This window comes from Chanodichthys erythropterus, chromosome 10 (genome assembly GCF_024489055.1).
Source record: "Chanodichthys erythropterus isolate Z2021 chromosome 10, ASM2448905v1, whole genome shotgun sequence".
Classification (NCBI taxonomy): domain Eukaryota; kingdom Metazoa; phylum Chordata; class Actinopteri; order Cypriniformes; family Xenocyprididae; genus Chanodichthys; species Chanodichthys erythropterus.
The window spans coordinates 38,283,339-38,344,286 of NC_090230.1; the positions used below are offsets into that span (position 1 = coordinate 38,283,339).

General features: G+C 39.0%; 1 protein-coding gene across 4 annotated transcripts; it reads left to right on the forward strand.

The window, feature by feature from the left end:
- The first annotated feature begins 28,053 nt into the window (after positions 1-28,053).
- Positions 28,054-58,191, forward strand: nrip1b (nuclear receptor interacting protein 1b). 4 transcript variants are annotated; one of them, XM_067397637.1, is made up of 2 exons: positions 28,054-28,204; positions 52,851-58,191. In XM_067397637.1, exon 2 carries the CDS (start codon positions 53,215-53,217, stop codon positions 56,413-56,415), a length of 3,201 nt encoding a protein of 1,066 aa, XP_067253738.1. In that variant the 5' UTR covers positions 28,054-28,204; positions 52,851-53,214; the 3' UTR covers positions 56,416-58,191. The 4 variants fall into 4 exon arrangements, with proteins under 4 accessions (XP_067253738.1, XP_067253741.1, XP_067253740.1 ...); XM_067397640.1 differs by lacking the exon at positions 28,054-28,204 and adding an exon at positions 34,315-35,748; XM_067397639.1 differs by lacking the exon at positions 28,054-28,204 and adding an exon at positions 40,226-40,619.
- The last annotated feature ends 2,757 nt before the right edge of the window (positions 58,192-60,948 follow it).

The window sequence follows — 60,948 nt, forward strand, 5'->3', positions numbered from 1 at the left end:
TTGCTTTTTTGTAAGACTAGTCACCCTGATGTTTCTTTGTTTGAGTGTCCCTGTAATCAGAACAGGTGATGTTCCTGCCAGCTGACTGGTTACAATGGCATCGTTTTCTTAAGAGTCCGCTGCCCTCTTCCCGACAGCATGGATGACCTCTCGCATGGGTCTTTTGTTGGTACAGTGCTTAGAGAATACATCCATTTGCATTTTACAATTGTTTAACAAATAGTCACCCGTGACAAGCTATTATCCCCCGCTGTGACCCCAACACACACAGCTGTGGCCTGGCATGCTGGGGTTTGTTCTCACTTATGCTGGAGAGAAACCAGAGACACAAGATACATCTGTGAGACTAACTGATGCGATAGATAGATATGTATAATGTTATATTGTTTACACTGATTCTGAATGAATTTGAGGCTTTACTCCGTGGCTAACGGCTAATGCTACACTGTTGGAGAGATTTATAAAGAAAGAAGTTGTGTTTATGAATTATACAGACTGCAAGTGTTTAAAAATGAAAATAGCGACGGCTCTTGTCTCCGTGAATACAGTAAGAAACGATGGTAACTTTAACCAAATTTAACAGTACATTAGCAACATGCTAACGAAACATTTAGAAAGACAGTTTACAAATATCACTAACAATATAATGTTATCATGGATCATGTCAGTTATTATTGCTCCATCTGCAATTTTTCGCTGTTGTTCTTGCTTGCTTACCTAGTCTGATGATTCAGCTGTGCACAGATCCAGACATTAATACTGGCTGCCCTTGTCTAATGCCTTTCATAATGTTGGGAACATGGGCTGGCATATGCAAATATTGGGGGCGTACACCCCGACTGTTACGTAACAGTCGGTGTTATGTTGAGATTCGCCTGTTCTTCGGAGGTCTTTTAAACAAATGAGATTTATATAAGAAGGAGGAAACAATTGAGTTTGAGACTCACTGTATGTCATTTCCATGTACTTAACTTGTTATTTGACAATGCCAAGATAAATTAAATTTTTCATTCGAGGGCATCTTTAAACAAGTTATGAAGTCAAATATTGAGCTTCCGCCAGACTGCCTTCCGTATTTAACGAACAAAAAGCTTCCTCTATGTCATGTGCCTTCCCTATTAAACTTACGGAAAAAGTGTAATTGATGTGATGCCAGTTTACACTTTCTTCGTAACTTGTATACGGTTCGATATTTGACTTCATAACTTGTTTAAATGAAACCCAAAAAAATGCATCTATCATCATAAAAATAATCCATACGGCTTCACGGAGTTAATAAAGTCCTTCTGTAGCAAAGCGATGGGTTTCTGTGAGAAAAACATCCATATTTAAAACTTTATAAAATAAAATAACTAACTCCCGGCAGATGACCATACGTGTACAACGCAAGTCAACTTGCGCCACGAGTAACCCCAGACGGCATGTATGACGTACGTTGTAAGAGTATCGTAAGCTTACATGCCTCTCGCGGTTTAGACAAATAGGGGTGGGCAACAAACTCAAGCTCCACTTCTCTTATATTGAAATCCTACGACATTTCTCTTTAAAATTTCTTGTTTTAGACTTCTAATTCTTGACTGATGTTTTGTTTTGCTTTATCTTCTGCTCTTCTGTGTTCGTCATGCATCGGGTCAGGGTTAATGTTCTGCCGCAAATCGATGCATATCTATACTATCATATAGTGTCAATTTCGGTAGCGATATTTATTATAGTGTGACGAGCAGGGCGGGCGAGAGCCGTGAGGGAACGGCGCGAGTCTCTCACGGAGGAGCTCCGGAGGCATAAAAGGAGGAGCGACTACAATGAAGGACGAGAGAGGACCAGGCCTGGACTTTATTTTATGTTTTGTTATGTTTGTGTGGCCGGCAGACGTCCGCGAGGGTCTGCCGGCATTACTTTCGTTTTGTTCTTTGTTTATTTTTGAATTAAAAGTTACGTTGAATGTTCGCCGGTTCCCGCCTCCTTCTTCCCACAACTACTAACCGTGTTACATATAGTTAATAAAGTTTTAGTCGTTTCTTACAAAACCCCATTGCTTCACTTCAGAAGGCCTTTATTAATACCCTGAAGCCTTATGGATTAGTTTATGATGGATGGATGCATTTGTTTGGGCTTGAAAATATCGCCCCCTTTCACTGCCATTATAAAGCTTGGAAGAGCCAGGATATTTTTAAATACATCTCTGATTGTGTTAATCTGAAAGAAAACAGTCATATACACCTACATAGGATGGCTTGGGGGTGAGTAAATCATGGGATAAGTTTCATTTTTGGGTGAACTATCCCTTTAAAGAGCAACCTTTGAGCAATAACATTTTCCTCCGAGTGGCCATAAAAGCATCAGGTTTTATCCCAAAGTGGAGATGAGGGGAGGTTTTGTGTATCCAGCATTAGCAGAGTTCATGTGAGGGGTTAATCTGGGTCCAGCTTTCATTAGTTGGACAGTTATATTGCAGTTGTCTGCACAGCTTCCTGTGTAGTCCCTGCACAGCTGACATTGGGCGGTCCGAGACTGAGACAATCTGAATGCTTTGCATATGTGGGTCTGTGTGTGTGTGTGTGTGTGTGTGTGTGTGTGTGTGTGTGTGTGTGGATACTGCTGTTTTGTGTTTACTGGGATTCCCTCAGGGCCAGAACAGGTCACAGCTGTACAGAACATTGCCAGTGTTGTTGAGACATTAGAAGTGTGTGTGTATGTATGCGCGCGTGTGTAAGTTCACTGTGTTTGTGTTAAGACAGCTGATGCATGAAATGGAACTCAGGTAAGCGCGGGGGCCCGCGGCTGTCTCATGTCTTCCACCAAGTGATTTTACTCTGGCGCATTGATTTTGTTCCTCACAAGCTCACAGCCGGGCAAAAAGAATCAGCTGACTGACAGAGTCCTGACATTTGACAGGTTAAACCCTTAGAAAGAGAACATGCAGTTAGTGTTACATTACATAGACCAGCAGACAAACAAACCAACCAGCGGTGCAAATTTTTTAATCAAATATATGTGACCAGTCATAAGTCACAAAGGTATATTTGTAGCAATAGCCAACAATAATACATTGTATGGTTCAAAATTATCGATTTTTCTTTTATGCCAAAAATCAATTAGGATATTACAGATCATGTTCCATAAAGATTATTTGTAAATTTCCTACCTTAAATATATCAAAAATGTATTTTTTTGAGTTGATATGCATTGCTAAGGACTTCATTTGGACAACTTTAAATGTAATTTTCTCAATATTTAGATTTTTTTTGCACCCTCAGATTCCAGATTTTCAAATAGTTGTCCAAATATTGTCTTATCCTAACAAACCATACATCAATGGAAAGCTTATTTATTCAGTTTTCAGATGATGTATAAATATCAATTTAAAAAAATTGACCCTTATGACTGGTTTTGTGGTCCAGGGTCACATATTTGAATTCGAAGTCCCTCCAAAAATATTTTTTTATTTTATATCTTATTATATTGCATACATGTATTATTATATAACATAATATAATATGTAATAATAAATTAAACAATAATTTAAATGATTACTTTTGATATTTAAGTTGCATTTTGTTGTAACTTAACGTATATAATATTATAATAATTTGTTATTTATTGTAATATATTAATATTTAATTATTCATTTATTTTTATTTTTGATAATTGTTAAAGGTAATAAAAATAATAATTGTTTGTTTTAATGGTAAAATATGTCAATTTATCATTCTCTCGTTTATCCAAACACATATTGTTCAACGTATTACGTTTCATGTTTATCAATCGATTTTTTCATTTATTTGTTTAATAGGTTAGTGTTCAAAGTTGTTGTATGGCATCAGAAAACTTGTAATATATCACATATTTTGATGCTTTTTTTCTTTCTTTTGGAACTCAACAGCATCCTGTCTCCATTCAAATCCATTGTATTGGCAAGAGCAGCATGAACATTCGTCAAAATATCTCCATTTGTTTTCCACAGAAGAAAGAACTGGTTAGTAACAACTTGAGGGTAAGTAAATAATTATCACATTTTCATTTTTTGGGCAAACTATCCTTTTCCCATTTTCTTCCTCTACAAAATGTACACTGGTAAAATGAGGACACACAAGCCCCATCCAGACCTCATAAGTGAGACCTGCAGCTTGTGTCAGCCAGCAGGAGCATTCTGGGAACTCTGAATAATAAGTGTTTAGTCCTGATCAATGGGAGCCACCATGCTGTTAGTGGCAAAATCAATACAGTTTTCTGTGCTATTACAATAGGCTGTCTTGTTGCAAATGAGCTCTGAAACAGAGTTGTCTGGAAGATATGTCGAAGCAGAACAACCTGCAGAAGTTCAGAGTAATAAAGAGGTCAACAGCTTCCATTACTGCTGCACTGAGGGAACCTCTCAGGATTCAGCACAGTCATTACTTTCACTGTTCAGAGTGTTCTTTGATTTTCCTTGTTTCAAGGAATAAAGGTTGAAATATGACCAACAAACATTAAAGTCATTAAAGTCAACAAGAATTGCACTTTGCAGCCATTATTACTGTAATTTAACATTAACTACCGGTCAAAATGTTGGGGACGGGAAGGTTTATTATTGTTTTTAAAAGAGGTCTCATGTTCACAAAGGCTGCATTTATTTGATAAAAAATTCAGTAAAATATTGTGAAATATCAGTAATAACTATTTTCTATTTTTAATATGTTTTAAAATGTAATTTATTCCTGTGATGGCAATCCTGAATTTTCAGCATCATTACTCCAGACTTCAGTGTCACATGATCCTTCAGAAATCATTCTAATATGATGTTATTTACATTTACACATATATTTTTTTTTTTTTCAGGATTCTTTGATGAATAGAAAGTTCAAAAGAGAAGTGTTTATTTGAAATATAATTTTTTTGTAACATTATAAAGGTCTTTGCTGTTACATTTGACCACTTTAATGCATCTTTGCTAAATAAAAGTATTCATTTCTTAAAAAAAATATATCTTACTGAGGCCAAACTTTTGAACAGTACTGTATTTCTTTAACTTTCATTTTTCCAAGTGTAAAAAATAATATTTAGAAGTAAATTATTTAGGACGGGACTTGATTTTATCTATCAGGTTTTGATTGGTTAATGAAAATATATCTTGGTGAAATATAATTTGCTGACATTATTGGATATGTTTTTTTTCTTTCATCCGCAACCTTCATTACATCAACAGAAAAGAAAGGTTTCAGACTACATTTTGACAAAGAAAAATCAAAAACACTTTCTCTTTAGAATAATGTGCACTAATGCATCATGTGTATTAAAACTAAGGACATTTTATAGCCTTTTAAGACAATATGACATCCAGAGTGAAAATGTAAGTGATTGAAATTAGATTTTCTGTTCGCATCTTCCCTCTAAATCAAATGAAACCTCAGTGTGTTGTGAGCTCATGAATCAAACTGCAGTCAGAGAGTTCAGCTCACTGTGAGAGCCCGTTCTCCAGCTGAGTGACCTTTAACGCACGCCCCTCAGTGAGACTGGATCATTTTCCCTTGAAGAGATCCATCAGGATTCTATGTACGTGTTTATGAGGCTGAGATGAGAACAGTTGTGTCTGAGAATTAGACAATACTAAGCTAAAAAAATTGCATATCTCTCCTGTTTTGTCTGAGTGGGTGATGAAATATAGCTTTTTGCTGCTGACATTAACTCATGCAGAGTTCGGACTTGTTTAGTGCGAATAAAATCAATAGGAGCATGAATTGTACATTTCAAAACATGTCGTCACAGTAATGTCAAATCCTGATCAGTTACAAGTCCATTCAGATCTTTATCAACCCTTTTGTTTCCACGCCTAGCGCAGTCTCTGAGGAAGGCTCAGGGTTAATGTGGCACAAATGGTTCAATGCATGTTTGTGTGATCCCATTGCCTGATAAATATGACCTTATTGTGACCTTTGCATGCAGCTCAACCCCAGCATGCAAAGGACAGACGTGATTTTCCAGATTCAGGCACTGCACTGATCTTCCATTATCAGTGTTCAATATAATGCAGTCAAAAGTGAAATGTTTTGGTTTTGAAATGTCTTAAAGGGATAGATCACCAAAAAAATGAAAATTCTTACCCGCATTCCAAACCTGTATGACTTTCTTTCTTCTGTGGAACACAAAAGGTGAATTTTTTGAACGATATCCTGGTATTTTTTTGCAATATATTAAAACTTCATAATTAAAACTGGGGTTGTCAGCACCAAAATGACAAGAAAGTCTTTTGAAGTCATAAGATAACTTTAGGTTATGAACAGACTAAAGTAGTTAAGTAGTTATTCACTAATAATTTTCCATACCTGGAGGCTGTTAACCATTGTGTAACCGAATCATTGAGTTTAATGCTGAATTCAGAACTGCATACTAGTATACTACTTATACTATTTTTACCACATCTTTCTGTTGCAGAAATAGTAAGAGTAGTATGCTAGTATGCGGTTCTGAATTCAGCAAGAGGCAAACTAGAGAACCAGATCATTTTGATTTGTGAACAAATCATTCATACCGTATTCAAGTGGATGCTGATTTAAGAAACTATATGCCTAAAAAAACATTCATGAATCAGAAATCTGTACTGCTATGATTTAAACAGTTTTCTTCTGAAATGAGGAATCCTCATAGTTTTAAGTTTTATTAATGTTTTTTTTATATAAATCAAATGTAAATTTATGTCCCAGTTACACTTAATGTTGTCACATTTTCCTGGTTAAATAAACATTACTTTACATAACATACAAAAACAAATACAGTTTTATTTTGTATTTTTACATTAAAGGGTTGGTTCACCCAAAAATGAAAATTCTGTCATTTATTACTTACCCTCATGCCGTTTCACACCCGTAAGACCTTCGTTAATCTTCGGAATACAAATTAAGATATTTTAGTTGAAATCCGATGGCTCCGTGAGGCCTCCATAGGGAGCAATGTCACTTCCTCTGTCAAGATCCATAAAAGGTACTAAAGGTACTAAAAACTATTTCAAAACACTGCTTCGGAGCACAGTGAATCTGTGTGTTGAATCTGCAGTTTGGAGCGCCAAAGTCACGTGATTTCAGCAGTTTGGCGGTTTGACCCGCGATCCGATTCATGATTCAATACACTGATTAATTTATGCTCCGATGCTTTCATGAAGCAGTGTTTTGAAATCGGTCATCACTAAATAAGTCGTTATTTATTTATTTTTTTGGGCGCACCAAAAGTATTCTCGTCGCTTTATAATATTAATATTGAGCCACTGTACTCACATGAACTGATTTAAATATGTTGACAGAGGAAGTGACATTACTCCCTATGGAGGCCTCACGGAGCAATCGTATTTCAACTAAAATATCTTAATTTGTGTTCCAAAGATTAACAAAGGTCTTATGAGGGAAACGACATGAGGGAAAGTAATAAATGACAGAATTTTCATTTTTGGGTGAACTAACCCTTTAACAATGTGAGCAATGTTCTATTTATTGAAACCAAGTATATAATCTCATCAGGTTTTATTAATTTTTACATTTATTCCAAAATAATAAATAAAGGCAGTAACAGTTTAAACAATAAATTATATTTGTGAACTGATGTTCAGCTGTTCTTTTTAATAGCCAACTTATTTTCGGATTATCAGTCATCAAGCTTGGTAAACAATGCACCTTTAATTTTACCAAGCTGATTGCTCACTAAAATCCCCCACAGTCATCATGTTTTCAGGCCATTTTAAGTTTGAATTTGATGTGACATGAAGCGATGATATCTAAGTTTTCAATTAGTCTTCCCATTAACGGCATCATTTTTTTTTAATTCAGGCCAATCGTGAATGTGCTGTAACTTTACCTGTGGGTGTTGCTGTTACTTTATAAAAATTAGTGACTTTTTAAAATTTTGTTATATTTACGCAGTTTTAATTTTTGTAGTATGGATTATTTTCTCATCAAGTTTTTTGAGGAGGCACTGCCTCCCTTGCCCGCTCGAATGAAATGCCCCTGGATTTAAAGCAGAAGTAGCGACAGATGTTTTCTTCTGTTTTGTGACGTACATTAGTGTAATGGATTATCAAAAAATGTAGGGCAGGGACTTGGTTCTGTCCATCGGTTGTTAATTAGATTTTGAGACAGAGGCGTTACTCAAAAATGGAGATAAATCTGAATGCGAGCTTGCAGTATCATTTCATCCGAAGATCAAGTAAAGACACTATGATTAAAAATTAAGAAGTAAAAATAATATATAAATGAAACATATGGATGGATGAATCATTCACAATAAGATCAGTTTAGCAGAATTTTCATTTCATGCTGGCATTAATTCTCCTTTTCTTGTGGCATACAAAAGTCATTGGGACCACTTTTATGATACTTTTATGGTGCATTTTTGCCATTTTGGAGCTTGACAACCACCTTTTGTGTTCCACAGAAGAGGGAACGTCATACGGGTTTGGAGCGGCATGAGGTTGAGTAAATGATGACAGAATGTTCCTTTTTGGCTGAACTATTCCCATGACACCTCAATCTTACAGAGCTCATATCCAGATCACAAAACCCGCCACACTATCTCTCGCTCTCTTCCTTATGCATCTATTATTCATCCAGGCTTTCTCTCAACGCTGCACCTCACACTGCCAAAACACTCGTGCTAATAAGGCTCATAGCTTTCCTCGATGATTATGTGTGACAGCTTGGTCAGGAATTAGCCTCACTTTCACCCCTCTGAGAGGCACAGAGTGCCTGTGGCGCCCCGCGGTCAGTCTTCTGACACTCCCAAATGGAGTCAGGCCCGAGAACTGCCTGGATCCAGCACAGCCAGCCTTCTGCGCCCGGGGTCTGGCCCGTTCTGTTTGTTCAGCAGACATTTTAACCTTCATCTCAGAACAATAAAACAAGAATAGAGCGAATGTGTGCGTGTGAAAGAGAGAGACAGTGGGGGTATTTGACACATCTCCTTAAGCCACTGTGTGCTTTATTATCTTTGGCAGGTCTTATTGGTCGTGCTAATCAAGTGAACGATTTGCCACCCTCATTCCCGGCAACTGACAAATGCATTACGAACCGAAGGGAGTGTACGACCTTGAACGTGTCACCTGCAAACCAGCTGGCGCTCTCTCCGCCAGCAGGAAACGACCTTTCGGAGGTCAATAAACTAAATAATTCACAAAGGTTATTCACTTTGCGCTGAATGCACAACAAATCTGTAACTCCTTTGCAGCTGGAGTCGGTTCATAACGCGGATCCAGTTTCGATCACGTTCATGGCACAGGACATATGCTCGATTTCTCTGCCCTCTCAGACTACAAACATGAAGACTTCATGAATTATTCAAACATTTGGCTTTGATGTGAAACATTTAGTGGCATTTGATAACGCGGGGCGTTTATGATGTGTACACTAACTTCACAATTTTGGCCGAGATTATATGAGGCTTGGCACTAATGTCTGTGCCAACAAATTATGATCATTGAAGTTATCAGTATACAGCTGCGAGCTTCTCCAAATCACACACGATTCCCATCTGCATGAGGTAAGAGTGTCAAACGTCAGCTTTAAAAGGTACATTAAGAATGGAAACATCAGAGGTGGCAGCCAGTGAGACAGAAATGTGCCAGCAATTCACACAAGGACAGAAAACACAGTTGCTACTGTTAACTGCCAAAAATTCGCTATTGTCGCTAGCCAAGTGGTAAATATCTTTTGTATCCACACCTCACAATCTTTTTTGATTTTTTTTAAATCAGTAGGGTCACCTAAATGCAACAAAGCAAAACTTAAGGCAAGAACGACAAGTATAAAGATAAGTATAGTGATAAATATAATAGCATCAAAAATAGTTCTGAAAGTGATTCCAATGACATCTTTTCTCTGTGCCGTTATCATTATAGCTGTGGTGTGGACTTATTAAATCCTAGTTATAGGTATCAAATAAATCAAATTAACAAAAAGAAAAATATATTTTCATGTTTTTCTAAATTCAGTGAAAATCCACATTTTTGTAAAGTACACACCTGGCAATGTGGATTAAAAATGTATCTTGGGTAACTGTTACAAAGAGAGATCAGAGAATAAATTTCATCAACTAATAAGGCAGCATCTCTAGTTTTATATCTCATCTACCACGGTTTCTTATTTTTCATCTTTGGTTTTGGTCTGTGTCTTTGAGTTAGGCTGATACGCTTTGCCTCTATGAAGTTTATCAGATGTGTTTGGTCACATAATGGAAAAATCTGATTTTTATGTGCCAGTGTAAATGCAGCCTAAAAGTAAAACCCAAAGTATACTTCAGTGAACATTTAGCAGTCACCACAAGTGGTCTTCGTACGATGCATGCAAGTAGAGATTTTGCAGAGTTAGACACATATTTTGTTGACCCTGGAACAACATTCCTGTCCGAAAATCCTATCCCTACCCCTAAACCGAACCCTACCCATAACTTATCCCTAAAATCAGAGAGAAATGATAGGTGAATAACACTGATATAGAAGCTAACCCTGGTTGTATGCCTAAACTTTACATAAACTGTAAACTTGTCTCTCAAATCTGATTGGTTGATTGCTCTTACTGGCCTACGACAGTTACACCCACCCCCCTAAACCTCACTCCTATCCGGGTCATGGCACCAATGTAACCCCTCCTGTTCAAACCGCCCGCTCTAAGTGGGACTCTAACCTGGGTAAGCCGGCATGGGAGTAGGTTGCTCTAACAAAGAGGCTAAAGACTGCAGTCTCTAGAGTACCTCTGGAAATCAGGGGAGTGAGGTTTACATGCACAGCTCTTACTGGCCTATGACAGTTACACTCACCCCCCTAAACCTCACTCCCTTCCGGGTCACGGCACCAATGTAACCCCTCCTGTTCGAACCGCCCACTCTAAGCAGGACTCAAACTCGGGTCCACCGGCACGGGAGTCAACAAGGAGGCTAAAAACCACAGTCTCTAGCGTCAGTAGAGTCGCTAGAGTGCCTCTTGAGATCAGGGGAGTAAGGTTTGCATGCACAGCCTTAAACTAGGATATGCATACAACTGACCACAAAACCTTGCAAAGCATACTTTATTTGATATTGTGTGTAAACACAGGTGGTTGACACATGCTCACTGGAAACTTTCATCGTTGTGTAGTGTCTGTGCTGTGACTTTGCAGGAATGTCTTTGTACTCCTCTTTTAAACTGGAGTTGTGGTCTTTGTGAGTTTTAATGCATCCTTGTTTGATGTAACTGTGGTATTATGTAGTACTATGATTGGATCACCCTGGCCGACCCCAGCAGGTGGGGTTTGTCTGAAGATTAGATAAAACAGGCACTGGCTTCCATATGGCACTGAGACTCACTAAAGATTAAATATGTTTACTTACCCTTGGACTAGGTAAGTCAAGGCAAATGCATCCATATGATTTGGCCAGTGTATGGTCCCCAACATAATGACTAATTCATGATACTATTCCTCACAGGTGTTTATTAGATGGACTCAAATGTCACCATGTAGTTCCAGTCTGCGTCAGGATCGTTTCCGCTGGCCTTGTGCCACGCTGTAATCATACACTGCATAACTGATGTTTCAAAGCTGCTGAAACATCAGTATTTTCCAGCAGATGCAGAGGGTTTGTAGCTGTTACATGCATCAAAAGCAGCACACACCTGGCAGCACGCTGCGGGATATTTCTCCTGGACACAAGTCTGACTGCAGTAATGACACTGTGTGTGTGACTGTGGATCTGATGTGAGGCTGTGCAAATGCACAAGTGTCAAATTCACATCTCATGTTTAGTGATGGAAAATTGTCCCATTCATTTCATCAAAGGCTACATCTACATTAATCCAGAGACACTTGAAAACTGAGTTTTGATTTAAAAATACTCCTCATCCACACTAGCGTTTTCAATCATTTTCCAAAAGTTGCTCAGTCTGAAAAAGTTTTCCAAAAGTTGCTCATCCACAATGAAATGTATGAAAATGCGTAAAACATATGCGTAAAACATAATAAAAGCTCACAAGATGATGCAGAGAGAGCAGATATAATAAAGTTCACACGCTATTCTGCTGGCACGATCATTTTATTAGCACAATAATAATACTGGATCACTCACTGTTGCGTCCAGGTGGCGCTCAAAATCGGGTTTAAAATGCAGTTGTCATCATATTTTGCCACAGAGGACAGCAAATGTGAGTAAATTCTCAGACATCTTTACAGATATTTCACAAGTCCGCCTGCCCATTCAGTCTGAATGGTTAATGGTAAAGCAAACTTGGCTTGCTGCCCTCGAAGGAGGACCCCCCTATAACAGTACTGCGTAGAGGGAGAATAAGAGAAATAGAGGAGGAGATGGGGAGGAGGAGGGATGCTGGAAAAATTGTCGCTGGGATGACGTAGTGACTGCTGCTTATACTGTCTACACTCGTAATGATTGACAGGACTGAATGTTTAGTTACGTTTGGAACTACATGTAATACCAAGATTCTTCAAAGGAGCACTTATCCTATGCAGTTATGTTAATAATTTAAATTGCAGGCACAACAATGCCGGTATAACTATAGATATCTATGGGTACAATATGCATCACATGACCTAAACATGCGTCATAATTTTCAACTACCTCCATTTTCACCATCCAGACTACAACGCAAGAACAGCATTTTCAAATGTATCCACTTTGGAGACTTTTCAAAAAGCTAAATTTTCCTTGACTAAAATAATAACCTTGAATACTGTCTAACACTTGATGGCTGCCTTGTTAAGTCTTCGTCGTCAGCTAGGAACCTGGGTGTTCTCTTCGATACCAATCTTTCATTTGAAGGGCATGTTTCTAGCATCTGTAAAACCACATTCTTCCATCTTAAAAATATATCTAAACTACGACATATGCTCTCAATGAAAAATGCAGAATAGTTAGTTCATGCGTTCATGACCTCAAGGCTAGATTACTGTAACACTTTACTGGGTGGTTGTTCTGCTCGCCTGATAAATAAACTACAGCTCGTACAAAATGCAGCAGCTAGAGTTCTTACTAGAAATAGGACGTATGACCATATTAGCCCAGTTCTGTCAACACTGCATTGGCTTCCTGTTAAACATCGTATAGATTTTAAAATCTTGCTAATTACTTACAAAGCACTAAATGGTTTAGCCCCCCAGTACCTAAGCGAGCTCTTAAAGCATTATAGTCCTTCACTTCTATTGCGATCTCAGAATTCAGGCCAGCTGATAATACCTAGAATATCAAAATCAACCGCAGGCGGTAGATCCTTCTCCTATTTGGCACCTAAACTCTGGAACAATCTTCCTAGCATTGTTCGGGAAGCAGACACACTCTGTCAGTTTAAATCCAGACTAAAAACGCATCTCTTTAACCTGGCATACACATAACACATTATCAATTTATATTTTCAAATACATTAAAGGATTATTAGGCTGCATAAATTAGGTCAGCCGGAACCGGGAACACTTCCTATAACACCAGATGTACTTGTTACATTAGAAGAAGAATGGCATCTACGCTAATATTAGTCTTTCTGTTTATCCTGAGGTTTACCGTAGTCAACCGGATCCAGGCCGTATCCAGGTGATACCAAGGACCTGCACCTTGACACGACCACAACACAGCCCTGAAGTATCAGCAGAGATTGAGTCAATCCACTGTGAAGGTCTCATCAACACAACAACCAGTGGCGCAGCTCCTCAACAACCGTCCATACCGGCGTGATGAATACGATCCTCACCTGGATGGAACTGAAATAAATACTTTGAATGTTGCGATCCTATCGGACTTATGATAGCATCCTGAGTCGTAACAAAGCACTGTTCGCCAGAGGAGAACTGGCCCCCCGACTAAGCCTGGTTTCTCCCAAGGTTTTTTTCTCCATTTTAACACCTATTTGCCACCTGTTTGCCACCTGATGTCACCTGTTGGAGTTTTGGTTCCTTGCCGCTGTTGCCTTTGGCTTGCTTAGTTGGGGACACTTGACATTTGACTTTACATTTGATATTCAACAGTGCTTTGATCTGCCTGCATTGACACTATTCTTTAAGAGCTGCTGTGCAGCCAAGATTATGTACCAGTTATCAATGTAAAGCTGCTTTGACACAATCTACATTGTAAAAAGCGCTATGTAAATAAAGGTGACTTGACTTGACTTGACAAAAACGCCATCTCAATGTGGACAGAAGGCAAAAACGGAGTAAAAAATATGTGTCTTCAAATGAAAATGTATTAGTGTGGACAAGGCTTTAGTTGACCAATAAAATCGGATCTGGGGAGGGGTTTGTGCTAAATTGGTTTTGGGGAAAATTTAGATAAATAGCATTAGAATGTATTTATTATACAGAATCAGATCATCCCAAATGGTTCTCTCACTCATATGTAGATTTGGAAAATCTGATTCATTCTGGTGAATCAGTTCTTTCAGACTGTTTATTTAAGTGATTCACAAAAGTACTCACTGATTTAAATCAGTGTGGATCATTTTAGGTGTTCTTTTCCATATATTTTATTTTAGCTGTTTATTACAATATTTTCACCTCAGTTATATACATGAACTTATATTCTAGTTTTAAAATTATATTTAGTGTAAATAAATACTTAATTGTGTTAGACTTTACAATTAGATTTTTAAAATAAAGTAGAATTAAAAGGAACTGATATTCATATACAGGTGCTGGTCATATAATTAGAATATCATCAAAAAGTTGATTTATTTCACTAATTCCATTCAAAAAGTGAAATTTGTATAATATATTCATTCATTACACACAGACTGATATATTTCAAATGTTTATTTCTTTTAATTTTGATGATTATAACTGACAACTAAGAAAAACCCCAAATTCAGTATCTCCGAAAATTAGAAAATTGTGAAAAGGTTCAATATTGAAGACACCTGGTGCCACACTCTAATCAGCTAATTAACTCAAAACACCTGCAAAGGCCTTTAAATGGTCTCTCAGTCTAGTTCTGTAGGCTACACAAACATGGGGAAGACTGCTGACTTGACAGTTGCCCAAAAGACGACCATTGACACCTTGCACAAGGAGGGCAAGACACAAAAAGTCATTGCAAAAGAGGCTGGCTTTTCACAGAGCTCTGTGTCCAAGCACATTCATAGAGAGGCAAAGGGAAGGAAAAGATGTGGTAGAAAAAAGTGTACAAGCAATAGGGATAACCGCACCCTGGAGAGGATTGTGAAACAAAACCCATTCAAAGAATGGACTGCAGCTGGAGTCAGTGCTTCAAGAACCACTACGCACAGACGTACGCAAGACATGGGTTTCAGCTGTCGCATTCCTTGTGTCAAGCCACTCTTGAACAACAGACAGCGTCAGAAGCGTCTAAAGACAAAAAGGACTGGACTGCTGCTGAGTGGTCCAAAGTTATGTTCTCTGATGAAAGTAAACTTTGCATTTCCTTTGGAAATCAGGGTCCCAGAGAGTCCCAGGAAGAGAGGAGAGGCACACAATCCACATTGCTTGAGGTCCAGTGTAAAGTTTCCACAGTCAGTGATGGTTTGGGGTGCCATGTCATCTGCTGGTGTTGGTCCTTTGTGTTTTCTGAGGTCCAAGGTCAACGCAGCCATATACAAGGAAGTTTTAGAGCACTTCATGCTTCCTGCTGCTGACCAACTTTATGGAGATGCAAATTTCATTTTCCAACAGGACTTGGCACCTGCACACAGTGCCAAAGCTACCAGTACCTGGTTTAAGGACCATGGTATCCCTGTTCTTAATTGGCCAGCAAACTCACCTGACCTTAACCCCATAGAAAATCTATAGGGTATTGTGAAGAGGAAGATGCGATATGCCAGACCCAACAATGCAGAAGAGCTGAAGGCCACTATCAGAGCAACCTGGGCTCTCATAACACCTGAGCAGTGCCACAGACTGATCGACTCCATGCCACGCCGCATTGCTGCAGTAATTCAGGCAAAAGGAGCCCCAACTAAGTATTGAGTGCTGTACATGCTCATACTTTTCATGTTCATACTTTTCAGTTGGCCAAGATTTCTAAAAATCCTTTCTTTGTATTGGTCTCAAGTAATATTCTAATTCTGAGATACTGGATTTTGGATTTTCCTTAGTTGTCAGTTATAATCATCAAAATTAAAACAAAGAAACATTTGAAATATATGTGTGTAATGAATAAATATAATATACAAGTTTCACTTTTTGAATGAAATAAGTGAAATAAATCAACTTTTTGATGATATTCTAATTATATGACCAGCACCTGTACTGTATTTTTTTATTTAAAAAAGCTACACTTAGCTTGACAAAGCCTTGTTTGACAAAAAGCTATCATATGGCTAAAGAAGAATTGAAATATAGCACACAAGTAATACTGACTTTATGGGGTTTTAATGGTGCATTTGTTTGTGCTTTTTGCTGCTTGACAGAAGCCAGGCCACTATATGCTTTCATTGCATTCAAGCAGCATGAACATTCCTCAAAATTTCTCCCCGTGTTTCGTGGAGGAAAGAAAATCATGCAGGCTTGCAGCGACATGAGGCTGAGTAAATGATGACAGAATTTTCATTTCTGGATGAACTATTCCTTTTAAAGGCTGAGGAGGAAGATAAATACAGTGAGACAGAGCGAGACAGTGAGAGAGGAGTGTGTGTGTGTGAGGGGCGGGTGAGATTTTCACAGTGTGAAGGACAAAGTTAGTGACCCGTAGATTATTCAGAGGAGATTGTGTTTCAGGGCCATCTGAAGGTCAGACTGAATATTTTATCTCTCTGCTCTCCATAATTTGCTTTCAGCAGTTGGAAACTGTTTAATCACAGACAGCCGCATAGAGGTCATCCTTACATCAACATTTGATCTGCAGCATAAATTATAGTGGAGCTACAAACTTCCTTTTTTAATAGCAAAATATTTGTAGAGGACCAGATGTCGCTGACATTTTGCAACTGTTTTGTAACCTGACATATTTTATATATATATAAAAAACTCTGCACATGGACTTCTCAGTAGAGATTGCAATTGTTTGCCGGACGCAGATAACAGTGTGGCAATGAGGGGTCAAAAAGGTCGCTTTCACACTATGAACGGTCACGGCTGCTATTGACTGGAGCGCAAGGTTGATGTGACTAATTTAAACTCCATTTGTATTTGTCCGGTCGATGCATTCCACCTCACTTCATTTATTTAAATTTACCAAGAATATTCATATTTTCAGTATATCTATGCACATATGATGACATTCAAACACATACACACACTAAAAGCAATATATGTCATTGATATCACAGTGTCATGGAAATGTACTTGTGTAGCAGTGTAGTCAGCAGTCATTGATCTGCAGTGCCGTATGCTGAGATTTCCCCGGAGTGGACTGCCTGTGAGCGTCTCAGAGGGATGAGAAATACGTCTGGGACTGCAGTGCTGTCCAAGTGCACTAGTATCACTGTATCTACACTGCAAGTAAATGATATGACACATCAAAACTAGAATGCATCCATTAAAGGACTGTATCACATGGGCTCAGTTCTGGGTAGTAACTGATTACATGTAATCTGAATTACATAATCAGATTCCACTTGTAATTAGATATTCGATTTTAAAATATAGACTACAGTTACTTTTTATTGATTACATGATTACATATTATTCACACAGTGGCAGTAAATCATTTATCGGCTCAAAATAAGAGATTTTGATATCCTTCGACTGGATGGAATCATTATGCTCATTATGATATTTGTCCACTCTGACTGGCCAAAATCTGCAGACTGGCGCAGACTTTCGGCAACTATTGTCGACACATCAAGACTGCGAATAGGGGCAAAAATCTGAGCAAAAGTCGTGTATTGTATTCCAACCTTAAGGAGATGATATATTTGACAAAACAGTATATGGGCATGCATAAAGTCTTTTATATATTTATATTTTTTATATGTATTAAAATATAAATAAAACATGCAATGCGATCCAACGTTCTAATTTTGTTGGATCGCATTGCTTGTTTTCCACATTGACACGTGTGAGAGAGAATGATAATGTGAGTATGTGAGAAAAACAGAGAGGGAGACAGGGTTGTTGTGGACTGCAGACTCCCCCCTTGAATAGGGAGTTTTATCTCTACTACGTATGGCCTGTTAAAACAGCCTCAGACTGTTCCATGCTGCTCTGATAATGAGCAAACAGGGGCAATTGAATGTCAATGCCCCCGTGGGAACAGAGGAAATGTGCCCGGGGGGGCCATGGCCGCTCTCCCCCTCCTCCCCCTGAGCGACCGATCTAGAGTGGGAGAGAGAGGCAGTGTAACCTTGCGGAGTTGTCTTTTTGTCCTCTGATCGGCTCACTGGGTGAGGGGGGGTCTCGCTGACAGTTGAGTTTCCCCCACAGGTGGGCCTCATGCAAACAATGCAGATTGGGCTGTTTTAAAGTCAAAGACTGCTTTTGACCTTCAAGAACTTAATTAGGACGTGACCTTGGGTGTACTTATCATTATAGACGTTTGTTGATATATCTCTCTCAATTTGGTTAAAAATATAGACATTGATTCAATGATAAATGTAAATTCTGTCACTTTTTATTCACCTTCATGTCGTTCCAAAATCCGAATGCTGTTTGTGCAGATTCCACACATTCCAAGGTAGGAAGGCATCAAGGCATGTCAGAATCCAAAGTTAGCTTCACTTCCTGTCTCTTTAGATACCTTCATCTGATCGATTTTTGAAGGCAGCATAGATGTATCCTTAGCTGCCTTTGATATCCCACAATCCTGTGCTTTCCATTCTGTGACAGAAGAGCTAAAAAATAAAGATGGCGTCTGAAAGCTGCGTTTGGTGGTCAGTTTGTGTGTAAATACACGTTTTTGACTATTATTTTCCACTTTTGATGTCATTTCTAGTGAGAAATTACTAGTGTAGTACTTAAACATTCGCTTAGTTATCACTAAAGCTTGCTCTAGTTTGCTGTAGATCATTAAACCGTTATGTCATTGCCTGTCCTGATGAAAAAAACAGCATATGTTGGTTAGGTATGTTTTGAAGTATGGCAACTGGTTTGAGCTGGTTTATTCTGGTCCTTAGTTGGTCATGAGCTGGTTTAATCTGGTCCTTAGCTGGTTATAAGTTGGTTCTGAACTTGAGCTAGTTGCGTAGGACCATCTTAGGACCAGCACTTGACCAACTAAGGACCAACTAACGTCAAAGTATCGTTAAGTTGTTTACCAAGACCAATTTGTTTATTTTACTCATAAACTGAAAAAACCCTTACAAAAACCCATTGGAAAATCTTGAGGGAACCACTGGCGAATTAGTCTTCCAGTTTTTGACGTCATCCCTGCACCATTTCCTCTGTTTTTACTTTTAGATTACCTTAACCATTATCTAACGCTCACTTAGTTAATCTGTACTAATACTTTACTAAAACACTAATAATTTAACAATACTGTTAAATGTAATCTTTAGCAAATCTTAAATTAAATATCCGTTTTCATGTTGTTTTCATGTTCATGTTTTATTTGAATATATTTAGACAAAATTTGATTATTTTATTTTATTTCTTCAGATTTATATATAATATTAGTATATAATATTATTTTTATCTTCTACTATAATATAAAATCACATGATGATGAAAAAATTTGAGATGGGAGGAAAAATTATGTCAATTCCTTTGTATTCCCCACAAAACTTTTGCATTGCCCCAACAAGAAAATTTGCATTCGCTTACAAAACTTTTGTGTTCTTTGTATGCCCCCCCCTCCCCCCCCGTGCTTGTATGCATGCTAGACAACATCGGGTCATGCTCCTAATGAGACTACGGAGGGTGTCCTGGGGTGTTTCCTCCCATATCTGGATCAGGGCATCACTGAGCTCCTGGACAGTCTGAGGTGCAACCTGGTGACGTCGGATGGACCGCAACATAATGTCCCAGAGGTGTTCTGTTGGATTTAGTTCAGGCGAGCGTGGGGGTCTGGTGTTCATTGGCAAATGCCAATCAAGCTCCACAGTGCTGGGCAGTGAGCACAGGGCCCACTAGAGGATGTTAGGCCCTCAGGCCACCCTCATGATTGTTTTGTCAGAGACATTCACTCCAGTGGCCTGCTGGAGGTCATTTTCTAGAGCTCTGGCAGTGCTCATCCTGTTCCTCCTTGCACAAAGGAGCAGATACCAGTCCTGCTGATGGGTTAAGGACCTTCTATGATCCTGTCCAGTTCTCCTAGAGTAACTGCCTGTCTCCTGGAATCTCCTCCATGCTCTGCTCTTGAGACCTTCTGGCAATGGCACGTATTGATGTGCCATCCTGGAGGAGATGGACTGCCTGTGCAGCCTCTTTAGGGTCCAGGTATCGCTTCATGCTACCAGTAGTGACACTGACCCTAGCCAAATGCAAAACTAGTGAAAAACAGCCAGAAAAGATGAGTAGGGAAAAAAACACCAAAGCAGCTGAAACTGATTAACAAACCCCTCTGCTACTTAATGGACCAGATCAATATCCCAGGAGTTTAACTGACTTGATGCTATTCTCTGATTAAAAAGTGTTCCTTTAATTTTTTTGAGCAGTGTATTTGATGTACTGATGCTCCAAGCTACAGTGGAGTCCAAGTTCAGTCATAGCTCTATCAAATGGCTTCAGACTTGGACAATTTCATAAGTTCTATGAAATCTCTTGAGGGTGAGTAAATAGTAAAAAAGTAGAAACCTCCATACAGAGTTCCTTCTGTTTCATGCACAGTGGAAACTGAGGTCTGTAACACATGTCCTAAACACAAACACGATCCCCTATCAACTACAACATCAGCAATCTGACACGGACGAGGATGACAAGAGGTTCAATAACTCGATCCTTTTAACGCTCTGTAATAAAATCTCACCCAACTGTGTCACTTAGAAAGCCGATACACTGGCTTTTATAATGTGTTTATCTCAATCTGAAAAGATTCTGATGCACAACAAAGTCCACAAGGAAAAGCGTCCTTCTTGTAGAAAAGACCGGCCTACAAAAAGAAAAGAGAAAAATATCGGTGGCATCTCCAGAGAATGGCGTGTTAAGTTAGAAACAAGGCCAGATGCAACATGACAGGAAAGATGTCAGAGCTTGTTTGTCACCTGATGAGAACCATGTCTCGGTGTCAGTAACAACTCAGACTCATGCGATGCCTCCTCCGAGAAAAAGATCTTCGGGATCGCAGTAGGGAAAAGATCAGAGAGCGAAAGAATAACAACGACAGAGAGTGCTGTGATGGCACATTCAAATCTCACGGCTGCCTGGAAATGTTTTTACAAGGGGCTCTGTCCTTTCCATCTGATAGTCAAATGAGGCAGAAGAAAAGCAAAGCAGCCCCTCCCAGACCACTCTCTCGCTCTCGCTCTCGCTCTCGCTCGTATCCAGGGATTAACCAAAGACCACAAAGTAGGTCAAGAAGACACGCTCGGAAAGCGCGAGGAAGGATAGACCGCAAACCATCTCTCTGTGACAGGCCGGGACTTGTCCTTCTGCTAGATTTCGCCGCATTTACTCACACGTACGCACACCAGCGGCAACCTAGATTTCAAATTTGAGCAAAGACACAGAAGTGACAGCCAAAGTGTTTGAGAGCCTGCGAATGTAGGTTAAATGCTGAAGATGTAAAGAGGGACATCTAGAGTAAATACTCTCTTCCCCGTCAGTCACCGGGGAGCTTTTAAACTTATTTATTCATGAAACGACAAGCTCAAATCACTCATCAATTTTGATTAACGCAGGGAGCGTCGTTTTGGAAACCATTTTTTATGGCATGAATGCACCAGAGACGTTCTTCAGAGACGTTCTTGTCTCTCTCGCCTCAGACTTTTTGTGTCTTTGAGCCTCAGGGAGCGAAAAAGACTAGGAAAAAAAGGATGAAACTGCCTCCCACCTCTTTTTGACACATATCATGGAGATATCAAGAGGCTAACGGGTGCTCAGACGGACTTTGAACCCCTGCGAGTGTAACGCTCGCTTTAATACCTGCGATGATCAGTCGCTGAGCGCTCTGAAAGCTTCCTGTTCAAGATATAATCCTGTGAGGGCTATTTATAGACGTATATTTGGAGCCCTGCAAAAACAGAATATTAAATCTTATGCCTTCATGCCTGTCTGATTATTTCTGAATACATCTTTATCTAGGTCATGACTTTGGGTGCTGTGGTGATCACCTGTGTCATTTACTCTCAGTTTAAAGGAATGGTTTTCATAAAGCCTGATTCAAGTTGTGTTTTTTATTTATCTTATTATTATTTTGTACATTTTACCATGCCAGATTGCGTATACTTTTGCATTGATGAATTAATTAAATAATTTATTTTAATGTTTTGCATTTTGTATCCTGGTTCATGTTACTTTTTTTTACTACAATGCCAGATTTTTTTGTGTTTTCGTAGTTTTGCTTGTAACATAACTGGATAATAATTTTAATTAATTAATTCATTCATTGTTGTTGTTTTTTTTAGTATCTTCATTGCTTTTACACTTTCAGTCATGCATTGTGTTAACATTTCCATTATTTCCCAAATAAAAAAAAGCAAAAAGGATAATTTAACGTGGTTTCCATCTGCATTTAATTTCTTTACTCAGTAAAGGATGTTTATAGGTATTCAAAGTGAAGAAAATGTGAGGAAAGTTTAAAAGTGCAAGATTTAAGTGTAATCCAATGAAATAATTCTATAAATTTGACCTGTGCTGGCAAAATGAGTTGCAAAATTTACAAATTTTACAAATAAGTTATATAAAAAGTCTATAAAAAATTTCAAAACAATGAATGATTTGTTGAAATCAGAGAACAAAATACTAAGCTACACCTGTTTGAAGTTGATAGTCAGCAAAGTCAATTTTGAGAAATATCAAGTTAAAGTTTTTTGAAGGTTCCGAAACAAAATCACCTAGCAATCATACCTTAAAATCCCTGTTAATAATAGTACCTAATTTGGCACACACCTAGTCAAAACCGAATATCTATAGGAAAATATATACAGTGGGTATGGAAAGTATTCAGACCCCCTTAAATTTTTTACTCTTTGTTATATTGCAGCCATTTGCTAAAATCATTTAAGTTCATTTTTTTCCTCATTAATGTACACACAGCACCCCATGTTAGCAGAAAAAAACTGAATTGTTGACATTTTTGCAGATTTATTAAAAAAGAAAAACTGAAATATCACAGTATTCAGCATTTGCTGTGACACTCATATATTTAACTCGGGTGCTGTCCATTTCTTCTGATCATCCTTGAGATGGTTCTACACCTTCATTTGAGTCCAGCTGTGTTTGATTATACTGATTGGACTTGATTAGGAAAGCCACACACCTGTTTACATAAGACCTTACAGCTCACAGTGCATGTCAGAGCAAATGAGAATCATGAGGTCAAAGGAACTGCCTGAAGAGCTCAGAGAGAGAATTGTGGCAAGACACAGATCTGGCCAAGGTTATAAAAAGGTGGAGCTCTTCTCGGAGGAGAAGATCCTTGTTGAGAGAGGTAAAGAAGAACCCAAAGATCACTGTGGCTGAGCTCCAGAGATGCAGTCAGGAGATGGGAGAAAGTTGTAGAAAGTCAACCATCGCTGCAGCCCTCCACCAGTCGGGGCTTTATGGCAGAGTGGACCGAAAGAAGCCTCTCCTCAGTGCAAAACACATGAAAGCCCGCATGGAGTTTGCTAAAAAAACACCTGAAGGACTCCAAGATGGTGAGAAATAAGATTCTCTGATCTGATGAGACCAAGATAGAACTTTTTGGCCTTAATTCTAAGCGGTATGTGTGGAGAAAACCAGGCACTGCTCATCACCTGTCCAATACAGTCCCAACAGTGAAGCATGGGGGTGGCAGCATCATGCTGTGCGGGTGTTTTTCAGCTGCAGGGACAGGACAACTGGTTGCAATCGAGGGAAAGATGAATGCGGCCAAGTACAGGGATATCCTGGACGAAAACCTTCTCAAGAGTGCTCAGGACCTCAGACTGGGCCGAAGGTTCACCTTCGAACAAGACAATGACCCTAAGCACACAGCTAAAATAACGAAGGAGTGGCTTCACAACAACTCTGTGACTGTTCTTGAATGGCCCAGCCAGAGCCCTGACTTAAACCCAATTGAGCATCTCTGGAGAGACCTAAAAATGGCTGTCCACCAACATTTACCATCCAACCTGACAGAACTGGAGATGATCTGCAAGGAGGAATGGCAGAAATCCAGGTGTGAAAAACTTGTTGCATCTTTCCCAAAAAGACTCATGGCTGTATTAGATCAAAAGGGTGCTTCTACTAAATACTGAGCAAAGGGTCTGAATACTTAGGACCATGTGATATTTCAGTTTTTCTTTTTTAATAAATCTGCAAAAATGTCAACAATTCTGTGTTTTCCTGTCAATATGGGGTGCTGTGTGTACATTAATGAGGGAAAAAATGAACTTTATGATTTTAGCAAATGGCTGCAATATAACAAAGAGTAAAAAATATAAGGGGGTCTGAATACTTTCCATACCCACTGTATATTCAATATTTTTAATATTTTGAAAGACTGTAGTTCTGTTTATATGTGTATATCGGGATTGCGCGCTGTCTGAGGCGTCTTTGTGCACACGCTTCGGATCTGTCAGCACGAGTATGATCAATTTGTTTACATCAGCATGAGTTTGAAAATCCCATTTCATTGGTTCAGACTCATGCCATCAAACATTTGCTATGATTATTCACAAAGTTGGAATGCTGCGCTGTACAACGATATCCAAATTTGTGCTGAGGGGAAGCGCGAGTGGTGAAGCAAACAGAGAAAAACAGCATTTTTCATGGACAACGAAAAGGTACCCCTCTCAGAAAACTTACAAATAAAGATACTTTTAGATGTCTAATTGCTATTTGAAACATTTGGATCGCTAGATGAGGGCTTAATAAACTCATTTTTGTGAAAACTTCAAATTCGACCAAAATCGACATTTTTGATCGAAATTAGCCCGTGCGCATCCCGACTCATTTTGCCAGCCCGGGTCACAAATAACTGTATATTTCTGAGTAAATCAAGTGAACAAATTGCAAAAATTAAGGTAAAATATATACAAAGTTCTGTCATGAAACTCAACTCAATCTGCTTGCAATCACATCACTCTTTATAGGGACAGCTGATTGGTTCCTGCTGTATCTGTACCCAATGAGCTCGCTGCTCAACCTTCAAATTCTTAGTCAGCATTTGCTGTTGCAGTTGCAGTGCGCTTTCAGAAACCCTCCACCTTCCCCAGCTCCACCTGTATAGATCTGCTATGGGTAATTCATGTATGTTATATTGTACAGCAGCAGTATGTCTTACTTGCTCACAGCAGCGTGTCGTGTATGTTTTGGCAGTAGCAAGTCCTGTACTTGCTCTGCAGCAGCAATAACAGCAGCAGTGTAGCAGATCTATTCCACCAACACCAAACATATCAACATGTCATATCCATTTACATGCCAAACGCTCCAAGAGTTGTCATGACAGAAATATATAGAGAGCACATGAACATCAAATTCATGTTTCAATAGTTTGATTCCAGTGTTGTAGTCAGAATCTTATTTGAATAGGTGTATAATGAAAGCTTCCTAGGGAGAAACTTGACACTTGTTGACTTTTTGCTGCCATTCTTCCACCCAATTTGTTTAGCACAAACTGTTTTGTACAATTCTGAGAGAGAAAATTTGTTTCTGCTGACATTCGAACGGCTGTTCCAAATACCTTCCAAATTCACTCCTAAGTGTGTTTACAGTGCCTGCCTTCTTACGTTTCTGAATACAAAGGTAATTTGAGGCTCAAGAGGTTGATGCCTGTAATGCTTCTGGGGGAGAGTTTCTGAACTTTGTCTAACAAAATGTATTCATGTGCATTTGAACAGTGAGGTCCTGCTGCCAGCATGCTTATTTCCCCTTTTTGCCTCATCTCGAGTCATATCTTTTGCTCTCGCTGGTCTCTCTTCCTCTCTGGCCACCAGATACACAGAGGTTAATGCATGGATGGGGCCAGAGGTCAAAGGTTAATGCCCTCTGACACAGTGGCCTCTTCCCCTTGAGACAGTCAGGCGTCTGAGTTCAAATGCCCTGGGCACCCTGCTGGACCTGTGGAACCAGAGAATAAACCTGCCCAGCACTTCAATGACAGCAAAGAACAAATTGCATATAAGGCCACATTGTACAGTAAGACTGTATTATACTTCATTCAGTCTGAGACACCTGTTTGTGATGATCAGTTGAAAATAATATTTGGAAAGTTCTGCTAATGATAGATGAAGAAACCTTATCAGTTTTCGTTCATTCGATAATGTTAAACATCCAAAATATCTTGTCAGAGTATTGGAAGTACTCCTTAACTGTATATTTTATTGCTCCTTTACATGTCTTTTCAGCTGTATTTCATTAAAGTATCAACTTTGTCTTGGATGAGAATTATTATTTACATACACTAATACATGCATATAATTTGGAAGAATTTGCGGAATAATACACTTATTATATAATAATTCAAATGTTTAGAATAACTGAGATTTTGTAAGGTTTTTGAAAGAAATCTCTTATGCTCATCAAGGCTTCATTTATTTAATCAAAAATACAGTAAAAACAGCAATATATTATTGCAATTTAAGAGAACTGTTTTCTATCTTAATATATTTTAAAATATAATTTATTCCTGTGATGCTAAGCTAAATTCTCAGCATAGTCTTCGGTGTCACATGATCCTTTTAGAAATCATTCTAATATGCTGATTTGGCTGTCAAATTATTTTTTTCTTATTATCAATGTTGAAGACATTGTGCTGCTTAATGTTTTCATGGAAACTGATACATTTTTCAGGATTTTCTGATTAAAATTGTAAAACAGCGTATATTTGAAATAGAGCTCTTTTGTAACAATAATTATCTTTACTGTCACTTTTGATCAATTCAATGCATCCTTGATCAATAAAAGTTTTAATTTCTTTCTAAATCTTACCACAAACTGCAGTGTGTTAGGTTTTCCACAAAAATATTAAGCAGCAAAAAATTATCAGCATTGACAGTAATAATAAATGTTTCTTCAGCAGCAAATCAGAATGATTTCTGAAGGATCATGTGACACTGAAGACTGGAGTAATGATGCTGAAAATTCAGCTTTAAACTGTAATATTATTGTACAATATTACTGACATTAAACATTTAAAAAAAAAAAATTATTCCAAACTTTCGACTGGTAGTGTATTTGAGTGAGTATCTCTGCCTTTTGTGTGGCATCTTGGCATGTTTTGAGACACTGAGATCTCTTCAGAAATTCAAGTGGCAATCTTTTGAGTCTCCATCCACTCTCCATTCCTTCTCATTGACGTCTAGGAGAAACAACTGAGATAAAGAAATTTCATTGGTGGCTTTTCTGTAATATAGGTTACAGAAGAATATATTGGGGATGGAGGCCAAAGTATGACTGGAAAAAAATCATACTTAAACACACGTGTCTCTGTTCTGAGGTCAAAGGTTGAAGTTCCATGAACCATGGTTCTGTGAAAAGCTTTGGAACACAGGTCACCGACTCGAGATGGTGAAGGAATGAAGGGCGGATATTGTATCTCCATTCATGTGGCATTTGGGGTCAAAGTTCAAAGATGAAAGGTCCCCTAAGTTCAAAGGTCAACTTGGTGAGATAGCACTGAAATTGCTGATCCGGCGTGTTTGCGAGATCCAGGAACTTGTAGTTTAATCATAGGCTCCTCATAAAAATGCAGTCAACAGTGCATAAAAAAAATAATTTTATAACAATTTTCATTGGCGGAGAAGCAATATTCAACCTGAGTGGCCAATTTAAAATCCAAATTTATTATTACTGATCATTCAGTTGAGATTGCTTGTACAATAACACTTTTGGTTCTGTGATATACCATTTGTGTATTGATTTATTATGTCAAATAAGTCGCAATATAAATGTTTATCCATTTTGCTTATAGAATACGGTATTATCAGAAGCCATAAAGGCTCTCCTTTCCTCAGATTACTCCAGATTATTAAGGGTGAGAGGTGAGTTGACGCACGGTCTCCCTGTGCGCGCGCACGCAAGTACACACAAAGCGCCTCCTGTAGCTTTAAGCTGCGCTCACTCAGTCAGGGAGGGCAAGAGAGAGCAGGAGGAGGAGTGTGAATATTGCGGAGTTCTCGGGGATTCCGAGAATATACAGTTCAGACTCAGACCCGACAGTCGGTGCGGGAGCCCGATGAGTTTTTGGACTCTACTTCCATTTGGCGCGTTTCACGGCGCACGTCTGCGCGCAGGAAACGCTCACGCTCGGATAGCGGAATCAGGTATGTGTGTAGAGACGTCTCGATGCCCGCCCAGCAGCTGGAACGACTCCGCTTGCATTTGACTGTGATGTTTGCTGTATGTTTATTGTGATCCTAGGAGGTGCTGAAAGAAAACCCGACGCGTACGGAATGTGAGACGCCGTTTACACGGGACGCGTTCTTGCGTTTTAAACAGGACATTGTGGTCTCGAGACAACCTTTTTTAAAAGTTGAACAGTTTTTAACTTGACTCGGTGTCTTAAAAACGTAACAACGAGACGAACGACGCAAGAACGTGTGCTGTGTGAATAGCAATGGTCGCTCCTGTCATTTAGTTTCCATTTTGTTTCTCTGTTACAGTCAGTGCGATGTTACCGCTTCATTTATCTGCTGCTTTATTATTCTTAGACATACAGGGTTAACAATATGTTATTTATATTTCTCTTTTGCCAAGCCAAATCTATTTATGGTATAGTAGCTATAATGTAAGATTACGTAAGGCAGCGTAAGAAGTCTTAAATTTGGTTTACTGTAGTGATCATCTATCTATCTATCTATCTATCTATCTAGACGTTTTGTCTTGGCTGACAGAAGGTTATTTAATGCTGTTTGTTATACTTAAGAGCTGTCATTAATAGTCATAAAGTCATTAATACTCTAGGTTAATCTCTTCAGGACAAGATCTCACCTGTTAGTAAACTTGTCAGGTTTTTTTTTTGTTTTGTTTTTTTTAGATGACAGGCACAGATTTTGGACTTTGTTTTGTTTATAGTTTCATAAGGTTTCCTGTGGCTTCAGCCAATATAAATGGGACTAAAGAGGTCAAGGGTTGAAGTTTAAAGGTTGTCAGAGATCATAGTTCGGCTTCAGTGTTGACTTTCTTTGCTAAAAGAAAAGACCAAAGTTACAGAAGAGCTCACATTTGTCATATTTTCTGCAAACAGCATAGATGTAACACATAGGTATAGTGGATTGAGAAACAAGTTGGTAGCGTATCTTCCATTTTCTCATAGCGTTAGTTAATTTAAATATTTCACTCTCATCTCCTTGAGAAAATGTGCCTCTTTATTATGATATGTACATCAATGTCTCTACATCAAACATTTGTAGACATCTGAAGAGATGGGAGAGAATCAGGCTGACAGCATTATGCGGCTTCTTTAAGATTGATACTGACTTGTAGTGATGTTATCGTTGCTAGAGAATTGAAAACGAACACATGGCGACCTAATTTCTCAGAGGGGATGTCAATAAAATGAACTGAGAGTGGTTAAAACAGTGCTGGGTCACCGTCACCTTAAAATACCATCCTCCTAAACTTCAGCATCAACAGTGAGATGTCTGTCGGCCAGATCTTTCAGGTTATCACATGTTTTTTAGGTTTAACAAAAGAGTGATTATCAGAATGTGGCATTTTTCAGAGCACACATACTTAGCAATATTGAAGCACATGGTTTTGCTCATGCAAACATAAACTTGCTGGTGTAACGTGTCGTAAATCCATAGAAGCCACGGGCGCTTTACACTCATTAACAGGTCAGTTGACAGCTCAGGGACACAGTGGTTGCATGTTTGTTCCTTGTGTAATGAATCTTGTTGTATACAGGGTATATCAGTGATAATAGGTGGCCTGGAGATCAACAAGCACTGGTGCTGTTTATATGAGAGGTTTTGTACACCAAAAGAAAGGCTCTGTAGGTGTAAGTCCAGGAGTTGAAACGATGAGATTGTATGAAATACAGTGCACAGATTCTTCTCCCCTCAGCCTTGGGACAGAGGCAGGGCTTTCATTTATAGAAATGGATTGATTTTTTTTTGCTGATTGATTTACTGTAAACGATTTATAGTTTGCTGAATTTGCGGTGGAGGTTTGCTGGGAGATGCAACTCCCATAAATTGAGCTTCACCACACATTAGAACAATAGCAGTGACCTCAACACACCTACCAATCAACTAATCAATGCAGTTTTAAATACTAAATTGTACACTTCACCGCCCCTTCCCTGTTAGTATGTATTTCATATACATATTCATATACATTTTGGCCAATAAATTAGATTATGGGCCAATAAATGAAGTTAACACACTAAGGCCTGGTTTCACAGACAGGGTTAGTTCAATTACAACATTTTATAAACTTATGATTTCACTTTTTAAACTTTCGTTAGTGTTGCTGCTTGAGTATTAACAACATCTGCAAAGTTACAATACTCAAAGTTCAATGCAAAGGGAGATATTTTCTTTTACAGAAATCGCTTTTTAGGGACTACAACAAAAGGCTGGTAGGGACTACAACGAGGTTCTTCCCAGGTTAGTGACATCACAAACCCCAAAATTTACATAAACCCTGCCCCCGGGAACACGCAACAAAAGGGGTGAGGTCATGTTGGGCTGCTTTATGGAAGAGGAAGAGTTGTTGTAGTAGAGCGTTGTACGCCGGACTGCTTCACAAACGATGGTCAATTCAATGCTGGTTTTGCACAAAAGATAAACATGACAGCACATGCTAGTCGATGAGTTGAATTAACTCCACAGCAACTACATACATTTATCCACTAACCATTCAGAAATGTCCAGATATATTCTAAAAGTTGTAACTTCTTCCTGAGTCTCTCCATCAGTGTCCGACTCCGGTTGGAACAATGTAAGGCTGAACACCGTTACTGACAATCCTCATTTTGGCTGCGTGAGATTCTCCAGCTTTGTTGTTGTTGAACAACCGAAATGAGAGCTGTTAAAGCTCCACCTTCTTTTGGAATATGGGCCGGTAACAGCAGCTAATTTGCATTTAAAGGGACACACACAAAAACTGAGTGTTTTTGCTCACACCCAAATAGGGGCAAATTTGATGAGCTATAATAAATGATCTGTGGGGTATTTTGAGCTGAAATTTCACAGACACATTCTGGGGACACCAGAGACATATTTTACAAATTGTAAAATGGGCATTATAGGTCCCATTTAAGATATGTCATTGCAAGTTGTTTTCATTTAAAACGGCTCAAACATTAATTTTATTCTGAGACTATCACTAGGCTTAAGCCTTGTCTGTGAAACCGGGTGTTAATACTATTCTTAGGTCCACCTAAATAATGGACAAAATGATACAAATTTGCATATACTGTCTAATTCTGGCTATAACTAGTTTTTGCTTTGCTGCCATTAGTAGTTAGTCATGAATGTTCTGCAAAGAGCAGTGGATGGAAAGCATGTAGGCCAGTTGTAAATGTGATTTGGCCTCTAAAATGGACAAATGCTGATCATGAGAAACATGATCTCAACAACTTGTACAACACACAAGTTAATTTAATATAATTCCACAGCTGACCTCTAGCTGCCAGCTGTATCACTGTATTGCCCATAATGTCCTGAGGCTAGATGGACCTGGAGGTCAAGGAATCCTGGCAATTGAGTTCAGGAAGATTTTACTGTTCCTGGGGGACATTACTAACCGTGTCTTATTTTAAGCAGGTTATATGCTGTGCTAAGTGAAACAGCAGTCCTTTTCAGTGATTCTGGAGTTGTAAGGCTTAGTCGTTTGTCTCTTTGAGCTGAGAGATGAATACATGCAGATTTTGCAGTTCAAGGCCACTGCATGCCAAGCTGTCCTTCACACCATATTAGTGGCCTGTCCTTTCAGAAACCTTCAAAGCTCTGAGAAGGACACAAACCCTGCAGTAATGCCGAAGAGATGAACACTCGCAGAATGATCTGCAATCAGCGCATCAGTTAGGCATTCACAGAGCAGGCGACAGGAATGATCCCAGCTTCATTATTTCTCTCATCTAAAAGCTTTCAGATCGCACCGGCCCAAGCAATTAACTAAAGAGGAGTTTTCAGAATTTATGAATGAAAGATGGATGTGTGGGTTATGAGGAATGCTTCTTGAGGCTGGACCGTTTTGATAAGCTTTATTTTGTAAGTGAGGGTTTCAACTGAGGGCCTGAACCAGAATTTAGTTTTGTGATTATAAAATATATTCATAAACACGTTATGGTACACCGTGTGCGCAAATCGATTAATCGCATCCAACTTAAAAGTTTAATAAATGTATAATGTGTGTATGTATGTTTGTGTGTATATATAATATAATATAATATAATATAATATAATATAATATAATATAATATAATATAATATAATATAATATATAATATTTTATATATATATATATATATATATATACTCACACAAAGTTTTATGTTAAATGCAATTAATTGCGATTTAATCGATTTGACAGCTCTTGAGTGTATATATATAATTTTCAAGTTTTTTGTCCTTTATCAACATGGTTTATCCACAAATGAAAATGATTTTGTTTATTTATTCATTCAGATATTATAATGCATTTTTTTTTCAGCTGAGAGATGGAACAAAAATTCAGTAAAAGATGGAAAAAAAATTCTTGTTAATTGGGTGCAGTTTTGCTTTGGGCCTTATTGACTTTCATTGTATGGGCAACAACATTTGTAACATTAAAATACCTTTTTTTTTTTTTTTTTCTGCAGAACAAGGTAGGCCTATTTTTTATTTTTGTGTGCACTGTCCCTTTAAATCATGTGCTTACTCCCCTCGAGTAAATTTAATTGTAAGTAGTCACGGGTATAAGCAGTGACCACTTATGATGGGATCACACGAGAATGATGTTAATACCAGGTGTAAACATGGTCTTTATCGCAGCTTTGAGCTAATAGTTTCCTGCTTCTGTGGATGTCATGGGGCCTTTGTCATAGGACTGATTCTGCTCAGACTCATTTCATGGAGAGGTCAGGGGTCAAGCTTAGTGGAGCAGATTTACGCTGCTGTGTGTTTTTGAGCACAGAGCTGCACTCTAAAACCCCGGAAAGTAATAAAGTCCTGTCACTTTTGTAGCGGCCCACCCGTCACTGGCCTCAGACTGCTGAATCACTTAATACTTACTTAAGGGGTTAAAATGAGCTGAGCTGTTGCCAGGCAACAAGGGACACCTCAGCAGCCACTAGATGTGGGGTGTAGCTATCCGTCCCTCACGCACAGCCAGCGGTGAAAACGTTGAAAGATTCACACCACATGCCCCTACTCTCAAAGCACTCTAATGCTTTGTGCAGTGAGGCATGCTGGGATATATTATTATGGACTGCTGTTTGTATGCACTCCTGCCACTGGAAGTAGACACGAGTGAAAAGTGTTGGATTTTTTGTGTGGAACGAAGACCTTCTCCATGTGAGATGCAATTCCTGTGTGTTCACATCACACTCTCCTGCATCCCAATCAGCCGTGAGCCGTTGATTAGTTGAGTTTGGGCAAATCTCTTTCAGTAGTTTGAGAGATGCCCTTGGACAGACGTCCTTTTGTCCTAGCGGCGCGCTTGGGGCTTATAGAGGCAGCGCCTGCTTTCCTGGCATTAACACAGCGCTCCGACCTTGACCTGACTGATATGACCTGAAAGCTTTTAAGTAACTGTCTAAAACAGGATTCGGTCATGTGACACCATGTGAAGGGCTTATGTGTCACACTTGACTACAGGTGTGGGTGAGTTTTTCATTCATATTGTGAATTAACAGCTTCACCGCTGTGCATGATGAATATTGATTCGGTGATTGATTTTGCATAACACAGAAATGAATAATTATAGTGGAAGTCTTGCCTAGTTTCATTCTGGTCTATTGGAAAGAAATATTAAACATAATTCAGTTGTTTTTGCCACATGCTTCATAAGCTATGGCTGGGCAATAGAAATATTTAATGTATATGCTAATGTATGTGTGATGAAATGGCTTAAAACTGATTTTGTTTTTCTTATAAATTGATTAATTTATTGCCAGGGGAATTATTTAAACTAATTAATTTAATAGCGTATATATATATATATATATATATATATATATATATATATATATATATATATATATATATATATATATATATATATATATATATATATATATATATATATATAATATAATGCACATTAATATTACAAAAAAACAACAAATTTTATATATTTTTTTATATTTACAATTTATTATTTCAACTGAATAATTTAGTAGTGTACAAAAGATAGACACACACACACACACACACACACACACACACACACACACACACACACACACACACACACATTAATATTACAGTAAAATGCAATATTTAACTACATATATTTTTATCTAAAATGTTATATTAAATTAGTAGTAAGTATTACTATAAAATAGTATAAAATAATGAAATTCCTTTTTTTTTTAGTACATTTATTGCAATTGCTTGAAAGATTCTCAGAAATTACTTGAACTGCCCAACTATATCAGCATTTTTCCTCTGTAGCTGGTAAAGAATAAGGTTCATGTACTCCCAGTGTACTGTGGTCAGCAAAGTTTGCCTTTTTCACAAAGCCGCTGTGGTGTGAGTTGGTAGTTTTCACCCGGTTATAACAAAATCAGTTCTGCTCCAGTGACCTTGAGCTGAAGCCAGATTGGAGTATTTCAGTGAGCTAATGCTGTTTGTTTGTGCGTTCTTCATGAGACTGGATGAGAGCCATGTAGAAACTGGTCCACCTGTGGCCGCTGACCTGTGGTAGATGTTTACATGTGCTGCCGCTCTGCTTGTGTAAGTTCGTTTACATGTCTGATTCGGTCGCAGAGGCCAGACGGCTCAAATAGAGCAGATCTTTACTTTAAGCCACCTGTCTCTCCATCCAGGGCTGCACTTGCCGGTTATATTAAGGTAGGGCTTGCCCTAAATACACTTAAACGGGTTTAATAAGGTCAATGATCAGTTTGATTCAGCACCTTGTTGCCACCCTTCAGATTTGTTTATGTGAATGTGTGAGATTTTCTTTAGGCTCATGTGTTTGTTACACTTTATGAGGGGTGAATGCTTTCCAGAGTGATTTGTATGGGTCAAATTTGTATTTTTAAGTGTTTTTTGTAGTGATAGACTGAGATATGATGCAGGCCAATATTTAAAAGTTACTTTTTTGGCAAATTTAGAAAAGGCAGATAAATGTTAATGTGTTAAACATTTTGATTTTAGCAGTTTTGCACATTTTGGTGACATAATTACTGAGATGTGTGCTGGGTGTTTGTGTTTGAAACTGACAAAACCATTTTTTTTATGTCAGAGACAGACATATGAGAGCTTGAGTTGTTGGCATTGTGTGCGTGATCGATATCTATTCATATGCATGTGTTTGTGTTCTTTGAAAATATGTTCTTCTCACCTTACAGTAATCATACACAAGACTTTCACATCAGCACAACACATCCACATCTCACTCAAAAAATACACTTGTTAAAACATATTTCTATATATTATTTATTTAACTTTTTAAACCTAATTTTTGGCCTTAGCTAAAAGACCTTGCTACCGAACTTGGTCCCACCATGCAACTTTTGAAATGGGTCATTTTTTTAAGGCTCTGAATGAGGAATTGTGTACATGATGTGTGTGATTTAAAGCAGCCGCAGTTGACTCGTGAGCCATGTTTAATTAAGGCATGTGCTGTGTGCGTTCCTGCCGTCTGATAAGACCCTTTGACGTCACTGATGCGAGGAGCATGTGCACTCTGAATACTGAGGTTAATGAAGGTACTGTAGACTCTCTTTCTCTCCTGTGTTTGTGTTTTCTCTCCTTCTTTTGCTGAGCTGCCTGATTTAACTCTGCAGCAGTCTTCATACACTGTCTTTTAGAGGAAAAAAAAAAGAAAGAAAAGTGGGCCATGGTGACCTATTTTTCTCACAGTTCAGGGAGGCCGAGGGTTGCGGTGCTGCAGTCAGTCGGATGGGGTGCAGGGGCTGTTGCCAGACGCAGCCACACAGAAGTGGGTCAACGGCAGGGACTGTGTCTTGTAAACGGCTTGTCTAACAGTAGAGAAAGCTGCAAATGAAGCATATATTATATGCCCAGAACTGGTCATGGAGGTCTGTGGTCTCTTAGGACCTTCACACCCATTGCCTCCACTGGGACAAAAGCTGAGAAAATACAATATCGTATCAGTTACAGTTCAGAAACAACAGCTAAATGCAGTTGTCACTCCTGTTCTGGGTGCTTATTCATAGATATTGATATATATTTATACTTGATTATATTTTATAATTATTTAATTATATTTCTTAAATGTAGGCCTATTTGAGGCAAATCTGAGATAATGAACGGATTCTTTTATTGGTCTTCTCATGCATTTCTTTACAGGGTTAGTTCACCCAACCCCATGAAAATTCTGTCATCATTTACTCACCCTCATGTCGTTACAAACCCATAAGACTTTTGTTCATTTCGGAACTCAAAATGAAGATCTTTTTGATCTTCTGTCCTTCCATTGACTGCCTAAGCAACTGCTACTTTCAAGCCCCAGACAAGTAGTAAAGACATCGTAAAAATAGGGCTACGATTGTCACGCGCATTTCGTCAGTAAAGCCGGTTCCCTGATTACTGCTAAATCGCCATCACCTGCTTTCAAGTGGAGCGGCATTTAATAGACAGAACCGTAGTTCGCTGACAAGCTACGCAATATCACATTCATTATTGCAGATAAAAAACATAATTTACCACCAAAAACATAAAAAAACATAATTTACCACCAAATCTCCAACCTTTGTTCATTAGAGCACCACGACGCATGACGTGAGAGCAGACGCTATTGCGTGTACTGTTGGAGATTTATATTGGGGCTTGAAAGTGTCAGTTGCGTAGGCTGTCAAAAGACCTTTTTCACAAGAATCGGAAATCACGTGACGCAGGGTAAAGTTAGTTCCGCTATGTGTCTACGGCTATTAGATTGATATGATCTTTTCTCAAATATCGCTTCTTACCTTTTCTGTTTTCCTGTATAATCTACAAAGAAATAATTTTCTACTTGTTTGTAGCTTATACGGCCACTAAGGCCATTGCTCAAATTTACCAGCAGGTGGATTTATATTACCAGCTGTCATACAGTTTAGGCTACGCAGCTACTCATTCAGCAAATTCCACGATCGTATTATGTACGACAAACATTATTTATATAATTTATTCATTAAAAATAAAATTAACTCCCAATATATAGCTACTTCAGTGGGGGATATAAAGTCGTGAGATAGCCTATTGTCATTTAATACATTTTAAAAATATATAGCATGTTAATCTCATATGGCATTACATCCCACATATGTTATAACTAATCATTTTTATCGATCAGGATTAAACTAAGACATAATTAATTTCCAACACCACACTGTACACAACTATCAGTCTTTGCATTAATGTTGCAACAGCAAAATACTGTGCATAATACACACTTTATGATGATGACAACTGGGAAATATGAGTGAGAGATGACTGAAGTGTTTATATCCAGAAATATCAGGGTGCGAGCGGTCCTGTTTTATGAATCAGAGGATCAGGCTTGCGTGATTAGGGAGCTGCCAGCTGATCACTTCCCCGGCACGTCGCTAAAAACACTCTATAGCCTACATCCCACACCCTAAATAGTACTGAATATTACTAATGTCACATAGACTACTATTTAGGCTAGTATGCACGTTGAGATGCAGGCACTGTCTTTACAGCACATAAAGCGCGATAATGCACAGCCGCGCCAAACAGACACGAAGAATATAACCAGTTTAACCGCCATCACTTCAAATTATTTATTAAATTTAGCTCTTAATGAGAGCTCTGTAGTCTCACCAATAATACAAACATTTTCATGACATTAATTTGTAAAACAACTTTGATTACTGAGCTGGTTCTGAACGAGGCTATCTATCACTGTAACCGGAAAAACGTTTACCCGGCGTGGATCGTTCCGAAAACCCGGAAGTGTGAAAAAGGTCTACGGAGGGTCGTAATGCTCTCAGATTTCTTTAAAAAGATCTTCATTTGTGTTTTGAAGATGGAAATCTTATGGGTCTGGAACAACATGAGGGTGAGTAAATGATGACAGAATTTTCATTTTTGGGTGAACTATCCCTTTTAAAATCCCAAATGTTAAAACGTGGCAATTGTAACAACCTCAATATCAGTCCCGAACAATCTGAGTGATTATCCTAGAAATGCTGAGCAAATTTCCTCCCCTTTTAAAAGTTTTATAAGATTGAAAGTAAACTATGTATGAGTTTTACAATTTGATGGACTTGAAACACTGAATCTTTAAATCATTCATGATCAATTTGATTTCCCAAAGAGCTTCCTTAAAGACGCTGAATTTACAAGATGAGCACGCAGCTCAATTCAAGGTTGTTGTTTTTTTCCCCATAGCTCAGGGTAATTAAGATGACATCAGTATCGGCACACTGGTGAAAGCCAGGAGTCATGGGAGAATCACTGCATCATCATTTACGTTCCTGGACACAGATCCCAGTGGGCGTGGCCTTTTATGACAGATTGTTGTTTTTGTAGAACATAAAAGGTCAACGGATCCTTCAGCGTATTGAGAGAAAGCCACAGAGCATGCGGCTGGACTCTGGAACTCCTTTTTGAATAATGACCGTTTATATTGCACAGCTCACTTAAATCAAATATTGAACTGTTCTTCATCTAACAGACACAGGGAGACTTTGACCTGACTGTGAGTTTCAGTATTTGAGATTTTGAGTTGTGTGCACACACTATGGCTCTTATCATGAGTACTGTGAGTAATGGAAAGCAGGTTGGCCTGCTCTGAAAGTGTAGGGCGGCGTGACTGTAAAACACGGCAATTGCAACGACCTCAATATCAGTCCCAAACAAGCAATGACACATTTCCCCATAAATTCCCTGTAGTTCCCCTCTTTCCTTTAACTTTGTGAGAAGTATTTAACAATGGCAGTTCACCCAAAAATGAAATTTTTGTCATCATTTACTCACCCTCAAGTTGTTCCAAACCTGTATGAGTTTTTCTTGTGTTGAACATGTCGGTAACCAAACTGATGACATTAGCCATTGACTTTCATAGAATTTTTTTTTTCTTACTATAGAAGTCAATGGCTATCGTTAACTGTTTGATTACCAACATTCTTAAAAATATCTTTTTGTGTTCAACAGAAGAAAGAAACTCATACAGGTTTGAAACAACTTGAGGGTGAGTGATGACAGAAATTTTCATTTTTGGGTGAACTATCCGTTTAAAGTCTTAACTTTAAATGTAAACTATGCATCTGTTTTATCACTAGGTTGTTTGTTAAAAGTTAACATGAATGACAGCTCAGACTGTTGACGGTAGCTACTGTACAGAATTTGAATTGGCTGAATTGAAACACTAAAACTTTAAATTCTTTATGATGAACCATTTCACATCACATCATTATCAGGTATCTAATGTCTAGCTGTTGAAGACTTATATTCTTATTAGTGGCTCAAGATATTATATGAAAATGACTGAACCCATTTCACTTCATGATACTGCACGTATCACTTCTGCTTTACATGCTTATTGATTCCTGACAGCTATAAGAATTAATACCACATAATATGGAAACTATTCAGTATTATTCAAGTATTACATGAATATTTTGACATGAATGACATGAATATTTTGAGGTATATTTTAAGGTCTATTCTTTTTGATAATAATTCTTATTGATGATGATAATAATAATTAAGATTAATAGTTACACTGTATAAAAAGAATTGTTGGTTTAACTTAAAAAGTAAGTTACCTGGTTGCCTTAATTTTGAGTTCATTGAAATTAATGTTTAGTTAATACAACGAAGGCAATTGGTTTAATCAACAGAAACTAAAAAAGTTATTTTCTCTAAACCACATCAATTATTTAAGGTTGATTGGACAAAAGAAAAAATGAAAATTAATTTTATTAGTTGTTGATGGACTTTTATTATTTGGCTTGTAATGATACAGAGTAAAACTAATAGATAAAATGGTATTTTCAGTTATTGATAAAGTTGTTTCATTGTTTCATAAGTGTTCAAAAAATCTGAAATAATATAATTTATAATTTGTGATTGTTTTACCATTACCGTGGAAACACATGTCACATGGACATTTTTTTTAGTAGTTTTCCTGTAGTTTTTTCCCCCCATAAAAATGTGTATATTGTGATTTTTTTTTTTTTTTTTTTTTTTTTTTTTTATATTGTGTTATTTCTGCATACACCGTCCACCCTATAGTGTCTTTTATCATGTTGTTGCTCCGTTTCTCGTCATGTCTACAGCACTACTGAACCATGGTATAATCACTGTAACATCTTTTATGACTTATTGCTTCCCTGCTCGCTTCCCTACTTTGAGTATGATACCAATAACCCACGGACATGACGACTTGGCACGAATGACCTTTGGTCTCTAATTGAGTGTATCGTGTTGCGTGAGGATCCTGTCCCAAACAGGGCCAGGTGGGTGTTCCTGCGGTAATCTGATGAATTCCAGTGAAGGTGAGGAGAGCGGTGACGTCTCGGACTCCTGCGTGCTGCCAGAGGAGTCCACGGCAGATGGTTTCCAGCAGGATCACATATGACATGTGATAACGTTACAGTCAGGAAAGGTCAGTCTACACGGCACTGCAAAAGTCTCCCGCAAAGGACACGATCCACACGTTCCCAGGCCGGGCGGGATTCGTGCGTGCGCGTTGTGTTCCTGTTAGCAGCGAGGCAGGGTTAGTGTTTAAACATGACATTTCTCCCCTCTTCCCCCACCTTGGTGTCAATGTACAGAGGACAGTCCAAATATTTGTTTAAAGTGATGAACCTTGTGCAACCAAGGGCACTGAATTTGCATGATGATAAAAGGCGCTTTATGCTCTCCTGTAGCACATGCAGTGTGTCACTTTTTGTTTTTATGCCATTTCTGTTGAGAAAGGCATTGAGGATGCATACGCTCCCAATTTTTTTTTTTTTTTTTTTGCACTTTTATTTAAAAGATGAAGAGTAGAGGTGTGAAATGATACATATCAGGATACTAGTCATATAGTTGGTGCTAGTTTGGTGCAGGTCTAGCTGGGGGACCAGCAAAGACATGATGTTCACCAGCAAAACATGTATGTTGACCCGGGACTTGTTTAGATATTTAAAGGAATATTCTAGGTTCAGTACAATGTTGAATACCGTCAGTGTTATTTTATTTTAGTGTTATTTTATTTATATACTATTATAATATATTATAGCGTTCATGTTTTATATTTCCGTTTTTATTTTAATTTTAGGTCAAGTTTTAGTAATTTTGTTATATGCTTTTGTCATTTATGTTATGTTATGTTATGTTATGTTATGTTATGTTATGTTATGTTACGTTACGTTACGTTACGTTACGTTACGTTACGTTACGTTACGTTACGTTACGTTACGTTACGTTACGTTACGTTACGTTACGTTACGTTACGTTACGTTACGTTACGTTACGTTACGTTTAGCTTTTTTACCTCAGTTTTAGTTTTTGTACTTTGACTTATTTTATTTCAGTTAGTTGCCAAGGTAATATTTCTCATTTTCATTTGTTTTCATCAGATTTTTATTTTATTTTATTTTATTTTATTTTAGCTTTTATACTTTTGAATTTTCCCTCCTTTTCTTAAAAAAGAAGCAAAAATCAGTGAAACACAATGGAAGTGAAAAGTTCAATCCTTAAACATTAAAATATTCAATTTTAATAGTATAGCCACAAGGCGTAAGCAATATGCATGTTAACAAATTTGGTGTAAAAATCATTTACTAACCTTTCCTGTGATTATAAGTGCTCTTATAGAATAATCTTAACATTTCTGTTTTTTAATCAGTCGAAAAATTGGGCCCCATTCACATCCATTCAACACAGCAACCTCAATTTTTGCTTCTTTTTTTTTTTCTCAAATAAAATAATTTCAACTCATCCCTCATTTTATGTGGTAATCAATGTTATACCACAAATGCTGCTAAATGAGCTCAACTTGTAGTTGTAATGAACCCAGAATATTCCTTTAAGAAGCCTCTTACAGATGCCAACATGCTAGGATACAAATCTTTCTTACAAACACACTCATGCAGAACTCCAGCTGATAAAAAAACAAAACCAGCTTGTCCAGCTATTCACTGAAAGCTTTTTTCTCCTTGCTTTGGTGGATGTCTTCTCAGAGTTTGTTCGGGGCTGTTGTGAACGTCAACTTGTTCTGCGTCAAAAAACGTATTCCAAGTCAGCCTGGCTAGTGCCTCGGATGCCGTGAAGAGTCATCTAATCCCCTGAAACGGAGACAAACAATCTGTGGAAGAAGGTTAAAAATACACCAGTGAGACATTTTGAAATTCCGCCTCTGTCTGAGTTCAGTGCTAAGGTTAAAGATCCAGCATTCAGATTAGACTCCCCCACTGGGGAGGAGATAACAGGCACGCAGATTGAAAAGAGAGAGAGAGAGAGAGAGACGTTTGGGGTGGTGGTGGTAGGGGGGAGATTTGAGATGTCTATCTGGCAGTGTGAAGGTTTTTGTCTTGCAGATCCAGTTCAAGGACGCCTAGAGGCAAGGCAGCCCTGACTGTGCCAGCGATGCATCTCAAGGTCACATGCGCTCACCCTGTGACTCTCAGCAACAACAGGAAGAGGAGGGCGGGGGGAATGGGGGCACTGTAAAACCCTTCATTTACCCCACGGTTAACCCCTCAATGTCTTCCTGCGACCACAGTTATTGTGGCTGCGTTGAGGCGCCAGTCAAGGGCTGTCTTCGATTATCCTCAGACGCTTTGAAACAACTCTGTAGTGCCACATATTCCGGTGCAGCCAGGAAAGAGGGTGTGTGTGTGGTTTTAAAATCTGGATGAAATGGAGGGAGAGAGGTTTTAACGTAACTTGGCCATTAACGGTCATGCTAACCGCTTCCTCTCATGCTTTTAACTCATGCATCTGCGGCGATTAACAGTTAAAGCTCTGTTAAGTCTGCCGTCTCGCTGCCCTAGTGCCCTGTGGTCATACATGAGCTTAGTGTAAAATTCCCCTGCTTTACGTCATACGGCAGTTTGTTTGAGTAGTTTTGTCTGAAAGAATCTTACTAGTGTTGAGAGAGCATTTAAAGGATTAGTTCATGACTTACTTTCTTCTGGGGAGCACGCATTTGTGTAGAATTTCCAAGCCACTTTTTCAATATAATGGGAGAGCACTGGAGTTGTCAAGCTCCAAAATCATAAAAGTGGTTCATTTGACTTCTGCATTGTATAGTGTTCTGAAACCAGTGTTGGGGGTAACTCATTACAAGTAACACGAGTTGTGATCGGATTTCTTTTTTCAGGTAACTAGTAATGCATTTACTTTACCATTTACAACAAAATATCTGAGTTACTTTTTCAAATAAGTTACTTCGTTTTCCCATTTATTGACTAAAAGCTCTTTGTCCCCATGCTGAGAGAAATCGGAAGTGCAGAGGCACTGTGTAAACAAGTAATGCTTTATTTTTCATAAAAAGTAACCAAGTAACGCAGTTAGTTACTTTTTAGGGAGTAATGCACTACTTTTAAAAGTAACTTTCCCCAACACTGTATGAAATAATTACAGTACCTTTGTGTAAGGAACAGAACTAAATTTAAGATCAAAATCTTGACTTTCCCTCTCTTTCTTTCATTATATAATAAAAAGTAGCATTTTCTGATTTGTGGATAACTCATTCTTTTTAGCAGGAACTTTTCACTGAATCATTTCATCCAGTTCACAAAACTGTTCTGAATGATTCGCTCACAATTTGGACTGATTTGTTTCTCAAGTTCACCTCATTGACTCAGATTGTAAGTGAATAACAACTTGTGTTTTGGACTGCACATCACATAAAGCAATTTTATGGCTTTAGAGGACTTTGATTACAGCATTTTGAGTTGTATGGGCTACTTTTAGAATGCTTGTGTGATGCTTTTGTAAAGTTTGAAAGCTTCCCCGTTCTTTAAATTTGCATGGTAAAGATTAGTTCATTGTTTAAAATTCTTTCTTTCGTGTTCCACAGAAGATTTTTAAATGTCATGAGATGAGTAATAACAAAAAACCTGATTCCTTAGTGATTCTAATAAAACTTCATGCTTAATTTGAGAGTGAACCTGGTTGACCTTATGTTTGGCTTCAAAAAAGATCATTTGGAGAGGAAAAAAAACAGCAGTCGTGTTCTTGAGGTATCTGTGCTAAACTAATCTGTCCCTCAGGCGTCCGTTATCACCATTTTGCGACTTTTCGATTAAACAGAGAAACCATGGAGACTAAATGATCAATAACCACTGTCATGATTCCGGATTCTGTCTGTCGTAAATCTTCTGCCGGCTGGCGTCCAGCTCATTTCATTTCGCTCTTGCAGATTAGTTTCCGTCTTACTCAAAACAGAAGTGTTTTGAGATGATAAATTATACAATCACAACAAATTTGTCAACAATTTCCGCGCTCCCTGACACACTGCTGAGACCGAAGTGATCGTCTAGTTTGCATTGTAGTGCATTATCCTAAAAACACACACCCGAACAGACACTCACACACATAGTGCAGAAAGGTCTGTGGCAATGGCAGAGGAAGAGCATAAATCTTTAATATTAACGAGTCTTGCTGTGGCAGGAGACCCAGCAGCTTTGTCCCTCTTTCCTCTCGGCTCGCCTACGCTCCCTCGTCATTTAATTAACAGTAGGGAGATTATGGAGGCCCCAGGCCTGTGAAGATCTGATTTAAACATGGAAATGTTACATTACTGTCACTCTTTTGGCAGAAAAAGGTTGGAGAGGAAGTGAAAAGATTACCTTTCCTTCACATTAGTGTAGGGTATCGCAAACTACCTCACAATATATGTATTGCAACACAAAAGTTGTGATTCAATACATTACAACGCTTTACATAATTGGATCATGATTTAAACTGTGTGAAAAGTCTGACAAAGTGAAACTGTAGTTCAGTTGCACGTTTAGCGTCACCTTTTTTCCGGTATGGATTTAGCCATATTTGAAATACAAGTTTCAGAGTTTTCGCTTATTTCACCTATCTGCTTCTTCCTTAATTCAGGAAATTAAATGAATGTGCAAATAACTAAGTAAAAGTTGATATAAGGATTAATTGAAAATCAAAAATGTAAACCCCAAAGTAAACGGAACATTTTACGGTTTTATCAAATTAAAACAAAGTCAATTTCATAATACAATAAATAAACAAATACAATGATAAATAGCTAAATTTTTATGCAATTTTTATTTTAAAAAAGTATAGTCAGCGCTGATATGCTCATGGGCAGTGCGCAGGCATATAGCACTGTTGTGCTTCCAGCGACCCAAGTTCGAGTGCCGGCTCGAGGACCTTTCCCGATCATCTTTCTCCCACCTCAGTTCCTGTCTACCTACTGTCCTATCATAATAAATAAGGAAAAAGTGCAACAAAAAAAAATCTTAAAAATGATTAATTTTGTTTTAAAAAATGTTGTTTGTTTTAAATATTTATTTTTGGTGTTTGTTGCCTTTATTATGACAGGACAGTAAGTTGACAGGAAGCAAAGTTGGAGAGGGAGAGAGAAAGAGAGGGGGGGTTATTGGGAAAGGTCCACGAGCTAGGACTTGAACTGCGCTATATGGCGCTATATGTCGCAAAACGACATTTTGCCCATTTGTAAAGAGAAAATTTTATTAAATTATAAAAATGCATTTATATTAAATAAATGCATTTATATTAAATGATAAAAATTGCCTTTTAGACTATGCTGTGTATCGATATATGATTGTATCAGCCCTATTTACCATGTTGGGCATCTTTTAGAGTAGATGTTGCTCTTGATATCTGCTGTGGGATGAACGGGGTATGCCAGTAATCAGGTTACAATGCCTGCAGGCTAGAAACCTGGAAGCATCGAACATCATGTGTTGCCCAGGCTTCCTGGAACCGAAGCAGTTAATGTTTCGCTGTAATTGGCACCCGCAGCTGCTCTCCAGTTCGACAGGGATGAGTTTGGAGCCTCTGCCTTGCGTGACAGCTGCCTAATTGGGCATTCTCCCCTTGTGGCAGGTGCCGCCTCCTCCAGTCGGGCTGCTGAAGAATGGCAGAGGATTACAGATGAGGACATGGTGACCCTCTCTACCTTCCATTGGCGTGGGGAGTGGGGGGGGTGGCGGTGTGATGTAGTTCAATGCCGTTGGGTTACCAGGAGGAGGAAGTGAGGGTGGGGTTCTGCCAGGTGGCGGATGACAGAGTGTCACATGACAGTGTCAGTGTGTCAAGGGCGCAGATTTCAGCAGTGCTACAGCAACCTGTTTTTTTTCTGCCGTTCTTTTTGAGGTTTTCACTCTAGTTTTATAGCTCCTGGCTGTCTTCACACTTCAGGATGTCAGCTTCCTGTGTGTTCCTGTGTAGCTTCTCTTTCTATTCTCCAGCTGTGTATGAAACTGCCAAGGTGAGGTTGTGTCCTCTTGTTAGAGGCAATTAATGACACTCGATGTGTAAAAAGCTAATTATTCCTGATGATGTAAAATGTGCTATTGGCTTCACTGTACCGCTGCCCTGTTGACTGCAGAGCAGAGGGGACAAGCAGTACAGTGGTTAGCCTTGGCCTAGCAGTTAGTACATGTACTCTCACACATTGAGCCCTGGGGCTCATATGGCGATGTGATTTTGAATCCAGCTCAACATTTTCAAGTCGTGTTCCCCCTTCTGCCAGTCATTTTCTGTCATCTTTCCACTGTCATATCAATAAGAGTGACCAAAATTGTTCAGAGATGTGACCTAGTAGTTAGTTCGAATCTACCTCTGGTCATTTCCTGATCCCATCCTCTTCTTTCCTGATGCTTCTCCACTTTACTTTTAAATGTAAGCAAAGAGAGATAAATAAATTGTAAAAAGCATTATAAAAAATCATAGACAGGTTTATTTAAAGGGTTAGTTCACCCCCAAAAAATGTCATTTATTACTCACCCTCATGTCGTTCTACACCCGGAGCACCAAAGTCACATGACAAATGAGGCTTTGTTACATCAATTTCAATAGTACACGTGACTTTGGCTGTTTAATAAGTGATCCGAACCACTGATTCAAAATGTGATTCGTGAAGCTGCGAAGCCCATCAATAGATATTGTTGAAAAGTCTTTATTTTGTTGTTTTTGGTGCAAAAAAATTCTCAAAAAGTTCAAAAAAAAATTCAAAAAGTATTCTCGTCGCTTTATAATATTAAAGTTGAACCACTGTACTCACATGAACTATTTTAGTAGCTTTCTGAGCATCTGAAAGTTTTGATTATCTTGCTGTCAATGCAGGCCTCACTGAGCCATTGGATTTTATCAAAAATATCTTTCTTTATGTTCGGAAGATGAACGAAGGTCTTACGGGTGTACAGTAAAACCTAATATTGTGAAATATTATTTTAAATGACTGTTTTCAGCATCAGTGTCACATGATCCTTCAGAAATCATTCTAATATGCTGATTTGGTGCTCAAGAAAAAATTCTTTTCGATAATGAAAATTTAATATTTTGGGGGAAACTGTGATACAAACTTCACTTTACAAACTAGCTGAAATGTATATTAGAAAAAAGATGGAAAAACTTCTGTGTCCATTTCAATTGGAGCTTTAATTATCAGGATTATATAATGTTTGAATTCCAGAGGGCCTGTATTTTGTTTATACCAGCATGATTTTGACACTTTTATTGTTTTGATTGTGAAAAGATAATCAGGAAATGCTGCATTTAAATGTGTTTCCTGTGTTGCCACACCTTCAATACGTTTTTTTTAAATTATTTTATTTTATTTTTATTTACTTTTTTATACATTAGTGGAGAAAAAATAAGTAATGACTCTTTATAGATGCCCAATGACCCTTGTTAAAATCTGGGAGGTGGGCATTAAAGATTCAGCTCTATCCCTAAATCGTGATAAATAGTTTTTCTCCTCTGACATACCTTTCCCCTTGAGTGTTTATATGGGTGACTGCTCATGTGTTTCTTTCTGAATGTTTACCTTGGACGCATCTGTACCTGTGTGTGGCGGCGCAGGTGCGTGTTTGGTTTCTGTTTTGTATATTTCTGGCTGTAAGTGTGTCCACGTGCGTGTGTTTGCGTTCAAACGGGACCGTGCAGCTGGGGTTGTACTCCAGGTTTGACTTTCACCTGATTTCCCCCGTAGCTATTTTGAAGTGTCGAGTGGAACAGCCATGTAATCTGTACCCTGACGTGTACACATAGCCTTGAGGGCGGCAGTGATCAGCCTAGGCGTTTTTTCATTCCCCCCAGCCAGAGCAACTCAAGGAAATAGTTGAAATGTGTGTTTGAGTGAACGTGTGAGAGCGTGATTGAGATTATTTGTGTGTGTGTGTGTGTGTGTGTGTGTGTGCAGAGAGAGAGATTCATTAGTATTCTGCTGAGGAGTCCTGCTGGTAGAGCAAATTGATTACCACACTTCACCTGTCTGAGCCTCCCGAGATCTGCAGCGAAGGCGCCCGCTCTGTCTGCACTCCCATCGCCTTCGAAACGGAGGGCCACTCTCATTAGCCGTCATTAAACAAAGCTTATAGTTTGGACACTGTTGTCTTAAGTAGTCCTAGCATGTGTGAAGATTGCTGCTTCAGTTCTTGACTTGAAGATTTCTAGCGGTTGTTAAAGGTGTTTTGTTGGGAGGGGAATAGATTGTTTGTGTATTTGTGTGCTTTAAATTGACTCATCCGTTCAGGTGACCTTTTGGAGCAAGACTGCAGGAGCATGGGAATTCATATCTGTGTTGAACACTTGTGAAGTGTGGGGAAGAGTAAACCAGGGCTGTGCATCATTCAGAAAGGAACTGAAAATGCAACTGAAAAACTGAAACTGAATTTCATTGTGAATTTGAATTAGCAGGATTTTAAAAAATTTAATAAAAGACAAACTTTTTTCCAAGTTTGACAGTTTTATAGGCCTCACATAAGGACATATGTATAGATCAACATGGAAGAACACTTCATTTTCCCCGAATGCCATTACCTCTTGAATTTCTTTGAATTTCAATTCAGTAAATTCCACTTACTATCACTGCAATTCCAATTCCTCTTCAGTTCAGTTCAAACTTAGTAATAGAACGATCTTTAGGCCTGAGACGTGGTATAGTTGTAGGAGCACTGAGGAACAGGGTAAGATCTATTTGTAACTGCCTATGTTGCTATTAAAGAGACAGCGGGTGAGTAGATATGGAGGAATTGGCAAGTGGAGTCAAAGTGTTTCTGCGAGTAGCAGGAGCATGTGTGCACGCTACAGCCACAGTGATAAGAGCGCAGAGTGAATGAGATGCTGTAATTGTACTCTGGTGGCATTTCGTTGGCATGTTCTGCCGACATTTGTGCCAGCTGGAATGATGTGCCAAGAGGAGGAACCCAGGTGCTTTGTGTTTTCATTGGTTAAGTGCACTTAATCGATTAAGAAAATTAATCTCTGGTTTGAATTTAATTACTAGCCTTATGCTGATGTTTTATAAATTTGAACGTTCTGGAGTTACTTGTCATGAACCGAGCAGCAGAATTATAATGAACTGTAGGCAATAGTGACCTTATGTGATCGTTTTTTTTTATTTTTTATTATATTGTCCCCCCCTTTTTCATGGGGTGAGGGGTGGATGTAATGTCATGAAAACATTGAGTTTAGTCTGTAGGCAGTGTATGTTTACTAACTGGTCTCTTTTGAATAAGCTCACTGTCAACTGCGTTTTTGTTTTTTCTCAAGTTTGTTCTGATTGACTTTGTTTTAGATTTATAGCAGACTCGATTTTCAGAGCTCCCTGTCATCGCAGCAGCTGTTTTACTTGCTCTATGCTTTACTCCAAAAGAGGAAAAGTTCACTGATGTGGACGTTAGTCATGTTTGTTTAGGTAGCACATCGCTCCCCTTATTTAATTTTCTCGAGCAATATTGGATTTACAAATTCTGTCCGCCGTATCTGAGTGAGCGCCCATAGCCTGGCTGAACACCAGCTGCCTAAGATAACATGATGGAAAGCGGTTCACACGGCTCCCTTTCCTTTAAGATTTCTTTAACCTTGGCTTACCTTTAACGCCGGGGAAGCGTCTGCCAGTCTGGTGTCAGATATTAGCGATACGCGCAGCAAGGACCAGGTTGTCACTTTTTATTAACACTGAGCGCTTTGCATGGACTCCAGCTGTTGCGTGCACTGAGACTCATGCGTACTTGACCTTGACTCGCAGCACAGTTCCTGCGGCTCACCCTATTTTTAATCATGCATTTTAAATGGTGTAAATGGATTACGGTTCCTTATAATGGGGCTCATTCATTAACCTTTTTTTGTTAGGGTACTTTGTGGGTTGAGTTGGATTCCAATTAATTTCATACCCCACATGTGAGCGATTTGCTCTGGATATCAAATCCCTGACATTTGCGTCAAGAAGTTAGGCGTTCACAGTTAAGGCCATATTTTGTCCAGCTCCTCAGGGGAAATTGCCTCTCAGCCACTGATGATGGTTTGACCTTCCTGCTCGTGGTGTCTGGGTGAGCAAAGAGAGACGCCCTGCCATGATAAAGCTTCCTGTCTGCCGCTGTTCCCTTCACCACTGGCTAGTGAAATCACTTAAAATGCTGTTGGGTGTGAATGTTTGACATTGTCAGAGATAATGGATAATCACTTGTGGACCGCTGGAGGGAGAGAGATGGAGGGGAAAAAGAGAGAGAAAACATATTTTGTATTTCTTGTTCAGCAGGGTCATGTGCGGGAAAGACGAATCTTGCTGTGAGATCGAATCTTAGACCCGTATTTCCCGTCCCTTCTATGCCTGCTTCCTCTCATAATAATAGTAAATGATAAATATTCATATACTTATTCATAGTCTTTCTTGTTAGACTCTAAAGGAATCATTCACCAAAAAATGAAAAATTCTGTCAATTTTTATCCCCTTCATATCATTCCAAACCTGTCTTGTCTTTTCTTTTTGTTTTGCCCATACCATTAAAGTCAGTGTGGTGTGATCTTGTTGTTTTGGACCCCACTGACTTTCATTGTGTGGATTACAAAAAGAGGAAAAAGTTGTACAAGTTTGGAGTGGCATGAGGTTGATAAATGATGACAGAATTTTCATTTTTGGCTAAACTATCCCTTTAGTTTTCCTTTTGTTTTCATGGACAAGATCTAATCTAGCCTGATCCGATTGTAGACCAATATTGATTTGTCTTGAATGATGTGTTTACTTTATTGTTCTCATGGTCCAGTTTTTCAGCCTGTCTGTTTATCTTCTGTTTATCTCTGTCTGTCTCAAGTTTGAACTTTTATTTGTTGGGTAGCAGCATCGCCATTGGCGGAAATTAATCTTAATCTGGCCCATTAAGATTAGCGTGAGACGTCAGATGGCCCCGTTCTAGCAGGTTGCCCTCTTTGTTGTTAAATTTAGGTCAGTGGCCCAGGCTGATAATGTAACTGAGACTGAATTAGTTAATGAATTAGTTTTCCTCCTCGCTGTCCTTGCAGTAACTTGTCGCGTCCAACCGTTGCAACTTAATGCAGTTTGCATCAAATTTAAATGCGTGTGACCTTGTGCTGATTCTCGCAGGATTTTCCTGTCACGTCATCTTGAGGATCTTAAGTTACTACAGCACATTCAGGATATTCCAGGCGTGAGCATGTTGTTGAATTGCTGTAACAGCATCCCCAGCTCAAGGTCGAGCTTAACTCCTCAGCAAACCACTGAAACACGTTACCCCGTTGCTGAAGGGGCAGGACATGGAGGGTAAGATGTTCTCTGGCAGCTGAGCACTGCTTTAGGGGAGCTGGAATCCTGTATTAATTAACCTTTGTGATGGTGGCCCTGACAGTGGGAAGTCAGGAGTGTTTATGGAAGCAGTTCTGACAGGGTTCAGGCCCATCGAGCGAGCAGCCAGCGGTGCTGTCATGTTATCTGATGCTGTGGCTCTGTGGAGGAGCGGTCTGACAGGTGTGCCATGTGTGCCCCTCTACACCTGCCAGCCCTTCTGAGCCACTACTGGCCCGAGTATGAGGGGCTGCTGACAGCCGTTTTTGAACGGGTATTCACTTCTTTGGTCCTGTTATGCCAGGTAGACTGTCATATCTGTGGAAGAGGAAAATGTATTATTTAGATTGTTATCCTAAAACTTGTTTTTCTGGATTGAACAATAGTTTTCAGTCATAATATAACTTGGTATTTGCTCATATCTGAAAGAGAGTGTACTTATCAAAAAGAGCAGATCTGTGTTACTTGTTTTAATGTTTTACTTGGGGATGCACCGATATTAAACTTCTGACTGATACTGATAAGTTGATAATTATTTTCATATAACGGCTGTGGATGACCAATAAATGACTAGTATCAAAATTCTATACTATCTTTGTCAAAAGTGAATTTTGGCATTACAGCATTTTGTGAGTGTCAATATAGTGTTCATTTTTTAAAGATGCTTAAGCACAGCAGGCGAGAAGATGTCCTTACTACTAACAAACTTTAAGCAAATATATTTGTTTTGGATGTTGTATGAGCAAACCCAGTCCATGGGTTCCCTTATAATTAAGAAACCTTACTCTCCTTAATCTGTGGTGAATGCCCAGCCTCATAGGAAGAAATTGACATTCTCTTTACATAAGAACAAACATTGTGAGGTCCTAAAGAGGCATCTGAAAAAAAGATGGGTGTCAGAGCATTTTGAATGACAATTGCTAGAGTCCCTATAAAAAGCTTTGTGTTCATTCTGAAGTTTTCTCTTTTTTTGCTTGAATTTAATTAGTTCTTTTGTGATAATTGGTTTTGACAGCGACTTCAAAGAAAGTTTACAGTGGTTGTTTTGATGATGCTGGAATGTTGACGCCTGTCACTCATGTAGTGTTTTCTCTTCTTGTGCTGTAGGTTCCCGTGTGGCCACGTCTGAGATCAGAAGAGCAAACAGTGAATTGGTTTCTCCCAGAAGAACTTCCAAATATAGAGTGTATGCTTCATTGGGACAGAGAAACCTCCTCATTCCTCTGATTGTACTCACAACATCATTTTAAAGCAGTCTGGATTTACTCATTGAATGCACAGCAATGTCAGTTGGGTTGTCGTGCTTGACATTACGAATGCCCTCTGGTCCTATATGTAAAACTTATTGACTGAAAGGAACGAAATCCAAAGCACTGCTGGAGTTCTCTGCTCTCATCATTTATGGCACAGATCTTACTAAGACATTTTCAGTAGTTGTAAAACACCACACCAGGGCATCCTGCTGTTGAACATGACTCATGGGGTGGAGTCTGGCCCTGAAACTCACCAGGATTCTGCTGCTTTAACATATCTGGAAGGTTTGCTAATGCATCCGGTCACCACTGGGCCTGCTGCCACTGCCACACAGAGATCAGAACCTGTCCACAACAATGTAGAGAATGCCAACAGGCTAACTAGGGTGTTTCAGCTCCCCAGTCATGGCTCCCCCTCGCCAGACAAGGGTAGACCACCTAGTGTTGTCTCGCAGCACCTTAAAAAAGCCAGACTGCTTCGCTCAGGAGCGTGGAATGAAGATGACAGCCAAAAAAGATCAGGCACTGTAGTGGAAGTGAATGGACAGAGAAGGGAGCACTACAAAGGAAGCCTGGATGGCTCTGGGCAGGGGGAGAGCACCTTGCTGGCTTCTCTGCTGCAGTCCTTCAGCTCTCGGCTGCAGAGTGTCGCCTTGTCACAGCACATTTCTCAAAGCCACAAACCGCTCGACAGGGAGAGCAGTGAAAGTGCTCCTGTTGATAAGGAAACCTACCAGAGTTACGGCACAGCGTCAGGCCGCCTAAAAAGCCTCATGAGGAAAAGCAAGCAACATAAACAAAATACCGTGCCTTACTGTCGTCAGAGTAACCAGAATCGAGGCTCTGATTCTCCTCATTCCTCTCAAAGTTCTGCCCAGCCCACTAGCTCAGAATCAATGTCCTGCACAGAGCGACTCAAGGCTGTTGCCAATATGGTACGGACCAGGTCCAGTCCAGCCCCTTCACCCAAGCCCAGTGTCGCTTGCAGTCAGCTGGCCTTGTTGCTGTCCAGTGAGGCTCATCTACAGCAGTACTCCAGAGAACAGGCCTTAAAAGCACAATTAACAAGTCGATCAGCCAGCGAGAGGCTAGCTGCTATGGCTACTCAACAAACGCAGGATAAGAGGCCTCCCAGCATGGGGCAGCCAACAACAGCCCCAGACATGCTAAGCTCCTTAAATGTTCAAAACGGAACACTCCCCCCAGCAGTGATAAATTCTAGCAAAAGAAGCCCATCCCTTTCCTCACCCACCATGAGACCCCCCAAAGAGAGACGGCCCTTTGATAGACACGGTCGACCACCGCAGAACTGCAGCAGCCTTTTGCTCCTACTTCTCAATAATCACAACTCCCAGCAGCAGCTCACCAGAAACGGACACCTGGAGGACGATTGCAGCATCCTCCAGAGCCAGGCCTCCTCCCTGCATTCTGACAGCGAGTACTCCAACCAGGACAACAGCCTGACCAAAGATAGCAGTGATGCTGAGAGCTTCTCCAGCTGTTCCCCCATTGACCTCTCCATGAAAAGCAGAGTGCCTAGCCAAAGATCTGAGCCCTGCTCTTCATTAACCCCCTCTGTGGAGCTCACAGAGTCTCTCATAAACAAATGGAAGCCGGAAACTTCCGTGCCAAAGGTCCATGAGGCCACAGATCTGGATACCAGCCCAGACGTAAAATCCCATGATAAGGTCACTCTAATGCAGTTACTGCTGGACCGCAGAAAAAATGAGAAGGTAAACAAAAGTTCAGATAATCCTAGTTTGCAGCCAGACGCAATAATCGGTAGCTTGACTACAGGCCCACTTAAACGGATTGGCACACCTGAGGACAGCAGAACTCTGAGTCCTCTGGACCGGCAAACAGCTACCTTCAGCTCGGTCTCCCCTTCGTACTCCTTCCCCTCGCCTCATGCCCAGTCCAGTCCATTAGATCTGTGCAAGTCTAAAGCTCACTCAAGTGAAAAGATGGTGGAGCCTCCGTTCAGTGCCAGCAAGCTACTACAGAATCTAGCCCAGAGTGGTATAAAGAACTTGTCACCTTCTCCCCCTCCTTTAAACTCTCAAATGGCGACTAGCAGAAGGCAAAGCCCAGAACTTGAGCTTAACAAGCCTCAGGCCCGATTGGATCGACTTGTCATTCCAAACAAGCGGAACAAAGCCTCTGCACTAGATGGAGGTTCCCCTCCTGCTCTCCCACCTCACAAATGTAACCAATCACTCTCTGCGTCATCACAGATAGAAAACCTTCTTGAGAAGCGCACTGTACTGCAGCTTCTGCTTGGAACGGCTTCCCAGAAAGAAAGAACCAGTGGGCACAGATTCTTCGAAGTAACCTCAGGGGGGCTGGAGAAGCCTCAGACAGGCTCCGTCAACTGTATCAGTTTGAACAAGCCTTCACTGGACCATAAGATCAAAACGGAGCCAGTAGAGGAGAATTTTTCATCAGACAGCTCTGATGATGGGGTGTACCATCAGAGGCGATCATTACAACACTCACCCATTGCTGAAGCACAGGACACAATCAAATCTGAGTTATGTCCTACAGAAACAGCTGCTAAATTTGGACTTCTCAGCCAGCTTTTGAAGCAGCAGAATGCTACCTACCATTCAAACCCACACACTAGGCACCTCAGGAACTCTGTAAAAGAGGAGCCAATGGATTTTCAGAGCCCCGTCCCTAAAAAAAGAAAACTGGCAGAGCGCCTAAGTGATGAACTTTGTCAATCGTCTGGAGATACCACTAGTGACAATCTTGTGTCTGGAACACCTGAATTTAATGGTAGAGGCCTAGTAAAACCAAAAGAGGAGGAGGTAGTTGGGAGTCCCAAGAGCAAAACTTCTCTCTCCAGAGAAAGCCAAGGCTTCAATGTTCTCAAGCAACTCCTTCTGTCAGAGAACTGTCTGAAGGAGCTTACCCAGCCTCGAGGGGCGCCAAGTCCCTTCATCCTTCAGGCAAACTGTGCAGCCAATGGGAACTTATCCCAGTCTGGTTTCCCTCACGAGTTGTCAAACTTGCCGTGGTACCCCTATTCTCTCAGTGCAGGTCCCAAAATGGCACCCACACCTGTTGATACCACAGGGGGGTCGTTAGTCTGGGCTAACTCCTCTCCCAAAGCCAGTCCTAAACCAGTTAAAAAAGAACCTGAGGGGTCTCATGGAGAAACTTTTAGCAGGGAGGAGAGATCCAGTCCAGACTCACCCCCTTTAACCAGGTCTAATCCGATTCTTTACTACATGCTTCAGCGGGGAAATGGTCAGCTCAGACCTGAGATCCGGGATCAGGTGCAGCCAGCCCACTGTGTCAATAGTGCAAAAGTGGAGCCGCACAATGACTATGAGCACAGAATAAACTCTCCAGTCCACAGACAGACTCATAGCCAGAGAGAAGAGAGCCTAAACGGTTCTGTGGAAAAATGGTAGATGTGAACTGCCAAAGATGGAGAGAATCTGAAGAACTGCATGTATGGTATTTGTCTATAATATGTTTTTTCATCTTAAAACAGAAACTGAATAAATTTATCCATGGAACATGGTCATTCACGTTTGGTTGTCTGACACTGCTTGAAATGATTTCATTTGTATATTTGTTTGATTTTTTTTTTGTTTTGTTTTTTTGATGTCAGAATGAAATGGTCACATGATTCTCCATGTTATCATTATTTTGCATACACATCTTTGAATGTTTTTTTTTTTTTTATGTATGCTAAGCTACATTCTTTGTTCAGCACAATGTAAAATGTCCACCACAAAAAGCTTTTTCTCCTTCCACAACTGAAATATTTATGAAGAACATCCAATTACGTGTATTATTGATGAATCCAGAAATGTTACTGCTAATTTCACACTATATTTATCTACAGCCAAATCAGGATCCTTTCCATTTTATTGAGGCAAAGAAAATTGTACAGTCTAAGCACAATATTGGATTTGTGGCATTGAAATGTCCAACTATAAAGTATATTTTCTTACAGCTGAATTTAAAGGAATGGCAGTGTAATCTATCAGGTATCTTTCTTGTAAAGCTAGCTGAGGTCAAGAGGGTTTTCACGTGATCAAACGGTAACAACATTTATTGGAATGTTCCACAATCGTAACTTAGTCAGATTTACAGTGCTTTATTTTTCATCTGGAATGAAACTATAGCAGTTATGTGGTGATAATGGCATGACGTTTAAAAACGACAACAACAATAAAGCTGAGTGTCATATTTTTAGCCAATGAAATGTATCTTTTTACAATTTTGTATAATTTGTTGTTTTGTATTCTATCTAACTATCCTGTATGTAGCATTCACACATTTACGGTGTTAGGAATTTTGAAAGAGATGATACTGTATGTCCACCAAAGCTGTGGCGGTTAATTATGAATAATATTTATGGACTGTAAATGTTCCAGGATACTGTGTGAATCAGACGCTCTACTGTGAGAAGGGATTGGAATTCAGTCTAAATCTTTTCTTTTTTACATTGTTTATTGTAAAATCATTTTTTTTTTTTTTTTTTTTACAGATAGGCCCATCACTCGAGTCTTAAACGTTATCCTACAAAAAAAATCAAATTTTATTCCACATTCTCTGTACGATTCATAAATTTATGTAAATATTGCTTTCAAGATTACTATTTTGTATTGTTCAAGACATAAAAAAAAAAGTTTTTAACGTCTTGCAGTGTACATATGAAAACCGTAATAGTGTACATAGGGTACTGGAGGATGACACTTTTCTGCATGTCTGTGTTGTGCTAACGATAATCTTTGTTCATCTATTGCTCTGTCCGAGGCTCTTTGCTGCCTGTAGCATGCACACGCATGGGGAGTCCCTGTGTTAAGGGAAATGTCAAGTCTTAAAATAGATGTTTTTATCATGGAGAGATGGGTACTTAAACCATCATCTATCTGCAAATGCAGTCCTAAACTGTTGAGCCAGTGCTCAAACCTGAGGAAAAAATGTGCATAATTTGTTTCTTTTTTTTTCCTGGATGTTTTTTTGTTTTGTTTTTTTGTTTTGTTTTTTTAAAAAACTAACTAAAAAACAAAATTGTTTATTTTAGAGTCACTCTGCAGTGTTGTGGCTCTGCATTGTGAATAACTAAAACTAAAAAAAAAAAACTTCATATACTCCTATGTTGACTGGAGCCTTTTAGTTTTCTTATGGTCTTTGGTGTTTATTTGCACTGATAGCATAATAAAATATTGAAATGCACAGAAATGAATGATGGTTTGTCATCTTTTACCTATATTTACATATCCAAGGTTACAATGTGTTGGAAAAGCTTTTTAATACATAACCTTACATGGTCAGAAGTAAATATTTAACCACTGTTGTCGTGTATTTTACAGGTGAACATGTCAAAAAACAAGATTTTTATTCTACTATTTTCCAGCAGTTTAAACTGCTCAGATGTACACAGAACATCTCCAGGCAACTAAGTGTGAAAAGGTTAATCAACACTTTACATTTGAACTACAAGCATTCATTACGACCATCATCTCCTTGTCTTTGACTCCAAATCATAAGATATATATAAAAAGACTTTCCAAACTGGTATTTGCATGACTGCCAGTTCTCAACAATGGCAGGAAAGAGATGGTAAGGAGGATTTGGAAAACATTGTTTCATAATTATGGGAAAACAGGTAGTTGGCTTCCATTTTGAGAAGTGCCTTGTCCAACCATTGTGAGAGAAACGCATTGATCTCAAATTTGTACTTCCTTTCTGGTCACTTAAAACAAATGCCAGAATAAACATTTCAAGCCAAAATTGTTGTGTTGCATGCACCAATGGATTATAGTATTTTCCCATTGTAGTAGCTCATTAAAACTATATATATATAGTTATATATAGTTTAAACAAAATATCAAGTCTAAAGAAAGAAAAACTATATTATGCAAAATATTTTTTAAAAATGGAATTGTTAGGTTTTTAAAATACAACAGATACTGTATAATATATGCAATCTTTGCTAAACTGACTCAGAAAATAAAGTTAGTTGTGAGAAAATGTCTAGCAGATTTTTTTTTTTGCAGAAGCCACTTTCTTTGATATTTTTTTTTTATCTAACACAATGACATTCAGACATTTTTAAGTGTGATGAAAATGTCAGTAGTTTAGGGGCTGCTGCAAAGTGCATAATAATTGTGATTTTACATTTACTTGCATATTTCTACTTCCAGGCTCTTTCTGAGGGAGCGGCTTTTGTCTGCCGTCTTCCCACTTCCTTAATCCTCTAATGAGGTTTCTTTTCTTCAACTTCACATAACCTTTCCTCCATGTGAACTTCTCCATCCAGAGATGCTTATCATGCTTGAACTGCCAGTAACCCCCGATTTCCTTTTGGCTTCAAAACAGAAGAGAGGGCAAATGCACAAGTCTCACTTCTGAACCGAGGTCAACGTTTAAACCGTACAAACGGTCGTTTGTCTGTCTCACATCCTCTGATATCCTGGACTGTGCCGGTGGACAGGGCAGGGGGGTTTGGAGGCGGCCCAGAAAGCTCCTTACGATTTAACTACAGCCCACTACACACAGGAAATGGTTTGGTCTTCCAGGAAGACAAAGTACTGGGGTCAGCAAGGTTCAGCAGGTTGAGATGGAGATTTGGAGCCGCTGTGTGTATTTCCTACGCTGAAGCACGGCCTCCTGCATCAATGTTTAACCAGACTCCATTGCAAGCCACAGCTGCTGGTTTAGAAAACACTCATTCACAGGTGCTTAATTACAACTTAGAGCTTATCTGATTGAATGATTCTCACAGGCTGCTGTCTGAAGGAAATAATTGTGTACCATTAATTTACCACATAAGAGACATATCTGTCCATCCGTCCACCCTCCCATCCATCCATCCATCTATCTGTTTGTCTGTCTGTCTGTCCGTCCGTCCATCTGTTTGTCTGTCTGTCTATCTGTGTCTGTCCGTCCGTCTATCTGTCTGTCTATCTGTCTGTCTTTCCGTCTGTCAATCCGTCCGTCCATCTATCTATCTATCTATCTATCTATCTATCTATCTATCTATCTATCTATCTATCTATCTATCTATCTATCTATCTATCTATCTATCTATCTATCTATCTGTCTGTCTGTCTGTCTGTCTGTCTGTCTGTCTGTCTGTCTGCCTGCCTGTCTGTCTGTCTGTCTGTCTGTCTATCATTTGTCTGTCTATCTATCTATCTATCTATCATTTGTCTGTCTATCTGTCTGTCTATCTATCTATCTATCTATCTATCTATCTATCTATCATTTGTCTGTCTATCTATCTATCTATCTATCTATCTATCTATCTATCTATCTATCTGTCTGTCTGTCTGTCTGTCTGTCTGTCTGTCTGTCTGTCTGTCTGTCTGTCTGTCTGTCTGTCTGTCTATCTATCTATCATTTGTCTGTCTATCTATCTATCATTTGTCTGTCTATCTGTCTATCTATCTATCTATCTATCTATCTATCATTTGTCTGTCTATCTATCTATCTATCTATCATTTGTCTGTCTATCTGTCTATCTATCTATCTATCTATCTATCTATCTATCTATCTATCTATCTATCATTTGTCTGTCTATCTATCTATCTATCATTTGTCTGTCTATCTGTCTGTCTATCTATCTATCTATCTATCTATCATTTGTCTGTCTATCTATCTATCTATCTATCTATCTATCTATCTATCTATCATTTGTCTGTCTATCTATCTATCTATCTATCTATCTATCTATCTATCTATCATTTGTCTGTCTATCTGTCTGTCTATCTATCTATCTATCTATCATTTGTCTGTCTATCTATCTATCTATCTATCTATCTATCTATCTATCATTTGTCTGTCTATCTATCTATCTATCTATCTATCTATCTATCTATCTATCTATCTATCTATCATTTGTCTGTCTATCTGTCTGTCTATCTATCTATCTATCTATCTATCATTTGTCTGTCTATCTATCTATCTATCTATCTATCTGTCTG

What these genes read in the sequence shown, in the direction of transcription:
- nrip1b (XM_067397637.1), top strand. Translation starts at nt 53,215, where the DNA reads ATGACTCATGGGGTGGAGTCTGGCCCTGAAACTCACCAGGATTCTGCT.